The sequence below is a fragment of the Crotalus tigris genome, unplaced genomic scaffold (genome assembly GCF_016545835.1).
Source record: "Crotalus tigris isolate CLP2741 ecotype Arizona unplaced genomic scaffold, ASM1654583v1 scf7180000024513.1755786, whole genome shotgun sequence".
Lineage (NCBI taxonomy): Eukaryota > Metazoa > Chordata > Lepidosauria > Squamata > Viperidae > Crotalus > Crotalus tigris.
Window position 1 is genome coordinate 125,001 of NW_024100685.1, and position 58,694 is coordinate 183,694.

General features: G+C 48.8%; 2 protein-coding genes across 10 annotated transcripts in view; one reads left to right on the plus strand and one right to left on the minus strand.

Moving 5' to 3' along the window:
- Positions 1 to 17,347, plus strand: part of CUNH20orf27 (chromosome unknown C20orf27 homolog) — a 30,558-nt gene extending 13,211 nt beyond the window's left edge. For 3 of the 5 annotated variants that reach the window (XM_039333891.1, XM_039333893.1, XM_039333892.1), the window contains exons 2-6: positions 105 to 208; positions 5,107 to 5,255; positions 13,037 to 13,175; positions 15,147 to 15,269; positions 17,106 to 17,347. In XM_039333891.1, the coding sequence (XP_039189825.1) occupies positions 190 to 208; positions 5,107 to 5,255; positions 13,037 to 13,175; positions 15,147 to 15,269; positions 17,106 to 17,206 (531 nt within the window). In that variant the 5' untranslated portion in view covers positions 105 to 189 and the 3' untranslated portion in view covers positions 17,207 to 17,347. The remainder of the gene's footprint in view (positions 1 to 104; positions 209 to 5,106; positions 5,256 to 13,036; positions 13,176 to 15,146; positions 15,270 to 17,105) is intronic. The other 2 variants (XM_039333894.1, XM_039333890.1) reach the window with 2 other exon arrangements.
- A 2,074-nt stretch (positions 17,348 to 19,421) lies between these two features.
- HSPA12B (heat shock protein family A (Hsp70) member 12B) lies at positions 19,422 to 54,576 on the minus strand. 5 transcript variants are annotated; one of them, XM_039333898.1, is made up of 14 exons: positions 54,478 to 54,575; positions 44,570 to 44,634; positions 40,867 to 40,967; positions 40,475 to 40,599; positions 37,583 to 37,769; positions 37,277 to 37,381; positions 36,345 to 36,461; positions 34,920 to 35,091; positions 33,754 to 33,840; positions 31,859 to 31,963; positions 26,232 to 26,490; positions 24,851 to 24,954; positions 23,535 to 24,220; positions 19,422 to 20,875 (listed from the first exon to the last, which is right to left on the minus strand). In XM_039333898.1, exons 2-13 carry the CDS (start codon positions 44,613 to 44,615, stop codon positions 23,577 to 23,579), a joined length of 2,052 nt encoding a protein of 683 aa, XP_039189832.1. In that variant the 5' UTR covers positions 44,616 to 44,634; positions 54,478 to 54,575; the 3' UTR covers positions 19,422 to 20,875; positions 23,535 to 23,576. The 5 variants fall into 5 exon arrangements, with proteins under 5 accessions (XP_039189832.1, XP_039189831.1, XP_039189833.1 ...); XM_039333897.1 differs by lacking the exon at positions 19,422 to 20,875 and having other exon boundaries at positions 23,178 to 24,220; XM_039333899.1 differs by lacking the exons at positions 19,422 to 20,875; positions 54,478 to 54,575 and adding an exon at positions 53,943 to 53,993 and having other exon boundaries at positions 23,178 to 24,220.
- Between the last annotated feature and the right edge of the window lie 4,118 nt (positions 54,577 to 58,694).

Below are 58,694 nucleotides of genomic sequence, written 5' to 3' on the forward strand. Positions count from 1 at the left end.
TCCCTCTCTGCCTCTTTCTGTCTGTCTCTGTCTCTCTCTCATTCTTTCTCTCATTTCTCTCTCTCCCTCCCCAATTCCCCACCCCACCCCTCTTTTCTCTCCAGGCAGCCTGGTCAGCTTGCCCCGAGCATGGCTTGCTGATGGTCCAGGCATTTTGGTACAGCCACAGCGGGACTCTTGCTGGGCCAGATGGCGACAGCCAACAAAGGTGAGTGCGGTCACTTGGGGGTGCGGAAAGGGTCATCAACCAGCATCCCTTTGAGCCAGACACCCCCCCCCATTTTTCCCTTTGGGGTGAGGGCAGGAAGGTTGTCTGATGTGTTTCAGATTCACAAAGGGGCTCATTTCCCAGCATAGCAGAGTCGGAAGGGACCCTGGAGGTCTTCTAGTCCAACCCCATGCTCAGGCAGGAGACCCTAGACCTTTTCAGACAAATGCTTGTCCAATCTCTTCTTTAAAATCTCCAGTGATGGAGCATCCACAGCGTCTGGTGGCCAGCTGTTCCACTGGTTAATTGTTCTCGCTGTCAAGGAAATTTCTCCTTATTTCTAGGTTGGTTTTCTCAATTAGTTTGCTGCTTCTGCTGCCTTCAGGTGCTTTGGAGAGTAAGTTGACCCCCTCTTCTTCTTTGTGGCAGCCCCCCCCCCCAAATACTGGAAGGCTGCTGTCATGTCCCCCCAAGTCCTCCTTTTCTCCAGACTGGCCAAACCTTTTAGGGCTTGTGGACTTCAACTCCCAGAATTCCTTAGCTAGGCAAGCTGGCTGAGGAATTCTGGGAGTTAAAGTCCACATGTCATCAAAGGGCCAAGTTGGAAGACCCCGGATATAGAATTTGAGAGGAGTGAACTTCAACTCCCAGAATTCCTCAGCCAGCATGCCTGGCTGGGGAATTCTGGGAGTTGAAGTCCACAAGTCATCAAAGGGCCAAGTTTGAAGACCCCTGATAGAGACTTTAAGAGGAGTGGACTTCAACTCCCAGAATTCCTCAGCCAGCGTGCCTGGCTGGGGAATTCTGGGAGTTGAAGTCCACAAGTCATCAAAGGGCCAAGTTTGAAGACTCCTGCTCTGATCATCTCTGTTGCTCTTCTCTTTTCAATTCAGCCTTAAAAGCCTTAGTTGCACCCTTCCAAGCTGGGTTTCAGCCCGTCTTTTAGAGCATGGGTCTTGTGGTCCAAGAGGAGCGCAGCTTTCTGGACTGAGATACCTGTTGCCATGGTGAGGGGGCGGGAGCATCCTTTAGGTCCTTCGGTGTCAAAGAGGAGAGGGTGAAGCTGCACCCAGAGATAATTCCTATAAAGGAGAATATTTGTAGCTGGGGGTTGAAATGTGGGGTCCTTGGTGCTCTCTGAGCTGGGGAGGTTTCCTTGCAGACGTTTCATGACCCAACTAGGGAATATCATCAGTGCTAGAAGGGAGTGGGGTTTGCAGAGGAGGAGGAGGAGAAGAAGAGGAGGAGGAGGAGAAGGAAGAAGAAGAGGAAGAAGAAGAGGAGGAGGAGGAGAAGAAAAGGAGGAAGAGAAGAAGAGGAGGAGGAGAAGAAGAAGAGGAGAAGGAAGAAGAAGGAGGAAGAGGAGGAGGAAGAAGAAGAAGAAGAAGAGAAGATGAGGAGGAGGAGAAGAAGAGGAGAAGGAAGAAGAAGAGGAGAGGAGGAGGAGAAGGAAGAAGAGGAAGAAGAAGAAGAAGAGGAGGAGGAGGAGAAGAGGAGGAAGAAGAAGAGAGGAGGAGGAGAAGGAAGAAGAGAAAGAAGAAGAAGAAGGAGGAGAAGGAAGAAGAAGAGGAAGAGGAGGAGGAGAAGAGGAGGAGGAAGAGAAGAAGAGGAGGAGGAGAAGAGGAAGAGGAAGAAGAAGAGGAGGAGAAGAAGAAGAGGAGGAGGAGGAGGAAGAAGAAGAGGAGGAGGAGGAGGAGGAGAACTGTGCGGTCCTTGGTGCTCTCTGAGCTGGATGGTTTCCTTGCAGACGTTTCATGACCCAACTAGGTTACATCATCAGTGCTCTTCAACTAATGAAACACCTGCAAGAACCCCCCCCCAGCTCTGGGACCCCCAAGGACCCCCCCCATTATCGTTCCTCTTTGGAGATCTGGCAAACGCCAGCAGGGTCTCGTCTTCCAAAGCAGGCTCCCCACCCCCAGCCTTTCCCTGGGGTGGCTGGGAGGCATGGAGGTTGTAGTCCCTCCAAAGAAGGGCACCGCCAGAACGTCCCTCGCATCTGAAAACTCACCTCCTGCCGTTTGGCGAATGCCTGAGCGGTGGGAATTGTCTCCGCGGCAACAGACAAGGCTTAATCGATACGGGAAATTTATCGGTCAATTAATTCCTCCCTCCTGCTCCGTGGATTCTAGCCAGGGCAGGGGCTGAAAAACAGCCGGAGGAGCCAAGAAAACGGACCTGCTAAATTGCCGACCCAAAAGAAAAAGCTTTTAGATCGAGTTTTGGAAGGCGGTCCTTTCTGGAGGGTTAGGAAAAGGCTGAGAGGAGTTACGGAGTGGGAAGGGACCTTGGAGATCATCAAGTCCAACCCCTGTCGCCGATGGCACATGATGACTCCATGAAGTTGCTGATTCTGCCCGGATTGCAGGTGGACTTCAACTCCCATCAGTCCTGGCTGGGGCTGGCTGGCTGGCAGGGAATTCTGGGAGTTGAAGTCCACGAGTCTTAAAGGGGTCAAGGTTAGACCAGGTTCACAGGGAATTCTGGGAGTTGAAGTCCACGAGTCTTAAAGGGGCCAAGGTTAGACCAGGCTAACAGGGAATTCTGGGAGTTGAAGTCCACCAGTCTTAAAAGGGCCAAGGTTAGACCAGGCTAACAGGGAATTCTGGGAGTTGAAGTCCACCAGTCTTAAAAGTGGCCAGGGTTGGACACTCCTGCGTTAGACCAGGCTGGCTGGGGAATTCTGGGAGTTGAAGTCTGCTTGCAGCCCACTTTCTGCCCTTCCCAGCCCACCCTGCTCACCGCACCCATTGGCAAAAACACAGCTCGTTCCAAATTTAAACACGCGTGGGCTAGATGCATGTCAATCACCGGACAATTTAAAGAAAATAATAACATAAAAAGACTCAAAGGGCAGACTCCACAGATTGCTGGGTCTTTTTCTGCTGTCAGTTTTCTGTCTTTCAAATCAGGCTGAAAAAGCTCCACTCCTCTGCCTCTTCCCCGGCCCTCAAGCAGTGGGGATGGATGGGAACGGATCAAGGAGAGAAGCCACCTAGAACTAAGGAGAAACTTCCTCAGTGAGGACAATTAACCAGTGGAACTCCTTGCCTCCAGAAGTTGTGGGTGCTCCATCACTGGACGTTTTTAAGAAGAGCTTAGACAGCCCCTCTGTCTGAAATGCTATACGGCAGTGTTTCTCAACCTTGACAATTTTAAGGCATGTGGACTTCAACTTCCAGAATTCCACAGCCAGCAATGCTGGCTGTGGAATTCTGGGAGTTGAAGTCCACATGCCTTAAAATTGTCAAGGTTGAGAAACACTGCATATACGGTCTCCTGCCTGAGCAGGGGGTTGGACTAGAAGACCTCCAAGGTCCCTCCCAGCTCTGTTATTCTGCTAGTTTGTCTAGCCTGGAATGAGTTAAAATTCGGGTTGGGGGTGACCTGACAGCAGCCTTCCAGTATCCCAGGGGCTGCCCCAAAGAAGAGGGAGTCAAGCTATTCTCCAAAGCACCAGAGGGAAGGACCAGAAGCAACGGATGGAAACTCATCAAGGAGAGAAGCAACCTAGAACTAAGGAGAAACTTCCTGACAGTAAGAACAATTAACCAGTGGAACTCCTTGCCTCTGGAAACTGTGAATGCTCCAATACTGGAAGTTTTCAATAAGAGATTGGAGAGCCATTTGTCTGAAATGGTATGGGGTTTCCTGCTTGAGCAGGGGGCTGGACTAGATGACCTCCAAGGTCCCTTCTGTTATCCAGTCTGCCTTGTTCTAGTCTTTGATAGGTTGGGCAGAAACCGCTTTGAAAAGGGAGAGGGTCTTCCCACAACCTAGATTGGGAGACGGGGGGGGGGGGGACTCTGTAGCCAGCCTGCAAAGCAGTTGTGTGATTTTAGATTAAGATTGGGGTTCCTCGGCCATTTTGGTTTTTCACCTTTTTATTCACGTTTTTGAAGCTTGCCCTGTTGCCTTAAGTCAGCGGTTCTCAACCTGTGGGTCGGGACCTCATTTGGGGTCGAACGACCATTTCACGGGGGTTGCCAAACAATGCAGTCCGCCATTTTTCCCCCCCTTTTCCTTAGCTGTGCTCCTCCCTTTTATTCTATTGGCTTTTGAAAGCCAATAGAAGAGACTCTCTTGAATAGAGTCTAATTCTATTGGCTTTCCAAAGCCCATAGGAATTGTCCAGGCTGTCTCTGCCCTGCTGAGCCCGCCAAAAGTCCCATTCTGCAAACGGTGCTGCACCAGTTGAGTAGTCCTCGACTTACGACCGGTTGAGTAGTCCTCGACTTACGACCGGTTGAGTTCGTGGCATTAAAAAGGTTGAGAACCACTGCCTTAAGTCTTATTGCGCCGGTCGTATAAGTCGGTTGAATAAATAAAACGCACCTGGTGGTCAACTTAATGACAGTGCATTTAGTGACCTCTTGACGTGAACAACGGCACAGAAAAAATGTCACTCTCGTGGCCCTTTTTCGCCCTTAACGACCGCCGCAGCAGCCCCACGTGGCCACGTGGTCTCCATTCAAGGCGCTCGGCAGCTTGACTCGCATTTATGACGGTCACAACCTCCCAGAGGGGCATGCCACCCCCTTTTGCGTTCTCCTGACAAGCAAAGATGGTGGTGGTGGGGAAGCCGGATTCGCTTAACGACCGTCTGGCTAACTTAGCAACTGTACTGCTTCGCTTAATGACAGCAGCAGGAAAAGTCGTAAAAAGGGGCAGCGGAGGACAGTTGAATCGGTCTCCCTGCCTGTGGGGAGAGGGTCAGACTAGATGCCCTCATGATCCTTTCCACCTCTGCCCCTTGGTGGTTCTTCGACCAGGGCCCTCCACCTTCCACGGGGGGGGGACCTTGGATGCCTAATTCAGTGGGGGGGGCTTGTTGGAGGGGGCAGCCTGGCTCACCCAGCTTTCCTCTGCCCCCCCCCCCGCTCCTGCTGCTTCCCCAGGCTCCAACCCCAAAGTGGGGGGTGTCCGTTTCTCCCCGACTCAGACGGTGACGGTGGAGGGAAGCTCCAGCCACGTCCACTTTGATGAGAAGCTTCACGACTCCGTGGTGATGGTCAGCCAGGAGAAGGACGGGGACTTCCTGGTGAAGGTGACCCTGGGGGGGGGAGGGACCTGGGGAGGGGCTGGATCCTTTTCTCTCTGGTTCGGCCGTCCTTCCTCCCTCCCTCCCTCCTTTTCTCTCTCTCCCTTCCTTCCTTTCTCTTCCCTCCCTCCCTCCTTTTCTCTTTTCCTCCTCCCTCCCTCCCTCCTTTCCTCCCCTTCTCTTTCCTTCCTTCCTTCCTCCCTCCCCTCCTCCCTCCCTTTTCTCTCTTTTTTCCTCCCCTCCCCTTCTCTTTCCTTCCTTCCTCCGTCCCTCCCTTTCTCTTTTTTCCTTCCTCCTTCCTCCCTCCCTCCTTTCCTCTCCTTCTCTTTCCTTCCTTCCTCCCTCCCTCCTTCCATCCTCCCTCCCCTTTCTCTTCCTTCCTCTTTCCCTCCATTTCTTTCATTCTTTCTTCCTCCTTCCCTCTTTCTCTTTTTTCTCCCTCCTTCCTTCCCTCCCTCCCTCTTCTCTCTCTCTTCCTTCCTCCTTCCCTCCTTTCTTCCTCCCTCCGTCCCTTTCTCTCCCTCCCTCCCTCCCCCTGTAATTTTCCACCATCTCCCTGGTCTGCAGCTCATCCCTTTCCCTTTTTCCCACCCACCCCCTCCCTCCAAGTCTAATTGCTTCTAATTGCCCTATTTGGGATGCAAAAAACAATTATCCCGACTTTCTGATTGCCACAGCTGCCTCGGCTCTTTGCTGTTTTGGGCCTAAAAAAAAATCCAGGGGAGGGGGTGGAACAGGCTGGGGGAGGGGCAGCCGATTTCCCCCCCCCCCTTCGCCTCTGAAGCTTCATTTCGTCCTGTTCGATATTAGGTGGGGGGGAAGCTGTGGTTTTCCACATCGGATATTCAAAGGCGATAGAATATTTATGAGGCTCGATCTGGCTCCGCTTTGCAACCTGGTGCAGAATTGATGGATCCCCGGGGAGGGGCTTATTTATTTATTTTATTTATTTGTGAGACTTATATACCGCTTTTAAGTGCAAGCACTCTCTAAGCGGTGTACACCAGTAAGCAATGTGTATATATATATATATATATATATATATATATAATATATATATATATATATATATGTAAGGTCTTTGGTTGTTCGGGTTTTCTCCCGCGTGACCGCGTGACCACACAGGATGTCACCACCACACATCCACGCAAAAAGCAAACCCAAAGCCACACCGATGATGAGGCACGACCACAAACCAGAAGCCAGACCAGAGCTGCATCATTAGCCACTTTAAAGCCCTCCAATCCATACATGAAGCAAACTGACACCCTCCATGAAAATGAGGCACGACCACAAACGCGAAGCCAAAAAATAGCAAGGCAGCCCAAAATCTTAAACCCCTCTGCAACTCAGACTAACCTGAGCACAACCAAACAGAACACTCCCCCAGCCAATCAGAGCACAGCCAACCCCCCAGCCAATCAGAGCACAGCCAAGCCCCTAACCAATCAGAACACACCTCCACCCAATCAGAACACAGCCAAGCTCCCACCCAATCAGTTCATACCCCCACTGGCAGTTAAAAGGAAGAAACAGCTAAGACCACACATTGCTGCTCGAAGCACGAAGCTGAAAACACCAGCCTGAAGATGACGAATGGGACTTCGTCGAAACGTCGCCAAGACACTTCCAATTTTACGCGGGAGAAAACCCGAACAACCAAAGACCTACATACAAACACCCGTGAAAACCTCAGAAACATATATATATACATATATATATATATATATATATATATATATATATATATATATATATGTTTTCTGAGGTTTTCGCGGTGTTTGTATGTAGGTCTTTGGTTGTTCGGGTTTTTCCCGCGTAAAATTGGAAGTGTCTTGGCGACGTTTCGTGAAAACCTCAGAAAACATATATATATATATATATATATATATATATATATATATAATATATAATATATATATATATATATATATATATATATGTTTTCTGAGGTTTTCGCGGGTGTTTGTATGTAGGTCTTTGGTTGTTCGGGTTTTCTCCCGCGTAAAATTGGAAGTGTCTTGGCGACGTTTCGACGAAGTCCCATTCGTCATCTTCAGGCTGGTGTTTTCAGCTTCGTGCTTCGAGCAGCAATGTGTGGTCTTAGCTGTTTCTTCCTTTTAACTGCCAGTGGGGGTATGAACTGATTGGGTGGGAGCTTGGCTGTGTTCTGATTGGGTGGAGGTGTGTTCTGATTGGTTAGGGGCGTGGCTGTGCTCTGATTGGCTGGGGGGTTGGCTGTGCTCTGATTGGCTGGGGGGTTGGTTGTGCTCTGATTGGCTGGGGGAGTGTTATGTTTGGTTGTGCTCAGGTTAGTCTGAGTTGCAGAGGGGTTTAAGATTTTGGGCTGCCTTGCTATTTTTTGGCTTCGCGTTTGTGGTCGTGCCTCATTTTCATGGAGGGTGTCAGTTTGCTTCGTGTATGGATTGGAGGGCTTTGAAGTGGCTAATGATGCAGCTCTGGTCTGGCTTCTGGTTTGTGGTCGTGCCTCATCATCGGTGTGGCTTTGGGTTTGCGTTTTGCGTGGATGTGTGGTGGTGACATCCTGTGTGGTTTTTGTGAGTGTGGGTCTGGTATCATTTTTTGTATTAGGGAGTCGTTTGTCAATAAGGGCGGGTTTCCAAATGGCTGGTAGGCGGGAGGTATCATCTCGCTTGTTCATGCTGTGTGGGCGTTTTTCTATCTCGATGGCTTCTCTGATTATTCTGTTATTAAAATGTTCACTTTTGGCAATGGTTCTGGTATTTTTAAAGTCAATTTCATGTCCTGTGGCTTTAAGGTGTTGGACCAGGGAAGATGTTGGTTCCTCTTTTTTGACTGAGTTCTTATGTTCTTCAATGCGTGCACTTATTCTTCTGTTGGTTTGTCCGATGTATGTGGTGGGACAAGTGGTGCATGGGATTTCGTATACTCCTTGATTTTCTAATTCAATTTTATCTTTGGGGTTTCTAAGGATGGTGGATATTTTTCTGTTTGTGCAGAATGCTGTTTTGATGTTGTGTTTATGGAGGATCTTACTGATTCTGTCTGTGGTGCCTTTTATGTATGGGAGGAGGGCTTTGCCGTTTTCTTGTTCTTTGTCTTGGATTTTAGTGGGGGTTTCTTTTTGGATTAGGTTTGTAATCTTATTTCTATGGAATCCATTGGATGTTAGTACATTGGTGAGAGTGTGTAGTTCGGGTTTTAGGTGTTGTTCGTCAGCTAAGCGTTTTGTTCTGGAGATGAGTGTCTTGGCTACAGAGTTGATCTGTGCTGGGTGGTGGTGTGAGAGAGCGTGCAGATAGCGGTTTGTGTGTGTTTTCTTCTGGTAGATGGTGTGTCCTAGGGAGCCATTGGATTTCTTGTAGACTAAGACATCCAGGAAGGGAAGTTGGTTGTTAGCTTCTGTTTCCATGGTGAACTGTATTTTGGGGTGTAGGCTGTTGAGGTGTGTGAGGAAGTTGTCCAGTTTTTCTTTCCCATGTGGCCAGATTATGAAGGTGTCGTCTACGTATCTGAGCCAGAGTTTGGGTTTGTGATCCGATTTTTCTAGAGCTTGGGTTTCAAAGTGTTCCATGTAGAGGTTTGCAATGACAGGTGAGAGGGGTGATCCCATGGGTGCTCCTTCTGTTTGTTTGTATTTTTGTCCATTATAGATGAAGTATGTGTTGGATAGGCAGTGGTTGGTCAGATCTAAGATGTGTTTGGGGGGGTTATATTTGTTTTGGATAGCTGTCAAGGCTTCTTTGATAGGCACTTGGGTGAAGAGGGATATGACATCAAAGCTCACAAGTAGGTCGCTGGGCTGTAAGTTTTGTTTCTTTATGATCTCTATAAAGTGGAATGAGTTTTTTTACGTGTGAGGTGATGGATTCTGCATAGGGCTGTAGTTGTTTGGCGAGAAATTTGGCTAGGTTTTGTAGAGGTGAGCCTATGGAGCTGACTATAGGTCTGAGTGGGATTCCTTCCTTGTGTATCTTGGGGAGACCATAGAGTTTGGGGCATCTGGATGATTTCTCTCTGGGAATGATTCTTTGCTGGATCTCTTCGCTAATGGGAGAGGCTTTTATTTTGGATCTGGTGGTTTTTTCCAGGTAGGTGGTGGGATCTGTATTTAGGGGTTTGTATGTGGAGTCTTGGAGTAGGTTGGTTAATTTGGTTTGGTAGTCAGATGTGTTCATAACCACCGTGGCGTTGCCCTTGTCTGCTGGTAGGATTATTATGCTGGTGTCTTCTTTCAGGTTACGTAGTGCTGTCTGTTCCTCTTTGGGTAAGTTGCTTTTGGGTGGCTTGCTGGTACAGAGGATGTTGGTGATTTCGAGTCTGATTCTGTTAGCATCGTCGGGGTTGATTTTGGTCAGGCTGGTTTCAACTCCATATATATATATTTACATTGCCCCCAACCATTTGGGTCCTCATTTTACCTACCCCGGAAGGATGGAAGGCTGAGTCAACCTTGAGCCGGTGAGATTTGAACCGCTGACCTGCTGAACAGTCAGCTAAAGTGTTCTGCAGTACTGCACTCGAACTGCTGCGCCACCTCGGCTCTTCTTATGGGCTTCAGAGGGGGAGGGGGAGGCAGCAGCCTCACAGGGATCTGTTGGGGGAGAGCAGAAGTAGGCTCTGGGGGGGGTTATTGAGCCTCGGTTGGTTGGAGAAGCCCACCCACCCCACTTCCTTGATAGACCCAGGAGTCTCCAACTTTGGCCCCTTTAAGACTCGTGGACTTCAACTCCCAGAATTCCCCAGCCAGCCACGCTGAGGGGAAAGGGAGAGGTTTCCAAGCTGAGCCAGGCTGGCTCAGGAATTCTGGGAGTTGAAGTCCACCAATCATGAGGAGGCCAAAGTTTTCCCCATGCTGGCTCAGGAATTCTGGGAATTGAAGTCCACGAGTCATGAAGCGGCCTAGGCCTAGGCCAGAGGTAGGCAACCTTGGCTCTTTTATGACTGGTGGACTTCAACTCCCAGAATTCCTGAGCCAGCATGGCTCAGCTTGGAAACCTCTCCCTTTCCCCTCAGCATGGCTGGCTCAGGAATTCTGGGAGTTGAAGTCCACAAGTCATGAAGGGGCCAAGGTTGCCCACCCCTGATCTAGATTATCATTTTAAAATCCACTTTCTAATCCCCATCTTGGCTAAGTTTCTTTCTCTTCTGTAACCTTTTCAAATCCACTTTGTCTACAATAATAGCAGACAGCCTCAAAAGCAATTTCTGAGTGCGTCGTTCCCCAGTCGCCCTCACTGCATCCAAAATTAGAGCATTTTGCTCCGTTCCGTATTAATGGGGTTGAGTTCAAGTGTTCTTCTCCCTTACTTAAATTCTTTATCGTTGTTTCCGGTTCCATCAAGCACCCAGCCTTCAAAGTCCCATCTTAAAATGTTTTTTTTTTCCCCTGAACAAAAGAATTTTCCCATGGGAAGAATTGATTTCAAAATCTTTACAACGTTTTTTTTGTTGTTTTTTTAAAAAAAGAATCCAGAACAACATTTTCCCACGGGACGGATTCTTGTAAATAAGTTCACAATCTTATTTCCAAATCCATCTGGACCCCTAAGTCGGTTTTCCTAAATTTTTGACATAGTTTTTGAAGCACGCCTGCCTTTTGGTTGACAAGGCAAACTCAGCCTTCGTTTCCTCCTGTCTCGAAGTCTTTGACATCCAATTTGTGCTTGAGGGAGGGAAGAGATTTGCAGAGTAAAGTTGTCGAGGGGTCTGGCTTTTTTTTTTCTTTTTTAAATCTGTTTTTCTCTTCTGACTGAATAAATGGCTTGTTTTCTTGGCCACCTTCCCTTCCTTTTTTTTTTTCTGCAAAGCAGAATCCTTGTAATTTAATGAATGCAGCCCTGCTGGAGCCCATTATGGTGCCTTGTGTTGCTAGCCAGCCGTTTCTAAAACGTGTTGGAGCATTCACCGCTTCTGGAGGCAGGCTGTTCCACTGGTTAATTGTTCTCCCTGTCAGGAAGTTTCTCCTTAGTTCCAGGTTGCTTCTCTCCTTGATGAGTTTCCATCCATTGCTTCTTGTCCTGCCTTCAGGTGCTTTGGAAAATAGCTTGACTCCCTCTTCTTTGGGGCAGCCCCTGAGATAATGGAACATCGCTATCCTGTCCCCCCCGACGTCCTTCTCTTGATTAAACTAGACATCCCCAATTCCAGCAACCATTCCTTATATGCTTTAGCCTCTGGTCCCTTAACCATCTTTGTTGCTGTCGGGCCTTGTGTGTCTATACAGGAAGTCCTTAAGTTACAGCAGTTCATTTAGTGATCATTTGGAGTTACAATGGCACCAGAAAAAGTGACTTATGAACCTTTTTACACTCTTGTTCTCCTGTTTGAGCAGGGGGCTGGACTAGAAGACCTCCAAGGTCCCTTCCAGTTTCTATTCTATTCTATTCTTATTTCTATTTCTATTATCCTATCCTATTCTATCCTGTTCTATTAATTGGCAGCCGTCCTTCAAAATGATTACTCTTAAACAGGGGTTTTGGGGGAAAGTGATCTAAGTTAACCAATTTAAATTTTAATTCTTTGTGAGAGTTGATTGAGAGTATCAGACAAATTAATCAGGGCTGACTTCAGATGTCGCCTGGAACATATTCGGAGCACGCTGTAACTGAATTCTCATTTTCTCTGTCTCCCTCGGGGGATTTTGAAGAAAAAAAAAAAACACCGCCGGCTCAATTTTGCCAGTGTAGATTTATGACACAATAGCCCATTTAAAATTGAGTCCTTCCAGAGCCGTACTTCTCCGCCTAGACGTGGGCCTGTGATGGGATTAAACCCATTACAGAGAAGCCACATCTGGGTTGATGATTGATTTGAAAGTGTCTGCATTTATAATATTTGATCCGTGCTTAGGCCGAGCAGCATCAGAATGAGGGTTAACAACAATGTCAGGTCCAATTTCCGTTTACAGTCTTCCAGAGAAGCCTCTCCGATTATAACCAAGTTGGTCCAGTGGCCGTGATTCAACCTTTTAAGACACCTTTGGCCTGGATGATGGAAGTCTTCTTTGGCATACAGGCAGTCCTCTACTTAATGACCAGAATTGGCTGGCTGGGGGATTCTGGGAGTTGAAGTCCACATGACTTAAAGCGGTCCAGGTTGAGAAACGCTGCCTTACAGCAGAGGTCCCCAACCTCGCCCACTTTAAGACTTGTGGACTTCAACTCCCAGAATTCCTCAGCCAGCCAAGCTGGCTGAGGAATTCTGGGAGTTGAAGTCCACAAGTCTTAAAGTGGGCGAGGTTGAAGACCCTTGCCTTACAGCAATAAAGTAGACCCCTGGGCTTCTTGCAGTGGCTGTTTTCTGACATTTTCTGAAATAGTTTACTCTCCGATGACTTCAAGAGGCAAAGGTCTCCTGGGAATATTCTGGAAAGACTCCCCAGAGGGTTTTTTTTTCCCCCCTCTCTGGCTTATTCTGCAGGCTTGCGTGTCGCCCAGTACTCTTTTACGAGAAGCCGAGAGAGGCAGCTAAATAAAAGTGGAATAAATGCAAGAAAAGACTTGTGCACAGATGCCTCTTCTCTCTGCGTGACTCAACTCAGCTAAGCAACCACTTGATAAGGAGTTGCTAAATTCTAGGGGAAGAAAACACGTGGAGCAAAAGATGGAATCGCATGCAAAAAAAGGGGCTGGGCTGAACTATGTTTCCCCCCCCTTTTTTTTTTAATTGTCTGTCTGATTTATTCGCCAGGTTTTTCATCCTCCTTTGATTATTTTATCTGGTTATGTTTCGCTTTAAGAATCCTCTGCATTTGCTGGATCACTTGTCTGCCGTCAAATCCTCACTTTGCTTCTCCCAATCAGGTCGGCTTCCTCAAGATCCTGCACAAATACGAAATCACATTCGTCCTGCCTTTTGTGCAGCTCCTGGGGAAGGAAATTTGTCCGGCACCTCTCTCGAACCTGCATCTCAAGGTGACCAACATCGCCCCGGTATCTGAAGGTACGTTCTCTCGGCTTTTGGGGAAGAAAGCGTTCATGCCGCTTTATAACGCCTGGGTAAGGCCACCACTTGGAATCCTGCCTCCTGTTTTGGTTGCCACGGTGTAAAAAAAAGATGTTGAGACTTTAGAACAGTGGTTCTCAACCTTTTTAATGCTGCGACCCCCAACCGGTCGTAAGTCAAGGACTACTCAACTGGTCGTAAGTCGAGGACTACTCAACTGGTGCAGCACAGAATGGGACTTTTGGCGGGCTCAGCAGGGCAGAATTAGACTCTATTCAAGGGAGTCTATTCTATTGGCTTTCAAAAGCCAATAGAATAAAAGGGAGGAGCACAGCTAAGGAAAATGGGGAAAAAATGGCGGACTGCGTTGTTTGGCAACCCCCGTGAAATGGTCATTCGACCCCAAATGGGGTCCCGACCCCCAGGTTGAGAACCACTGCTTTAGAAAGAGTGCAGAGAAGAGCAACGAAGATGATCAGGGGGGACTGGAGGCTAAAACATACAAGGAACGGTTGCTGGAATTGGGGATATCTAGTCTAATGAAAAAAGGACGAGGGGTGACATGATGGCAGTCTTCCAGTATCTCAGGGGCTGCCCCAAAGAAGCTATTCTCCAAAGCGCCTGAAGGCAGGACAAGAAGCAATGGATGGAAACTCACCAAGGAGAGAAGCAACCTAGAACTAAGGAGAAACTTCTTAAGGGTGAGGACAAGTAACCAGTGGAATGACTTGCCTCTGGAATCCCTACGTAGCCACAAGTGAATTAAGTCCCCCCCCTCCTGTTGGCCCTTATCTTACTCTTAACCTGTGTTAAGTTTCCCGGGCAGAGACTTTAAACTATAAATTTAATTGGTCCTTCACACTTGACAAGATGGGAATGAAAGGAACAAGGGAAGGAAGGAAAGAAGGAAGGAAGGAAGGAAGGGAGGGAGGGAGGGAGGGAGGGAGGGAAGGAAGGAAGGAAGGAAGGAAGGAAGGAAGGAAGGAAGGAAGGAAGGAAGATAAGGGATCAGAATCCAGGGGAGGTGGAGTCAAAAGTGGGGTCAGCCTAGAATCCTGACGTAGCCACAAGCAAATTAAGTTCAACACACACCCCAGAATTCTGTGGACTCTTAGCACATGTTATTTTATTTTATTTATTTTATTTTTAAAATTTATAAGCCACCCCACTCCCGGAGGACTCTGGGCGGCTAACAATAAAAAACACATAAAACATAACAAAACAAACAATACAATAACATTCATCCAGGGGTCAGATTTTATAAACCCCAGGCCTGCCGGAAAAGCCAGGTCTTAAGTAGCTTACGGAAGACCAACAGGGTGGGAGCGGTCCTAATCTCCGGGGGGGGGGAGCTGATTCCAAAGCGTGGGCGCCATCACAGAGAAGGCCCTCCTCTGCGGCCCCGCCAAATGGCACTGCTTGGCCGACGGGGCCCGAAGGAGGCCCAGCCTGTGGGATCTAACCGGACGTAGGGAACTATGAGGTAGTAGGCACTCTCGCAAATAACCTGGCCCTGAGCCATATAGGGCTTTAAAGGTAATGACCAACACCTTGAATTGGACCCGGAGACCAATAGGCAACCAGTGCAGCTCACGGAGGATAGGTGTAGCGTGGGTGTATCGAGGAGCACCCACTATCACTCGCGCGGCTGCATTCTGGACCAACTGTAGTCTCCGAATACTTTTCAAGGGTAGCCCCATGTAGCCATGTTAACATGAGTTGGGAAGATTCCTGCACAGAGGCTTTAAGCAACAAAAATTCTTTCCATTGAACCTTCATAGCTGGCCTGTCCCTCCTGACAGTCGTCTCATAACATTTTCCCTCTTCTGTGCTTCTCTTTCTCCTTTTAAGGACTCTTTTGGGGAGGGGGGGGAGAGCATTTTGCATTTTGCCTCGCCGAGTTCCCCCAGTTGCTCTTTGGAGGGTCCTTTGATGCAGCGGGCGGGTCGCCCTTTCTTTGTCTCCCAGGCTACAGGGTCAGTTGCGAGTACGTGGCCCACAAGGAAGGTGTCCTGCATGAAGAGATGGTCCTTTGCAGCGAGACTAACCACAGTGCCAGCATCAAAGTTGTCGTGCAAGCCCGGGTGATGGGTAAGGGTCTGCCTGTTCTTGCCCCCAGGCTAGGCATCCCCTTCTCCCTCCCTCCCTCCCTCCCTCCTCCCCTTCACTTTCCTGCCTCTTTGCATTTCCTCTCTGCACCTCCCGAGGGTCTGGTTTAATATCCTGCCGACAATGTCCAGGAAATTAAACTCAGCCTGCGGGCGTCTTTGAACACATCCCTGGGGTTGAATTAATCTGCCAGGCTGAAGGTGATATGATCTGAAGCCCTCAATGTCAAGCTTAAAGGAGATGTTGAGACTCTGCAAAGAGTGCAGAGAAGAGCAACTAGGACAATCCAAGGCCTGGAGAGTAAAACATACGAACGGCTGCAGGACTTGGGAATGGCCAGTCTAGAGAAAAGAAAGGACGGGGGGGGGGGACATGATAGCAGTAGTCTAGTATTTGAGGGGCTGCCACAAAGAAGAGGAGGGGGTCAACTTAATGTCCAAAGCCCCTGAAGAAGGCAGGACAAGAAGCAATGGATGGAAACCCATCAAGGAGAGAAGCAACCTAGAACTTTCTTGACGGGACAAATAATCGGCAGAACAGTTTCCTCCAGAAGTTGTGGGTGCTTCATCAGTGGGGGCTTTTAAGAAGAGACTGGACAGCCACTTGTTTCAAATGGCATATAGCAGGGGTAGGCCACCTTGGCTCTTTTATGACTGGTGGACTTCAACTCCCAGAATTCCTGAGGCAGCATGGGGGAACTATGGCCCCCTCATGATTCGTGGACTTCAACTCCCAGAATTCCTGAGCCAGCATGGGGGAACTATGGCCCCCTCATGATTCGTGGACTTCAACTCCCAGAATTCCTGAGCCAGTATAGGGGAACTATGGCCCCCTCATGATTCGTGGACTTCAACTCCCAGAATTCCTGAGCCAGCATGGGGGAACTTTGGCCCCCTCATGATTTGTGGACTTCAACTCCCAGAATTCCTGAGCCAGCATGGGGGAACTTTGGCCCCCTCATGATTTGTGGACTTCAACTCCCAGAATTCCTGAGCCAGCATGGGGGAACTTTGGCCCCCTCATGACTCGTGGACTTCAACTCCCAGAATTCCTGAGCCAGCATGGGGAACTGTGACCCCCTTATGACCTGTGGACTTCAACTCCCAGAATTCCTGAGCCAGCATGGGGGAACTATGGCCCCCTCATGACTCGTGGACTTCAACTCCCAGAATTCCTGAGCCAGCATGGGGAACTGTGACCCCCTTATGACTCGTGGACTTCAACTCCCAGAATTCCTGAGCCAGCATGGCTCAGCTTGGAAACCTCTCCCTTCCCCTCAGCATGGCTGGCCCAGGAATTCTGGGAGTTGAAGTCGACGAGTCATAAAAGAGCCAAGGTTGCCTACCTCTGGTCTAGGGTCTCCTGCTTGAGCAGGAGGCTGGACTAGAAGACCTCCAAGGTCCCTTCCAGGTCTATCCTGATATGGATACAGACAGGAGACAAGGCATCGGGGTATGGTTAAGCTTTAAGACAAGCCATAAAACTGCGGCCCCCAACCTTTTGGGCACCAGGGACCGGTTCCGTGGAGAGAGGTTTTCCCACAGACCGAAGGGGTGTGTGGTTTCGTGTGCTGCTTGCATCCCGTGGATGAGGCCTTCCTTCTTTGTGCGGATCGGTTTCTGGCATGCCGCGGCCCAGTTCCAGTCCACGGCCCGGGGGCTATCCACCTGGGGATGCTTGCAGGGACTAGATCTTGTTGAGCAGAAATGGATCTCTACCCCGGCTTGCCAGCTGCAGTGACCACACACACACACACACACACGGCTCTCTGCCTGTTTCCTCTCCACTTCACACATGCGCTGTTCCCTTGTCTTGCAGACCGACACCACGGCACGCCGATGCTCCTGGAAGGCGTGAAGTGCATCGGAGCCGAAGTGGAATACGACTCGGAGCAAAGCGAGTGGCAGGGCTTTGACTAACCAGGATTCGCCCCCTTCCTGCTGCAGACTCCAGCACCTTCCCGGGGTTCTCTACCTATATAGATATATATAAATATATATATACACACACATATATATATATTTTCCGGTTAAGCTTGAAATAAAAAAAAAAAAACGCCATCTTCGCTGCCCGCTAGCTGCCAGGTTCAAGCGCTCTTGTGATGTGCCGGTCCGATGACGCTCGTCTTGTGGGTCCTGTCTACCACCACCACCACCCCCACACACACCGTTACAACTACAATTAAACTCGTAGGTCGTGCTTTGGACGCTTAGGAGCGCGGATCCAGTTCTGCAACCTCCGTGCCGTGGATGGTGCGGCTCAGAGCATGCCCCGTCCGACGGCCGTAACGCTCCTTGAATTCAGCCGTGCTGTTTTTTGTTTCGATTTTTAATTCTGCCTGGTTTAGCAAAGTCGGATGGCTACGGAGGGTTTTCTGCAACTGTGTGGTTTGCAAAACGGAGGGGAAAGCCAGCTGACCGGATGTTTTACCATTTAGAGCAGGGGTCTGCAACCCCCGGGCTGAGGCCTGTTCGGAACCGGGCCGTGCAAGCAGCGGGTGAGCGTGTGCTCGCCCGCAGCTCCATTTGCGTGAGCGGCAGGTGCACGCACGCGCTGCTTGCAGAAACATGCGTATTCATGCGTGCACCTGCCGCTCACACGGAACCATCCCCCCCTCCTGCCGTTCCGGGAAAGGTTGGGGACCGCTGGTGTAGAGGCGGGATTGGGCAGCTCGCCGAAGCCAACTCCGCCACGGAACAATTCAAGAATTCACTTTCATTTTTTTAAATAGTTTTAGAAATGATTTTAATTTTTCTCATTCACATTTTACGTCGTCTCTCCTCCGGCATCCTTTCTTGAATGATTCTGTTTATTTCTTTAATAACAGCGCATAAGTCTGTTGGCCGTGCTGAGCTCGCTGTGCCGAAATGGCTCCCTGGTCAGTTGCGCGTCGCAAGCTGGCTGCAGTGATTGGGCCATGGCGAGGTGCGATAGATCCTTTAGAGCAGCATTCCCCAACCTTTCCAAAAAGGAAATGTGCGCAACCGTGGCTCCATGCATGCATGCGCAAATGGGCGCATGCACAACAACGCTGGTGTGCACATGCACACACAAATGGGCTGCCAGTGCCCACGTGATGGCAATGCTAGTCTCCCCACGCATGTGCAAATGGGGCTGCTAGTGCCCACGCAGTAGTGCTACCGCGAATGGGCTGGGGTCTGGTGGCAAACAGGCCGCGGCCCAGTACTGGGCTGTGGATCATAGGTTCTGGACTCCTGCTTTAGAGCAGTGTTTCCCAAACTTGACAATTTTAAGGCATGAGGACTTCAACTGCCAGAATTCCACAGCCAGCGTTGCTGGCTGTGGAATTCTGGGAGTTGAAGTCCACATGCCTTAAAATTGTCAAGTTTGGGAAACACTGCTTTAGAGGATGCTGCTGTTTTAAAAAAACCGAAGAGATAAAGCTTCTTTTAGCTTGTTGGAAGGTGCCCTGAAAAGCTGTTTGGCGGGGGGGGGCAAGAAATTATGGGTTGTTTTTGCTGAAGTTGGCTTAGCCACCCCTGGCTGCCGCCCCAAAACAGCTGTTTAGTGCTAAAAGGCTGGCCAAGGTTTTATATTTGTTGCAAGCTCTGCGTTTTAAGAGGCTTTGAGGTTAACTGTGAGACTGACAATTCCTGGGGACCCCTGCACACAATCCAGTTGGTCTGGGCTTGGGGGTCCCCCTCTTTCCTCTCCCCTCCCCCGCCCTCCCTCTCCCAAACCCCACTCAGGAAGAAACACCCCCCTCCCCCCCCCAAGCCTTCTCAGCTTTTTGCAAAGATTTCCCCTTCCCCCCCCCCCGTTTCATTTGAACCCGCCTCCCTTTCGGTTTTCCCCTTGGCTACAAGGATCGGGGTCGCTGTGGTCCCGTTGCGATGCAACCCCTTCTTCTCCCGTTCATTCCCACCACACCCCTCCCTCCCAAGTTTGGTTAGCCTAGGAAGGCGGGTTTTTTTTTTCTTCAAAAGGAGATAGTGCAAGAGAAGATTTTTTTTGCAGGTAGGTGGTTTGTGTTTCTCCGTGGAAATGTCACACCTGGAGCCCAAAGTCCCATTCCTTGAGTTATCTAGGGCAGCGTTTCTTGAGCGTGGGGACTTTAAGAGGGCTGGACTTCAACTCCCAGAATTCCCCAGCTGGGGAATTCTGGGAGTTGAAGTCCAGCCCTCTTAAAGTCCCCACGCTCAAGAAACACTGCCCTAGGGCATCTGCAACCGTGGCCACTTTAAGACTGATGGATTCTGGGAGTTGAAGTCCACAAGTTGCCAAGGTGGAAGATCCGTGCCCTAAGGAATTAGCTCCTCCGAAGGGAGAGATAGACCGCAAGTGCTGGGCCTTCCAGCTTCCCTAGAAAGAGGGCCGTTGATGCAGGCGGCGCGCGATCCTTGGGTAGCTTACTCCGTCTCCAAGACGACAACCTGCGTCGAGTAGTTGGTGAGTTTCATGAGTTGGAACGGTTTTCTTGGGCTTTTTTCGTGGGTGGGATTTGGCTTCCTGCAGCTCCCTGCCCGCTGGCGGCCCGTAGACGCCACGACGATGGGACGTGTCGTGACAGTCATCTCAACGGTGAAGATGACGTTCATGGGTTGATGGCCTCAAAGTGTTTGGCCAACCCACCCTGTCCTAATCCTGGTGTTCAGGTTGCCCGTCTAGGCGGGAGAGCTGGGGGTGGACGTCCAGCTGAGGTTGGGTACCTCAGTGGCATCTGCTTTAGAGTGGGTCCACCTCAGCAGGGCGGTGGGCATGGCGTCGCCAACCGGCTCTACCCCACGCCTGCTCTTACGTCCCCAATGTCCCCCCAACGTTTGGAGAAGTGAGGTCCGTGAGCTTTGGAGAAGGTTGGGAGATGTTCCTCAACCTTGAAGATAGACAGGTGGACTTCAACGCTCAGAATTCCTCAGTTGGCTTCTGGGAGTTGAAGTCCACACATCTTCAGGTTGCAAGGTTGATAAAACATCTCCCGGCCTTCTCCAAAACTCATGGACCTCCCTCCCGCTAGGACTTCCGCCTCTTCTTGTTGGCAAACTTCCAAGCAAGGACCTCCCAGGTGGGCAGACCCCCCACCACCACCACCAGAAGGGCCATCCCAGCAGCTGCTTCTGAGTTTTTCTCAGCTTATAATAGGGTGGGGGCAGCCCTGGGCAACTGGACCCTCTTCCCAACCGAGAGGCCTCCAGCCCAGGGGGTCTTCCAACTTGGCCCTTTGATGACTTGTGGACTTCAACTCCCAGAATTCCTCAGCCAGTTGAAGTCCACAAGTCATCAAAAGGCCAAGTTGGAAGACCCCGGCTCTAGTCCATTCCTGGAGAAACGACAGCTTCGAATTCTGCCTTCACGAGACGTGAGGCGCCCCCAGACCTTTGGAGCCATAACAGTTCCTATTCAAACATTAAGGATCTCTTTCTGTCTCCCCTTGCCCGCCACCCTCTCCCCAGTATAAGCCCCCTCTTTGTGAAAAAGCTCGTGGGGTACGCAGCAGGGATGTGGTGGTCTTCGTGGAAGAAACCAATGGATTTTATGTGCCTATGTATAAAACACCCTCATGCACACACCCCTATAAGAAAACCTGGGTTTGGGGTTCCTTTGTTGTCGTTTTTTTAAGCAAACATTCTCTGAAAAAAAAAAAGATAATAAATTTCAGTTGAAAAAAAAAAAAAAAAACTACCTCTGTTCTTCTGATCTCTGGTGGGCAGACCGGTGAGGAGGGGAGAAGAAAAGAGAGAAAGAAAGAAAGAAAGAAAGAAAGAAAGAAAGAAAGAAAGAAAGAAAGAAAGAAAGAAAGAAAGAAAAAAGAAAGAAAAGAAAGAAAGAAAAGTGGTTTTGACTTTTGACGTGAAGACTCATCCTTGTTCTTTCCTTCCTTCACAAGGAATTTTTCTCCACTGTTTGCTTCCCTGGTTCAGTCTGAAGACTGTTCAGTTTCTGGTTGCGTACACACACACACACACACTTCCTGCCACTTTTTTTCTGAGGACCACTGAGCTTATGTGTTTGTAGTTGGAGGGCAAACCTAAAGCCCTTGGGCCAGCTTCTCCTTTGGGTGGAGGGCTCCTCTGGGGCCCCCGGTGTTCTCTGAACTGGCTGGTTTCCTTGCAGACGTTACATCACCCAACTGGGTAACATCATCAGTGCTAGAATGGAGGAGGAGGAAGGGAAGGAGGAGGAGGAGGACTGTGTGGTCCTTGATGCTCTCTGAGCTGGGTGGTTTTCTTGCAGACGTTTCATGGCCCAACTAGGTGACATCAGTGTTAGAAGGGAGGAGGGGTTGCGGAGTGGAGGAAGAGGAGGGGAAGGAGGAAGACTGTGGGGTCCTTGGTGCTTTCTGAGCTGGGTGGCAGACATTCCATTACCCAACTAGGTAACTTCATCAGTCGGAGGAGGAGGAAAAGAACTATGGGGTCCTTGGTGCTTTCTGAACTGGGTGATCTTCTTGCAGACATTTCATTACCCAACTAGGTAACATCATCAGTGCTAGAAGGGAGTGGGGTTTGTGGAGAGGAGGAGGAGGAGGACTGTGAGGGCCTTGGTGCTTTCTGAGTTCAGTGCTAGAAGGGAGTGGGGGGGGAGGGGGAGGAGGAAGATGACAACAACGACTTTGGGATCCTTCGCGCTCACTGAGCTGGCTGGTTTCCTTGCAGACGTTACATCACCCAACTGGGTAACATCATCAGTGCTAGAAGGGAGAGGGGTTTGCAGGGAGGAGGAGGAGGAAGAGGAGGACTGTGGGGTCCTTGGTGCTATCTAAGCTTGCTGATTTTCTTGCAAACATTTCATGACCAAATTAGGTAAGATTATCAGTGCTAGAAGGGAGGGCATTGGAGGAGGAGGAGGAGGAGGAGGAGGAGGAGGAGGAGGAGAAGAAGAAGAAGAAGAAGAAGAAGAAGAAGAAGAAGAAGAAGAAGAAGAAGAAGAGGAGGAGGAGGAGGAGGAGGAGGAGGAGGAGGAGGAGGAAGAAGAAGAAGAAGGGGAGGAGGAGGAGGAGAAAAGATGAAGGAAGAGAAGAAGAGAAAAGGAAGAAGGAAGAGAAGAAGAGAAGGAGGAGGAGGGGAAAAGAAGAAGGAAGAAAGGAGAGAAGAAGAAGAAGAGAAAAGAAGGAAGAAGAAGAGGAGGAGGAGAAAAGAAGAAGAAGAACAACAACTATGGGGTCCTTGGTGCTCTCTGAACTGGCTGGTTTCCTTGCAGACGTTTCATGGCCCAACTGGGTAACGTCATCAGTGCTAGAAGGGAGTGGGGTTTGTGGAGAGGAAGAAGGGATCACATGATCCCGGGATGCTGCGACCATCATAAGTATAAACCAGTTGCCAAGCATCCGAGTTTTGATCAAGGGATGCTGCACTGGTGGTTAAGGGTGAAAACCGGTCCCAAGTCCCTTTTTTCACTGCCCTCGTCACTTGGGACGGTCGCTAAATGAATAGTTGCAAATCAAGGAGTAGCTGTCGTTAAGTTGTGGAGCTGGCTTTTCCCTACAAAGCTTTGCCTTGTTGTTCATTATGGGTATATATATATATATTTTTGACGTCCATCTGGCTAAGAGATCTCCTCAAGCAGTGGAAGGTAGAATGCATCATTACATCGGAACGTCCGTTTTTATAGACATATTTAGTGCTCCAAAAACCCATAATTGGTCTCCCTGGGAAGCCCAAGACCGCTGGTTCCAGGTGACAGCTTGGAGAAACCCTTGCGAGATGTTCTCAGATGTTCTCCAGTGCTTCAGAGCAGGGGTCTTCCAACTTGGTCCTTTGATGACTTGTGGACTTCAACTCCCAGAATTCCTCAGCCAGGCACGCGTGCCTGGCTGAGGAATTCTGGGAGTTGAAGCCCACAAGTCATCAAAGGGCCAAGTTGGAAGACCCCTGATATGGACTTTAAGAGAGTGACTTCAACTCCCAGAGTTCCTCAGCCAGCGTGCCTGGCTGAGGAATTCTGGGAGTTGAAGTCCACAAGTCATCAAAGGGCCAAGTTGGAAGACCCCGATATAGACTTTAAGAGGAGTGGACTTCAGCTCCCAGAATTCCTTAGCTAATCTAGGTTAGCTAGGTTCCAAGACCACCATCTGCTGCTCTTCCCCACTTTGGACCCCATTAATCCCAACGCTTACTGACCCCCTTGTCCGTTGGCTATCATAAGTTCCAGCTTGCTATTTTTGGACAGGTTCATGACTCCCACTCCCCCCCCCCAAAAAAACTGGCCAATGGTTGGGCTGAATCCATAAAAGTGGAGTCCACCACTCCATCAAGTGGCTCACTTCACCCAGAAGAACGGGTGCCTCACCTCGGCTCTTCCGCCAGTCCAGAGTCGTCCTCCTTCTGGACCTCAGTTGGAGAGGAAGTCGATGGACGCCCGCACGGTCTTGGAGGTCCACACGTCCATGGCTGCCACCTTGATCTCCGTATCGCCAAACTGCATGCTGGCCCGTATCTCCCGCCGGCTTTTCTTGGGCGAGTTGGACTCGTCCAGTTCCTCCAATTCTAGACTGATGGTGCCACACTTCCTCACCCCCGGATCGGTGATGTAGACGGCCTCGTCCGTGGCGCAGCAGTAGATGTTGATGATGATCTTGCGTTGACCCACCCGGGCTGGGCAGTAGCTCCTCTGCACCACTTCGCCCAAGGCCACAGACTGGTCCACCGAGACGAACTTCTCAAAGACGTCGGTGCACCAGTTCTTCCCGTCCTTGACCATCAGCTTCTCCTTGGGGTGTTTCCCCTCCACAAACTTGTTCAGGACCCCCACGCCATAGGTCAAGGGTGAGCGTCTCACCCGGACGATGGTGGGGTCAAGGCCGAAGAGCACCGCCCCTTTCAGGATGGTCAGGCCCACGTCCTGAGGGATGATGACCCGGCAGGAGCTGCTGAAGGCGGACTGGACGGCGTGCTGCAAAATGGCCGACTCGGCGAACCCGCCCACCAGGAAGAGGAACTTGATGCCTTTCACTTCGGGCTTCTTCATGAGGTCGTCTGAAGGAAGGAAGGAAGGAGAAGTCGGGATGCGGAGGAGAAGAAAGGGAGAAAATCACCTTAGTCCAACCGAGGGGCAAAGCTGGACATTTGCCCGAGATGGGACGTGAAGAGAGAGATACAAAGAGTCTGTTTCTTCGTAATTTAGCTCAGGGGGCTCCAACCTCTAGGCCGTGGCCCACTACCGGGCCGTGGCCTCTTGGCCACCAGGCCACGGAACAAGCTGGCCAGTGTGCGCACATGTGTGGCAGCACTTCTACTCGCACTAGCGCTGCCGCCGTAGCGAAAACGGCACCGGCCGTCAAAAGCGGGGCTCTGCCATGTGGCAAAAACGGGCGGTGCTAGCGAGTGTTGCGCATGCTCATGGCCCCGTTTATGTGTGCGCGCGTGCATTTAAAATGCTTCCCCCTCCCTTTCCATCCGGTCCGCCAACAGAGAAAGGTTGGAGACCTCTGATTTAGCTCATGGGATGACTTCTGCCCTTGAGTATGAAGAACGGTTGCAGGAACTGGGTAGGTCTACTCTAGGATCGAGGGAGACATGGTAGCCATCTTCCAGTATTTGAGGGGCTGCAACAGAGAAGGGGGAGTCAACCTCCCAGGCCCAGCAGCGGAGGCCCGGAGGACTCACCAATATGCCGGATGATCTGGCTGACGGTGGGCTGGAAGAGATCGTTCATGGCCTCTGGAGACATGCGCAGCATCCCTTGAGAGGACCACTTCACCAAGTGCATGCTGGGAAGGCAAGGGGAGAGACAGAGGGCTGAGGAGGGTCTCTCGTTTTATTTCATGTTAGCATGCAACATCCTGGGCTGAGGGGAGCTGCAGAAGGGAAGAGGTGGTGATGGTCTTGAGCCCGTCAGTGGCCTAGCAGTCTGAGGGTCCAAGGTTACCTCCCCACACTCACTCAGTCATACACACAGACACAAACAAACACAAACACACACATGCAAACTAGTGAGTTTGTTTCTGTTTCTTTACGGCTCCGATTCTGTAGGTCTGTCTCTCTGTGTATCATATTTCTCTCTCTCTCTAATCAATCTATCTATCTATCTATCTATCTATCTATCTATCTATCTATCTATCTATCTATCTATCATCTCTCTATCTATCCTTCCATATCATCTGTCTGTCTATCTACGTATCATCTATCTATCATCTTCCCCTTTGCTCTATCCTTTCTTATCTATCATTTATCTATCTATCTATCTATCTATCTATCTATCTATCTATCTATCTATCTATCTATCTATCTATTTCTCATCTATTTCTTTCTGTCTGTCTGTCTATATCTATCTATGTTTCTATTTATCTATTTCTATTTATCTAATCTTTCTTTTCTATCTAATCTATCATATCTATCTGTATCTATCATCATCATCAATATTTATCTATCTAGCTAGCTAGCTATCATCTGTAGCTATCAATCACCTATCATCCCTCCCTCCCTCATCTATCTATCTATCTATCTATCTATCTATCTATCTATCCTTCCATATCATCTGTCTATCTATGTATCATCTATCTATCATCTCCCCCTTTCTCTATCCTTCTATCATCTATCTATCTATCTATCTATCTATCTATCTATCTATCTATCTATTTCTCATCTATTTCTTTCTGTCTGTCTGTCTATCTATATCTATCTATGTTTCTATTTATCTATTTCTATTTATCTAATCTTTCTTTTCTATCTAATCTATCATATCTATCTGTATCTATCATCATCATCAATATTTATCTATCTATCTAGCTATCTATCATCTGTAGCTATCAATCACCTATCATCCCTCCCTCCCTCATCTATCTATCTATCTATCTATCTATCTATCTATCTATCTATCTATCTATCCTTCCATATCATCTGTCTATCTATGTATCATCTATCTATCATCTCCCCCTTTCTCTATCCTTCTATCTATCTATCTATCTATCTCTCTATCATCTCCCCTGCCCCCTCCCTCTCTCTCCCTCCCTCCCTCCTGCCCCATGGCCCCCCAGTTCTCCCCCACCTGCTGCGCTTCAGGGCGGTCTCCACGTTCTGCCCTCGGTGCTTGCGGTAGAAGTCGATGAAGGAGAAGGGGAGGGAGATGTTGAGCGGGTTGGCCCGGTGGGGGGCGGCCGTCCGCTTCCGGGCCTCGAAAGCGATGGTCAGGTCGACCCAGGCCGCCGGGCGCTTGGCCTTGAAGGTAGCGATGAAGTCTTCCCCAAATATCTGGCAGAGCAGCTTCTCAAAGGCCAGGTCCACCCCGACAGCCCCGTAGGGACCTCCTGGCCGGAGAGGGGAGAGCAAAGAGACGGACGGTCAAGTCAAGAGCGAGGAGAGATCCGGGCGCTTTCTGCGCCCCAAAATAGGAGCCTGGAAGGTTCTCCTCTGGCGAATGAAAGGGGCTCTTCAGACCCGCTGCTTCCAGGTCCCTCTTGATTTGGGGCCACCATGGACAAAGTCAGCTCTGCTCTCTCCGGTTTGCCCAAGAAGATCTCCAGAAGTGGCCCTGCAGCTTGCTTGGTTCCCCCTCTAGGATCCATTTCATCTATTCTACAGAGAGTCCTCAGCTGACAAGGGAGCCCCACGTTTCCTTTCCTTCCCTTTCCTCTCCTTTCCTCTCCTTTCCTTTCCTCTCCTTTCATTTCCTTTCCTCTTCCCTCCTCTCCTTTCCTTTCCTTTCCTTTCATTTCCTCTCCTCTCCTCTCCTTTCCTTTCCTCTCCTTTCCTTTCATTTCCTTTCCTTTCCTCTCCTCTCCTCTCCTTTCCTTTCCTCTCCTTTCCTTTCATTTCCTTTCCTTTCCTTTCCTTTCCTCTCCTCTCCTTTCCTTTCATTTCCTTTCCTTTCCTCTCCTTTCCTTTCCTCTCCTCTCCTTTCATTTCCTTTCCTCTTCCCTCCTCTCCTTTCCTTTCGTTTCCTTTCCTCTCCTCTCCTCTCCTTTCCTTTCATTTCCTTTCCTCTTCCCTCCTCTCCTTTCCTTTCGTTTCCTTTCCTCTCCTCTCCTTTCCTTTCATTTCCTCTCCTTTCATTTCCTCTCCTTTCCTCTCCTTTCCTTTCATTTCCTCTCCTCTCCTTTCATTTCCTCTCCTTTCCTTTCGTTTCCTCTCCTCTCCTTTCCTCTCCTTTCCTTTCATTTCCTCTCCTCTCCTTTCATTTCCTCTCCTTTCCTTTCATTTCCTCTCCTCTCCTTTCCTCTCCTTTCCTTTCCTTTCCTCTCCTCTCCTTTCATTTCCTCTCCTTTCCTTTCGTTTCCTCTCCTCTCCTCTCCTTTCCTCTCCTTTCCTACTTTACTTTACTTCACTTCACTTCCCTTCTCTCCCTTTCTCCTTCTCTCTTCCTTTCCTTTCCCACTCCTCCCTCCCTCCTTCCTTCCTTCTCATCCCTTCCCTTTCCTTTCCTTTTCTCCTTCTCCTTCTTTCTCTCCTTTTCTTCCCTTCTGTTCCCTTCCCTTCTCTCCCTTTCTCATTCTCCTCCTTCTCCTTTTCCTTTCCTTTCCCACTCCTCCCTCCCTCCTTCCTTTCCTACTTTACTTTACTTTGCTTCGCTTTGCTTCACTTCGCTTTTTACTTTACTTCACTTCGCTTCCTCTCCTCGCACTTCACTTTTTACTTCACTTCACTTCCTCTCCTCTCCTCTCCATTCCATTGCTAAGTAAGACATTTGTTATTTGAACTTTGTGTCATTTTACAACCTTTCTTAATATCGTACAACAGTTCCAAGATGGCTCCCCACCCATTTGCACTACTCAGGTGACCCCGAAGACCCAGGTAAACCTCCAGGTGGCCTCAACGACTCTCTAAAGGAAGGCAAATGACCAGCTGTCTGCCAGGAGTATAAATCCTTCCATCCTCCACCATCCAGTCAGAGCGGAAGAAGCTTCTGGGATGAGAAGGGAAACGTCTTCAAAGAGAAACAAGAAAGTCCAGTTGCCTCCTGACAAAAAAAAGCACTTTTGGGACAACCCTGAGAGGACAGAGAAGCTCTGCAGACTTTTAGCTTTTTCTTTTCTTTTTAATGTATGTATTCATCATTTTTATTTATTTTTTTTTTCGGTGTTTATCTCAAGCATATTTAAACTCAGTTACAGATGACTGAGTTCAATACAGTGTGTCCATCGTCTGACAAATTTTTTTAAAAAAACTAAAATGAAGGATAAATAAAGTTGGCCCAAGGCTGCCATCTGCTGAAGGATCTACCGTGAAGAAAGGTCAAGGACATCTTCCGTGAAAATCAGCTAGGAGCTATCACGTCACTAGGTTTAAAAATAGCTAAATAATGATCGTTTCACTTGCTTTAAAAAAAACAGTTAAATAATGATGGCTTCGCTAGATTTAAAAATAGCTAAATAATGATCGCTTCGCTAGGTTTAAAATAGTCCTTTTTTCCAATATTTTTTTCAACCAGTCATTTCAATTGTAGCCACTAGATGGAGCTCTAGGATCAATACAGCTGCTGGTTTTCCCGGAAAGGAGAAATTTAAAATAAAAATATTTCCCACAGAAAGTGATAAGATAGCAGAAAACAGCCCTGGGCTGCTTCATCCTCACTCCCACTTTCTCCTCCTTTTGTGTTATCTTCACACCTTGCAAAATCACACTGACTGCATGCATTTTAATCGGCACTGCATTGCCCGTTTTTGCCCCTTCAAACTCTTAATTCCCCAATTTGGTGATCTCTATAGATACAGAAGACTCCAAGTCCCATCATCCCCAGCTAGCATCTCTGCATATCCCGGATGATGGGGTGGGGGGGGGGTCCAATCTATCTTCAAAGCCCCGGGTTCAGCCAAGCTGGTCAAAACATTGAAAGCTAATGCGATATTTGGAATAGCTGACACCACAACAATCTGGAGGTCCCAAAAGGTCCTTTTTCCAGGAGGCAACTGGACTTTCTTGTTAATAATGATGATGATGATGATGATGATGATGATGATGATGATGATAATGCTCTGGGACTTCAGAATTCAAACAGACAAGCACCTGCAACATAACACCCCAGACTTAACAATTGTCGATAAGAAAGACAAAAAAGTCTGGATAGTGGACGTGGCAGTGCCTGGAGACAGCAGAATAGACGAGAAAGAACTGGAGAAGATACAAAATACAAAGACCTACAAATAGAAATAGAAAGACTGTGGCAAAAGCAAGCAAAGGTAGTACCAATAGTAATAGGCTCCTTGGGTGCAATCCCAAAACAACTGGAGCACCACTTGAACACATTGGCATTGACAAATTCGCTATTAGTCAATTGCAAAAGGCGGCCTTACTAGGAACTGCTTCCATCCTGCGACGATACCTGTAATACCATCAAACATCCACATCTGCCTATCCCATGTCCTGGGTAAGGACTCGATAGGTAGACAAAATGCCAAATCCAGTCTGAACATCTGGCTGACTGTGCGATGATCGATAATAATAATAATAATAATAATAATAATAATAATAATAATAATAATAAAGTTGGAAGGGACCTTGGAGGTCATCTAGTCCAACCCCCTGCTCAGGCAGGAAACCCTATATCATTTTGGACAAATGGCTGTCCAGTCTCTTCTTAAAAACTTCCAGTGTTGGAGCATTCACTGCTTCTGGAGGCAGGTTGTTCCACTGGTTAATTGTTCTAACTGTCAGGAAGTTTCTCCTTAGTTCCAGGTTGCTTCTCTCCTTGATTAGTTTCCATCCGTTGCTTCTTGTCCTGCCTTCAGGCGCTTTGGAGAATAGCTTGACTGCCTCTTCTTTGGGGCAGCCCCTGAGATACTGGAACGCTGCTATCATGTCCCCCCTCGTCCTTCTCTCCGTTAAACTAGACACACCCAATAACTTTGAAGATATTTTGCTTCCTATCCCAGAAGCTTCTTCCACTCTGACTGGAGGGTGGGGAAGGGAAGGATTTATACTCCTTGCAGACAGCCGGTCATTTGCATACTGTAAGAGAGTCGTTGAGGCCCCTTGAGATTTACCTGTGTCCTTCGGGATCACCTGAGTGGTGCAAATGGGTGTGGAGCCTTCCTAGCTGCAGGACCTTTTCTGCTCTGGGTCACTTCACCGCTGAAGACAGGCAAAGGCTGTTGGGGATGGGTCTGGGCTGTCTGAATCTTAAACTGAAGCATCAATGGTTCCCGGAGTCTGCAATCTTTTCTGGAAATCCCTTCATGCTTCCGCAACATTGGAAGGGTGTCCATTCCTAAGTGCAGGGCTAAATGTCCATGGAGATTCTCCATCCTCGAGGTCCTGGTTGTCCCAAAGATGCTTTTTCAGGAGGCAACTGGACTGTCTTGTTTTCCTTTGAAGACCTTTCCCTTCTCATTCCAGAAGATTCTTCAGCTCTGACTGGATGGTGGAGAACGGAAGGATTTATACTCCTTGCAGACAGCTGGTCATTTGCAATTCTTTTAGAGAGTTGTTGAGGCCACCTGGAGGCTGACCTGTGTCCTCAGGGTCAGCTGAGTGGTGCAAATGGGTGTTTCTTCGGATGCAAAAAATATCCTACTCAGGGCAGAAAACTTCCTACAACCAAGAAGGCTCCGCACTCATTTGCACTACCTAGGTGACCGTGAGGACACAGACAAACCTCCAAGTGGCCTCAATGACCCTCTAAAAGAAGGCAAATGACCAGCAGTCTGCAAGGAGTATAAATCCTTCCGTTCCCCACCATACAGTCAGAGCTGAAGAAGCTTCTTGGGCGAGAAGTGAAACGTCTTCGAAGAAAAACAAGGAATCCAGTTGCCTCCTGAAAAAAAAGCACCTGCGGGACCTCCAGGAACTGGATGGCTGCCAAGTGCCATAAAGAATGTGGAGGGTATCACACAGAAAGACGGATGGATATGATTGGGAAAAGTTGCTCGTTCAACTAATTTTTCCCTTAGAAGGAGTAAGGAGTAAGCAACCTGGGCTCTTTTATGACTGGTGGACTTCAACTCCCAGAATTCCTGAGCCAGCCACGCTGAGGGGAAAGGGAGAGGTTTCCAAGTTGAGCCAGGCTGGCTCAGGAATTCTGGAGTTGAAGTCCACGAGTCATAAAAGAGCCCAGGTTGCCTACCCCGGCCTAGGGCCTAGGCCGCTTTATGACTGGTGGACTTGGCTCCCAGAATTCCTGAGCCAGCCATACTGAGGGGAAAGGGAGGTTTCCAAGCTGAGCCATGCTGGCTCAGGAATTCTGGGAGTTGAAGTCCACGAGTCATAAAGAGGCCTAGGCCAGGGGTAGGCAACCTTGGCTCTTTTATGACTGGTGGACTTCAACTCCCAGAATTCCTGAGCCAGCCCCGGTGAGGGGAAAGAGAAAGGTTTCCAAGCTGAGCCGAGCTGGCTCAGTAATTCTTGGAGTTGAAGTCCACCAGTCATGAGGAGGCCAAAGTTTCCCTCATGCTGGCTCAGGAATTCTGGGAATTGAAGTCCACGAGTCATGAGCGGCCTAGGCCTAGGCCAGGGTAGGCAACCTTGGCTCTTTTATGACTGGTGGACTTCAACTCCCAGAATTCTGAGCCCGCCATGCTGAGGGGAAAGGGAGAGTTTCCAAGCTCAGCCAGGCTGGCTGAGGAATTCTGGGAGTTGAAGTCCACCAGTCATAAAAGAGCCGAAGTTGCCTACCCCTGCCTTAGGGGAATATCCACCCCTCCCTGCCCCCCCCGGGATGCCCTCCCTCCCCACCAGCCTCACCTGACGCCTTGTAGAGCTCCTTCAGGGTGCCCTGCGGCTGCTCGATCTGATGGACCGTCAGATCCACCGTGCCCCCTCCGCAGTCGGCCACGATGTAGCGGTCCCCTGGCCAGCAAGGAAAAGGCAGCTGAGGCTTTGCTTGCTGAAGACACGGAGGCCCCCCTCAGACGTCTGGGGAAGAGGGGCAGGGAGGGGAAGAGGAAGTGGGGCCCATCGTGTGGGCATGACGTCCCGGGGGGCTTCTTTCAGACACAACGGGCAGCAGACCCCCAAGTAAGGTCAGAGACCCCTTCCACGTTTAACCCAGGGCAAGATTGGTCAGGAGCGGTGTCTGATGTGAGGGGTCTTTGGTTCCCTCTGAGCTGGGTGGTGTGCTTGCAGACGTTACCTTACCCAGCTAGGTAACGTCATCAGGGCTAGAAGGGAGTTGGATGTGCAGGGAGAAGAGGGAGGGGAGGACTGTGGGGTCTTTGGTGGTCTCCGAACTGGGTGGTTTTCTTGCCGACGTCTCAGGACCCAACTAGGCAACCTCGTCAGTGCTAGAAGGGAGTGAGGTTGGGGAGGAGGACTGTGGGGTCCTTGGTGCCCTCTGAGCTGAGTGGTTTCCTTGCAGACATTTCATGACCCAACTAGGGAACACCGTCAGTGTGGTGAGGGAGAGTGGTGAGGGAGGAGGAGGAGGAGAAGGAGAGGAAGAAGGAGGAAGAGAAGGAGAGGAAGAAGGAAGAGGAGAAGGAGAGGAAGGAGGAAGAGAAGGAGGAGGAGAGGAAGAAGAGGAGGATAGGAAGAAGGAGGAAGAGGAGAAGGAAGAAGGAGGAAGAGGAGGAGGACGGGGAAGAGGAGGAGGAGGAGGAGGAGAGGAAGAAGAAGAGGAGAGGAAGAAGTAGGAAGAGGAGGAGGAGAGGAAGAAGGAGGAGGAGGAGGGGAAGGAGGAAGAGGAGGAGAGGAAGAGGAGAAGGAGAGGAAGAAGGAGGTAGAGGAGGAGAGGAAGAAGGAGGAAGAGGAGAAGGAGAGGAAGAAGGAGGTAGAGGAGGAGAGGAAGAAGGAGGAAGAGGAGAAGGAGAGGAAGAAGGAGGAAGAGGAGAAGGAGAGGAAGAAGGAGGTAGAGGAGGAGAGGAAGAAGGAGGAAGAGGAGAAGGAGAGGAAGAAGGAGGTAGAGGAGGAGGAGGAAGAAGGAGGAAGAGGAGGAGGAGGAGGAGGAGGAGGAGGAAAATGCCTCCTCCAGTCTGGAGCACTCTGGATATGGCAGACCGAGTCTAATCATCTCCAGCATTGGGCTGAAGGGGTTGTATATGCAGGGAGTCCTTGTTTTACGGCTGTTCTTTTAGCGACCGGAGTTGCAACGGCGCTGGCAAAAATGACTTACGACCGTTTCCCCCGCTTACGACCGTTGCCCCACCCTCCGTGGTCACATGATCGAAACCCAGAGGCTCGGCAACTGGCATGTAGTTAGGACGGTTGCAGGCTCCCGGGGTCACGTGATCCCCTTCTGCCACCTTCCAATCGAGGGAAGCCGGATTCAAACAACGGCCGTGTGTCAAACTTTAACGTCGCAACGATTCGCGAGAGAGGCCGTGGGAAAAGGGGCAAGACTCACTTAGTGACGGTCTCGCTTAGTGGCAGAAAAATTGGACCCCCCAGTGGTTGGCCGTAAGTCAAGGAGGACCTGCACGGGGTGGGGAGAGGAGGGGAGTCCAGAAAGCAAATTGGGTAGGGGTCATATTGAGCCCCTCCCCCCAATCCCCTCTTCCCTTCCTCTTCCTGCCCCTTCTTGGGGGGACAGCTTGTCTGCCAGCGATCCACTCTCTGGCTTTCGAGTCCCCGGGCCAGTGGGACGGTTTGGGACTCCCGTGCCCAGCCTCCCCAGCCAGCCTTCCCCGGAGACCCCCCCCTACCTGTCTGCATTTCCGACCACAGTTCGCCCACCCCAGACTCGATCAGGAAAGTCCGGCTGTGCCTGGACCGTCGGAGCTGCTCCCGGGCTGCAGGAGGAGAGAGAGGGCAGAGGGTGAGATGGGGGTCCCTGCCTCGGGGGGGGGGGGGGCGAAGGGCCAGGAGGAAGGAGCTGCCCCGAGCGATTCGGAGGGGGGGGGGTCCTCCTTGCTTCCCTGCATCGGACACACAGGGGAGGCGTTCCGATGACGGGAGGAGCTTAGCTGGTTTGGGTGGTGAAAGGCTGGAAGGAAACGACCCAGCTCATAGAGGAGCAAGGATTTCCCCCCTCCCCCTCCTCTCCACAAACCCCCTCCTCTCCTAGCCCTGATGGTGTTCCCTAGTTTGGTCATGAAACGTCTGCAAGGAAACCACCCAGCTCAGAGAGCACCAAGGACCCCACAGTCTGTCCTTCCTTCCTTCCTTCCTTCCTTCCTTCCTTCCTTCCTTCCTTCCTTCCTTCCTTCCTTCCTTCCTTCCTTCCTTCCTTCCTTCATTTCTTCCTCCTCCCTCCTAGCACTGATGATGTTCCCTAGTTGGGTCATGAAACGTCTGCAAAAAAAACCACCAAGCTCAGAGAGCACCTAGGGCCCCACAGTCCTCCTCCTCCTCCCCCTCCCTCTCCTCCTCCTCCTCCTCCTCCTCCTCCTCCCTTCTAGCACTGACGATGTTACCTAGTTGGGTTATGAAATGTCTGCAAGGAAACCACCCAGCTCAGAGAGCACCAAAGACCCCACAGTCTTGTCCTTCCTCCCTCCCTCCCTCCCTCCCTCCCTCCCTCCCTCCCTCTTCCTCCTCCCTTCTAGCATTGATGGTGATCCCTAGTTGGGTAATGAAACGTCTGCAAGAAAACCTCTAAGCTCAGAGAGCACCAAGGACCCCACAGTCATCGTCATCGTCCTCCTCTTCCTCCTCCTCCTCCTCCTCCCTTCTAGCACTGACAATATCCCCTCGTTGGGTCATGAAACGTCTGCAAGGAGACCACCCAGCTCAGAGGGCATCGGGGACCCGCTCACTTCCCCCCTGAGCTGCTGAGGTCCTCCTTCCCCTCTCTTGCCCCTCGTCCTGCCCCCCTGCCTGGGCCCTTCGGCTTGGCCGTGCCCCCCCCCCCCGACCGTCTCCCACCTACCCTGCCTGAAGCTGGAGTCGATGGGCCGGTCGGAGGGTCGCCCGTTCGCCTGGGGTCTGTAGCTGAGGTCGATCAGTTGGTTGAGGCGAAGCTTCCGGCAGTAGATGGAGGCGGCCTCGGGCTCCAGAGCAATCAGCAGCTGCTCCGGGTTCTCCAAAGACACCAGCCCTGCCTGATGGGAAGCAAAGAGGGGAGGGGTCCTTTCGTTAGCCAGAAGGGACCCCCACCCTGCAGAGCACACATCCGGGGGGGGGCACCAGGTTGGAGAAAGCTCAAGGGGACCCCCCAACTTCTGCTGGGGAGAAACGCTGGCCCCCACCCCTTAAAGCAGCAGAGGGATTCCCCCGGGGAAAAAAAAAGAGGGCCAGGGGATTCTGGGAGTTGAAGTCCACGTGTCCTAAAGCTCCTAAGGTTGAAAATTGGAATTATCTTTAGGGCAGTGTTTCTCAACCTTGACCATTTTAAGGCATGTGGACTTCAACTCCCAGAATTCCACAGCCAGCATTGCTGGCTGTGGAATTCTGGGAGTTGAAGTCCACATGCCTTAAAATGGTCAAGGTTGAGAAACACTGCTTTAGGGGATCTTCTCCCCTTCCTCTCTCTTCCCTGGCACCTTCCCCCCAAAAAATGCGTTATCCCCACAACATTTTAACTTCAGGGCTGCCCAAATGAATCGTGGGAGCCGAAATGGACCCAGCAGAGATGCGTGATAGAATCCCGCCCGACCCCTCGGGGGCTCCTTCCCATCCAGAGAGCTACGGTAAAAGAAAGCGGTTGGGGGCTTTTGACAACAAGGTGAGGCTCCTTTGTAGGGTTTCTTTTCCCCCCTTACGGGGGTCTCCTTATGGGGGTTCTCCCTGCCCCTTTCTGGGAAGGGAGGGGAACAAAAGGTAGGTTTCCACCCGGGGTGGGACTTTGCCACTTTGCAGATGGCGAGATGGGTGGCATGAAAGAAAGAAAAGAAGAAAAAAAGAAAGAAAAAGAAAGAAGAAAGAAAGAAAAAGAAAGAAAGAAAAGAAAGAAAGAAAGAAAGAAAGAAGAAGAAAGGAAAGAAAGAAGAAAGAAAGAGAGAGAGAGAGAAAGAAAGAAAGAAAGAAAGAAAGAAAGAAAGAAAGAGAAAGAAAGAAAGAAAAAGAAAGAAAGAAAGAAAAGAAAGAAAGAGAAAGAAAGAAAGAAAGAAGGAAAGAAAAGAAAGAAAGAAAAGAAAGAAAGAAAGAAAGAAAGAAAGGAAAGAGAAGAAAGAAAAGAAAGAAAAGAGAGAGAGAGAGAAAGAAAGAAAAGAGAGAGAAAGAAAGAAAGAAAGAGAAAGAGAGAGAGAAAGAAAGAAAGAGAGAGAGAAAGAAAGAAAGAAAAGAAAGAAAGAAAGAAAAGAAAGAAAGAAAGAAAGAAAAGAGAGAGAGAAAGAGAGGGAAACCCGGCCCTCACCAAATAGGCCGCTTCCCTCATGAACTGCTTGGCCGGCTGCTTCCAAATGGCGGGCACCGTGATCACCCACCGGATGGCATCGGCCACCGGCAAGGCCGGGCACTGGTCCTTCAGCTCCTGCAAGAGAGGAGGGTCAAAGGGCCTGGAGGAAATCTATCCCAACAGGGATGCTGGCTGGGGATTCTGGGAGCTCAAGTCCACCAAGCGGCCATCTTTGGAGACCCCCCGATTAACAATAAAGAGACAACTTCGATCTCCTCACAGAGTCCTTCTGGAAGGTTCTCTCTCTTCCTCTCCCTCCTTCTCTCCCTCCCTCCCTCCCTCTTTCCTTCCTTCATTCTTCCCTTCCCTCCCTCCCTTCCTTCCTCCTTCCCTCCTTCCTTCCCTTCTTCTTTCCTTCCTTCTTTCCTTCCTTCCTTTCTTCCTCCCTCCCTCCCTCCCTCCCTCCCTTCCTTCCTCCTTCCCTCCTCCCTCCCTCCTTTTCTCCCTTCCTTTCCTCCCTCCCTCCTTCCTTCCTTCCTTCCTCCCTCCCTCCCTTCCTTCTTTCCTTCCCTCCTCCTTCCCTCCCTTTTTTCTCCCTTTCCTCTTACCTCCTTCCTTCCTTCCTTCCTTCCTTCCTCCCTTTTCCTTCCTTCCTTCCCTCCTTCCTTTCCTCCCTTCCTCCCTCCCTTCCTTTCATCCTTCTTTCCCCCCTTCCTTCTTTCCTTCCTTCCTTCCTTCCTCCTCCTTCCTCCTCCTCCTTCCCTTCCTTCCTCCCTCCCTCTTCCTTCCTTGTCCCTCCCTCCTTCCTCCTTCCCTTCCTTCTCCCTCCTTCCTGTCCCTCCTCCATCCCTCCCTCCCTCCTTCCTTCCTTCCTTCCCTTCCCTCAGGTGACGTCTTCCCCCCCCCCAACCCCTGGAGAAGCAGGGAGGTCTCCCCCCTCCCTCGCTCACCTGCACGGCCTGCTGCCTGAAGAAGCGGAGGGCGTGGGCAAAGACCTCCAAGGCTGGCACCTTCTTCCCGTTCACGGCCCCCAGTTCGGTCTTCATGCTCAAATCCTGACATAAAAGAGGACCACCAAAAAGACTTTCAGGCCGGGCAGAAAACCGGTCAGACAGGTGACCTTGACGGAGACATGTAGGAACCCTTCAGAGGCAGCCCTCCACTTACCACCACGGCATTGCTAGAGAGAGAGAGAGAGAGAGAGAGAGAGAGAGAGAGAGAGAGAGAGCGCTGTTGTTTTGCCCCATTTTACTCACTCGGGAACTGTGGATCTTCATTTTGAACTTCTCAAAGTAGAGCCAGTCGCGGGCTTCCTCCGGGTCCAGATCGTGGTAACAGTCCCGGGCCGTGTAGCCAAAGCTGTGGAAGGCGCCTTCCGGCGTCAAGAGAAGGCTGGTGGGGGTCTTCTGGTGGGCCACTCCGGGGTCTCCTCCTTCCCATTTCCTGCCAGGAAAAAAAATCCAAAGTGGGATTTTTGTGGCCTGCAAGTCAGGGGGGGGGGGCTCGACTTGGAAGTTTGTCTGGTACCCGCCCCCCAAAAAATTTTGTCCGAAGGAATTTCATATTGAGAAAGCGGGCCCCTAGCTGTGTCTCTCCAATCTTGGCCCCTTTAAGAAGAGCTGTGGACTTCAACTCCCAGAATTCCCCAGCCAGCCGTGCAGAGTTCGATAAGGGTCATTTTGCTCATTTGTGGCGATGCAAGGATTCCAGGCTGAGCCCTCTTTTAACTCCACCCTCTGACTCGGCCGGTCCTTCTCCTACGATCACTCTGTGGAAGATTCGGCAAAATGTATTATTGTTTCATGATGGAGAGAAAATGAAATAGGATTCAAACACGATCGTTTTTTAAAATTAATTTATCGCCTCTTCCCACGGGAGGGAAAAGAGAAGAATTTAACAGCTGATTTCCTTTGATGACTTTTTCTATTTTTTTATTTATGCAGTGAATTTTTATAAAGCGACAGCTCAGAACACCCAGGCCTTGGTTGTTTTTTTTTTAAAAGAGATTCCCGTGTTGCTTTCGAGGCCATCTTATTTGTTCATTCAAAATGCCCAAATCCTCTGGTTTTTGCTAAAAGGGAGGCTATTATGAAATGATATAGAACTTAATATTGAAGTATAGTAAGAATATGTGTTTTTTGTTTGTTTTTTCTTTTTTGTGTTTTTCTTTTTTGGAACAAGATGGAATTAATAATTGGAGAATTATTGAAAAAGAATAGAAATATAGCTGAGAAATGTAAGAACTTAGTTTTGGAGCTAATGTGTTTAAATAAGAGAAATTTGGGGTCCCTGAATAGTAAAATAAATAGGTTAGTTTAAATTTAAATATTTGAAAAATTAATAAAGTTTAAAACAGGATCTTTGGGATAGATAAGGAGCTTTTGCAAATTTTTATTGATTAATGAAATTCATATTCAGTGATATATTTAATGGAAATTTGTTAGAAATGTATTAATGAGATTACAATAATTTAAACAGATAGAGAGCGTTAGTTTTGATTTAAGCATTTAATTTATATATAGCGATATATTAATGAGTGAATTGGTTATAGGATTGTATTAATTTGATTATTATATTGATATTGAGTGGTTGAAAGTTCCTATTGATTAAGGAAACTTATATTTAGATATATTAATGAATGAATTTATTTGAATCTATTTGATTATAATATTCTACATAGATAGAGAGGGAAATTTTAGGAAACATTGTGTGAATTGTATATTTATAATGTTATTGTTTCTTTTGTAATTGACCACCATATCTCCACGCTGGCTCTTAAGCTTCTGTTGGTGTAAAATGGAAAACCAATAAAAATTGTTTATAAAAAAATTTTTTTTAAATGCCCAAATCCTGCTCTTCCTCCCTCATCCAATGGAAACAGAGCTTCCAGGGACTAAACTCCAGAAGCAGTAAATGCTCCAACACTGGAAGTTTTAAAGAAGAGACTGGATAACCATTTGTCCGAAATGGTGTAGGGTTTCCTGCCTGAGCAGGGGGTTGGACTAGATGACCTCCAAGGTCCCTTCCAACTTTACTACTATTACTATTACTCCAAAATCATCAGTTAGGCAGGGAGATGGGTGCAATCTCTTGCAAATGCCTGGAGGGTGAGAGTTCCCTTCCTTCCCACAGGACTTCTGCCTAAAAGAGAGGATCGTGAAAAAACAAATATTCTCTGTTCATTCATGCGGGGAATATCCAGAGACCGTATGCCAGCGATTGTGGCGGAGATCTGAAGAATAAAGGTCTCTCTGTGTTTAGGTGTGTATGTGAGAAATAGAGAGAAAGAAAGAAAGAAAGAAACAGAGAAAGAAAGAAAAAGAAGAAGAAAGTGAAAGAGAAAGAAACAGAGAAAGAAAGAGAGGGAGAAAGAGGCAAAGAGAGAGAAAGAAAAAGAGAGAGAAACAAAGAGAAAAAGAGGCAGAAAGGGAATGAGAAAGAAAGAGAAAGAGCAAAAGAGACAAAGAAAGAGAGAAAGGAGAAAGAAAGAAGGAAAGAGGGAAAGAGGGAAAAAGAAAAGAGAAAAAGAGGAGAGAAAGAGAGCAAAAGAGAGACAAGAAAGAGAGAAAGGAGAAAAGAGAAAGAAAAAGAGAGAAAGAAAAACGAGAAAGGGAAAGAGAGAAAGAGGGAAAGAGACAGAAAGAAACAGAAAGAGGGAAAGAGAGAAAGAGAAAGAAAGATTCAGAGAGCAAAAGAGAGGCAGAAAGAGAAAGAAAGAAAGAAAGAGCAAAAGAGAGACAAAGAAAGAGAGAAAGGAGAGAAAGAGAAAAAAGAAAGAGGGAGAGAAAGAAAGAGGGAGAGAAAGAAAAAGAGAAAGAAAGACAAACAGAGAGAAAGAGAGGCAGAAAGGGGAGAGAGGGAGAGAGATGGAGAGAAAAAGAGAGAAAGAGAAAAAAGAGAGAAAGAGGGAAAGAAAGAAAAAGGAAGAAAGAAAGAAAGAAAGACAAGCAGAGAGAGAGAGAAAGGGGAGAGGGAGAGAGAGGGAGAGAAAAAGAGAGAAAGAAAAAAGATAGAGAAAGGGAGAGAGAGAAAGAAAGAGGGAAAGAAAGAAAAAGGTAGAGAAACAAAGTGTGTGTGTGTGAGAGAGAGAGAGAGAGCGAAGAGAAAAAGGGAGGAAGAGAGACCCTGCCTTCAACCCCAGAGGGTACCTCATCATGTGCAGGGTCTCTGGATCGCTCACGAAGCTGAAGGCGTAGCCGCTGGATGTGGTCCCGAAGTCAATGGCCACCACCACGCCGAAGGGAGCCGCCTCTCGCCTCCGGATCTCACTCCTCTGCAACACACAGGCCAGGATGCAGAGGACCCCCGGGGGCCGCCTCCGGCCCCCGGCCCCAGGGGCCCCAGTCTTGGTCCTAGAGCAGGGCGTCTAACCGGGGCCACTTTTCAGACGGGTGGACTTCAGTTCCCAGAATCCCCCAGCCAGCACAGCTCCGGGCTTCAGCGCCACTTGGCAAACCCACCCAGCACCCGTCTTACCCCCTACTTGGCGGGGGGGGGGGCTTCAACCAGATTTGAGGGAGGGGACAAGGCTTCTGCTTACCGGCGACTGAGATGGGGTGAGGGGCGCAATGCTGCAGCTGTCGCTGTGGAGCCCGGGAGAACTGGGCGGAGACGGGGTACGGGACCGCTCCCCATTTGTCCCTGGCGAAGAAGAAGGGAAGGGAAGAGGGGGCCTTCGAAACAGTCTTTCTCATGGGAGAGAAGGATGGAAAGATTTGTACTCCTTGCAGACAGCTGGTCATTTGCCTTCTTTTAGAAAGTGGTTGAGGCCACTTGGAGGGTTATCTTTGTCTTCGGGGTCACCTGAGTGGGGCAAACGGGTGTGGAGCCTTCTTGGCATCCTTTCAACCCTTCCAAGAAGGCTTCACACCCATTTGCACCACCCAGGTGACCCGAGGACACAGGTAAACCTCCAAGTGGCCTCAACGACTCTCTAAAAAGAAGCAAATGACCAGCTGTCTGCAAGGAGTATAAATCCTTCCATTCCCCACCATCCAGTCAGAGCTGAAGAAGCATCTGGGATGGGAAGCGAAACGTCTTCAAAGAAAAACAAGAAAAGTCCAGTTGTCTCCTGGAAAAAGTACCTTTTTGATCTGGGTGATGGAGAATCTCCATAGGCAACAGAGTTGGAAGGGACCTTGGAGGTCTTCTAGTCCAACCCTAGTCGCCCAGTTGAGGAGACATCTCATTAGACAACCGGGACTGGATTCTTCTCTACCACCACCCCCCCCCCCACTTTGGGGAAGGAGACCCCTCTATCTTTTTCTTTCCAAGATTCAAGCAGTCCTCAATTTACCACCATCCCTTTTAGTGACCGTTCAAAGTTACGACAGCATTGCAAAAAAAGCCACTTGGGCGCCTTTTTCCACGCCGGACACTCGTCGCAGGGCGAAAAACTCGAAACTGAAACATTTGGCGAACGACTCGTCTTTATGACGGTTGCATGATCCTCCTTTTGTGACCTTCCCCGCTGGAAGGTTCTCCCCCCTGCCGCCCCCCACCCGTAGACTAGCACAGCTCCCCCCGGATCGGATTAAAAGCGTCCAGCCAATTTTGTCCAAAGAACCACACTTGAAAACCCGCAGGGACATCGTCAGAATGGGCCTCAACCCAAACAAGAGGCAGACAGATTTAATGCTGGAAAGCGTGAAACGCCAGAAGGCTGGTCTTGCCCACGCAGGCAGGGTGGGATGGCCGGTGGAGGCACTCCATATGGTTCCCATTAAGGAGTCCGGCTAATTGCTTCCTCTCCCCCCCCCCCCAGGCTCAATCTCCACCTCGGAGCAGCAGGGACAGTTCCTGGCTGACAGGCCCCAGCTGCGGTTCAGGATGGACAGAGAGGCCCATTCCCATGTTATGGCCGACCTGGTGACGCCCGGTGATCCTGGGAGGAGAACCAGGACTCAGATGGGGAGTCTCCCCCCCCCCAGGGGGACTTTGCTGGGGTCACCATGCATATATAAGGAGCGGTTGCTGGAATTGGGTATGTCTAGTTTAATGAAGAGAAGGACGAGGGGGGACAGGATAGCAGTCTTCCAGTATCTCAGGGGCTGCCCCAAAGAAGAGGCAGTCAAGCTATTCTCCAAGGCGCCTGAAGGCAGGACAAGAAGCAATGGGTGGAAACTCATCAAAGAGAGAAGCAACCTGGAACTAAGGAGAAACTTCCTGACAGGGAGGACAATTAACCAATGGAACCACCTGCCTCCAGAAGCGGTGAATGCGCCAACACTGGAAGTTTTTAAGAAGAGACTGGACAGCCATTTGTCCGAAATGATATAGGGTTTCCTGTCTGAGCAGGGGGTTGGACTAGATGACCTCCAAGGTGCCTTCCAATTATTATTATTATTATCGATCATCGCACAGTCAGCCAGATGTTCAGACTGGATTTGGCATTTTGTCTACCTATCGAGTCCTTACCCAGGACCTGGGATAGGCAGATGTTTGATGGTATTATAGATATCGTCGCAGGATGGAAGCAGTTCCTAATAAGGCTGCTTTTTGCAATTGACTAATAGCGAATTTGTCCTCTTCTTGTTGGACTTGATCTGTAGTAACAGATCATTATTTCTTTGTTTTCCATCACTGTGTATCTGCGACGGGTAAACACCTTTTCTTCCAGTAGTTCTGCAGCTGCTGGCCCTGGTTGCTCAGCCAACAGTCCTGAGTCCTGTAACCCATTTTTCACCAGATATCCAGGAACTCCAATATCTAGTGCGGACCTTGTTAACCCGGGCGACGTCCGAGCCGGTATGGCATTCTGCAATTTACGTCTCACCATATTTTTTATGGGAGAGACACTCTTTGTCTGACTCCTCTGATGAGACCTGTCCAGTATGGTTGAACCTCTGGCATAGCTCTCATCTTCCTCAGAGTACACAAGCCCCACAACCACGTCAAGGTAGTGCCTCACTGGGGGATTATTATTATTATTATTATTATTATTATTATTATTATTGATCATCGCACAGTCAGCCAGATGTTCAGACTGGATTTGGCATTTTGTCTACCTATCGAGTCCTTACCCAGGACCTGGGATAGGCAGATGTGGATGTTTGATGGTATTACAGATATCGTCGCAGGATGGAAGCAGTTCCTAGTAAGGCCGCCTTTTGCAATTGACTAATAGCGCATTTGTCAATGCCAATGGTGTTCAAGTGGTGCTCCAGTTGTTTTGGGATTGCACCCAAGGAGCCTATGACTATTGGTACTACCCTTGCTTGCCTTTGCCACAGTCTTTCTATTTCTATTTGTAGGTCTTTGTATTTTGTTATCTTCTCCATTCTTCTCGTCTCTTCTGCTGTCTCCAGGCACTGCCACGTCCACTATCCAGACTTTTTGTCTTTCTTATCGACAATTGTTAAGTCTGGGGTGTTATGTTGCAGGTGCTTGTCTGTTCGAATTCTGAAGTCCCAGAGCAGTTTAATTTTATCATTTTCTATGACTTTCTCTATTTTATGATCCCACCAGTTTTTGCTTACAGGCAAATGATATTTTTTGCAGATCTTCCAATGCACCATTGTTGCTACTTTGTCATGCCGCTGCTTGTAGTCAGTCTGTGCAATCTTCTTGCAACAGCTTACCAAGTGGTCCACTGTTTCTTCAGCTTCTTTGCATAGGCGGCACTTACTGTCTGTTGCTGTCTTCTCAATTTTGACTTTGTATGCATTTGTCCTTAAGGCTTGGTCTTGTGCAGCCAGAATTAATCCCTCGGTCTCTTTCTTCATTTTCCTGCTCTTAGCCATTGCCAGGTCTTGTTATTATCTGCTTTCCCAGCTATTTTTTTCATGTATTGGCCGTGTAGTTCTTTGTCTTCCCATGCCTCTATTCTGTTCTTCATTTGGTCTTTCTTGTAGGCCAGTTTGGTCTCTCCAGTAGTTAGTAAGCCTTCCTGATATACTAATTTCAGTGCATCTTCATCATTGTTCCTCAGATATTCTTCCAAAGCCATTTTTTCTTCTTCAACCATCTGATGTACTTGTAGCATTCATTATTGTTATTATTATTATTATTTAGACACAATTCCGATTGATTGGGGCAGAGCCAAGATCTGGGGAGCAAATGATCCTCTACATATTGGGGGGGGGGGTCGTCCATCTTGGCTACAACAAGGTGGCTGGCCTGAGCAGCATCCCAACTCCCTTCCTGGGAAGCCCCTGACCCTGAGTCCAGCATTCTCCAAGAGACCCTCACAGTGCCCCCCCCATCCAGGATCAAACTGGGGACGTTGCATTTTTTTTCCTTACCAATTTGCAGCGTATGCATTGTGGGAACCGCAAGGGTTGTGGACATCTTCGCATCACACTCGTGCCTGAAAAACAGGGAGAACATATCAATCAGAATACAGCTGGAAGGGGCCTTGGAGGTCTTCTAGTCCAACCCCCTGCTCAAGCAGGAGACCTTATATCAAGGGTCTCCAACCTTGGCCACTTTAAGGCCTATGGACTTCAACTCCCAGAATTCCTGAGCCATCATGGGGATCTGTGGCCTCTTTATGACGTAGACTTCAACTCCCAGAATTCCTGAGCCAGCCATGCTGAGGGGAAAGGGAGAGGTTTCCAAGCTGAGCCGTGCTGGCTGAAAAATTCTGGGAGTCGAAGTCCACCAGTCATAAAGCGGCCTAGGCCTAGGCCAGGGGTAGGCAACCTTGGCTCTTTTATGATTGGCGGACTTCAACTCCCAGAATTCCTGAGCCAGCATGGCTCAGCTTGGAAACCTCTCCCTTTCCCCTCAGCATGGCTGGCTCAGGAATTCTGGGAGTTGAAGTCCACAAGTCATAAAAGAGCCAAGGTTGCCCACCTCTGGCCTAGGCCTAGGCCGCTTTATGACTCATGGACTTCAACTCCCAGAATTCCTGAGCCAGCATGGCTCAGCTTGGAAACCTCTCCCTTTCCCCTCAGCATGGCTGGCTCAGGAGTTCTGGGAGTTGAAGGCCACGAGTCATAAAAGAGCCAAGATTGCCTACCCCTGGCCTAGGCCTAGGCCGCTTTATGACTGGTGGACTTGAACTCCCAGAATTCCTCAGCCAGCATGGCTCAGCTTAGAAACCTCTCCCTTCCCCTCAGCATGGCTGGCTCAGGAATTCTGGGAGTTGAAGTCCACGAGTCATAAAAGAGGCAAGGTTGCCTACCTCTGGCCTAGGCCTAGGCCGCTTTCTGAGTCGTGGACCTCAACTCCCAGAATTCCTGAGCCAGCCACGCTGAGGGGAAAGGGAGAGGTTTCCAAGCTGAGCCCTGCTGGCTCAGGAATTCTGGGAGTTGAAGTCCACCAGTCATAAAAGAGCCAAAGTTGCCCACCCCTGGCCTAGAATAACAAAGAGAAATATCCTAAATGGATTGACACCGAAGACACGACTGCACACGTGAAACAAAACAAAATATTTAAGTGTGCAACTTGTCTCTATTTGTGCTGCAGGGTGACCAGCGTCACCTCCCCCATTTTAATCTCTGCCCTTCAGCAGTTGTCATTTTAATTCTTTTTTTCTCCTCTGCTTTGGTATGTGTTTTGAGCTGCTTCTCGTAGGGAGGCCCCAGAACAGCTATTTCCGACCACAAACACAATTCTGGAGATCACAATCGCACAAATGTTTTGACGGTACCTGTTGGTTACCTCCCTCTGTCTTTTTCCATCCATGAAACAAAGAGGGGCAAAAAAGAAGGATATTTGTTTGCTATTTGTGGTTTTTCCAGGCAGGGACTTCTTAAACAGAAATAAATCCAAATGGGTTCACTTCCAGATGGATTTATAATATTTCCACTTCAGAACTGATTTGCCCCAAATTACGGGTGGTCCTTGACTTACAAAAGTTCATTTAGCGACCGTCCAAAGTTAGAGCAGCACTGAAGAAACTGACTTAGGATCATTTTTCACACTTACGACCTTTTTTATCATTACTATTTTATTTTATTATTTTTACTTTATTGTTTTATTTTATTTTTTAAAGTTTATTAAACTTCAATGCTGCCCATCTCACAGCAACTCTGGGAGGCTGATAATACAGGTGGTCCTCAACCTACAACAGTTCGTTTGGCGGCCGCTCAAAGTTACGACGGCATTGAAAAAAAGCAATTTACGGCCGTTTTTCACACAACCTTTGCAGCATCCCCCTCCCACGGTCATGTGATCAAAATTCAGACACTCGGCCACTGACTCATACTTATGACGGCTGCTGTGTCCCAGGAGGATCATGCGATCCTCTTTTGAGATCTTCCCACCTGCAAAGTCAACGGGGGGGGGAGCTGGATTCACTTAACGACCGTGTGACTAATTGAGCCCTTGCAGTGATTCACTTAACAACTGAGGCGAGGAAGGTCGTAAAATGGGGCCAAACTCGCTGAACAAATGTTTCATTTAACAGCAGAAAATATTGGGCGACTGCCGGTACACAATTATCTTGGTTTTCAGCTTTTCTCTTCCCTTTTTTAAAATTGTTATTGTTTTTTAACCCTTTGGTTTTTTTTACTTTTTACTCTACAGGTGGTCCTCGGCTTACGACCACAACGGAGCCCAACATGTCTGTTTTTAAGTGAGACATTTGTTGAGTGAGTGTTGCCCCATTTTATGACCTTTCTTGTCACTGTTATTAAGTGAATCACCACAGCTGATAAGTTAATAACACGGTCGTTAAATGAATCCGGCTTCCCCCACTGACTTTGCTCGCCAGGAGGTCACAAAAGGGGACCACATGACCCCCGAGACATGGCAACTGCCATAAGTATGAGTCAGTGGCCAAGCGTCTGAATTTTGATCACGTGACCATGGGGAGGGGATGCTGCAAAGGTTGTAAGTGTGAAAAACGGCTGTAAATTGCTTTTTTTCAATGCCGTTGTAACTTTGAGCGGCTGCTAAATGATCTGTCATAAGTTGAGGACCACCTGTATTATCAGCCTCCCAGAGTTGCTGTGAGACGGGCAGCACAGAAATTTAATAAACTTTAAAAAAAGAATTAAAAAAATAAAGTAAAAATAAAATAAAATAGTAATAATAAAATAAAATAGCAATAATAAAATAAAAAATAAAATAAAAAATAATAAAATAATATAATAAAAGAGTCATAATAAAATAAAATAGTAATAAGTAAAATAAAAAAAAATAGTCATAAAATGTCTAGTTTAATGAAGAGAAGGACGAGGGGGGACATGATAGCAGCCTTCCAGTATCTCAGGGGCTGCCCCAAAGAAGAGGGAGTCAAGCTCTTCTCCAAAGCGTCTGAAGGCAAGACAAGAAGCAACGGATGGAAACCAATCAAGGAGAGAAGCAACCTAGAACTAAGGAGAAACTTCCTGACAGTGAGAACAATCAACCAGTGGAACAACCTGCCTCCAGAAGCAGTGAATGCTCCAACACTGGAAGTTTTTAAGAAGAGACTGGATGGCCATTTGTCTGAAATGGTATAGGGTTTCCTGCCTGAGCAGGGGGTTGGACTAGATGACCTCCCAGGTCCCTTCCAAAGTTGTTGTTGTTGTTGTTATAATAAAATAAAGTAAAATAAAATAATAATAAAATAACATAGTCATAATAAAATAAAATAGCAATGTAAAATAAAATCAAATAAAAAATAAAATAAAAAATAATACAATAAAATAGTCATAATAAAACAAAATAGTCATAAGTAAAATAAAATAAAAAATAAAACAATAGTCATAATAAAGTAAAATAAAATAATAATAAAATAAAATAGTCATAATAAAATCAAATAAAAAATAAAATAAAATAGTCATAATAAATAAAATAAAGTAAAATAAAATAGTCATAATAAAATAAAATAAAAAATAAAATAAAATAATACAATACAATACAATAGTAATAATAAAACAAAATAGTCATAATAAGCAAAATAAAATAAAAATAAATAAAATACAATAAAAATAGTAATAATAAATAAAATAATAAGATATAATAAGATAAAATAAAATAAAACAATTTGATTTCGGATTCAAGGATCAGCCTTTGTGTCTTGTCCAGAATTGACCTTTGTGCTCTGATGTTTGCAAACCAAACCTCACCCTTTCTTAGTAAGTGCACGAGAAATCAAGGCAGACTTCTCTTCTTATAAAACCCACCAGCCTCTCTCCTTTCCCTGCATTGGGCAAAAGAGAAAAGCATCACACTCATTAATTAAGAGCAGCTTTAATCTCAGGGACCCCCGAGTGCCAGCTGAACACTCACAGAAGCCCCGTTATTGCTACGAAAGTGCCCAGTGCTGGCTGGGGCATCGCACGGCTGGGGAAACCAAGTCACACCTTATTTGAAGGCAGACAGCTCCTAAGCCGGAAACCCAGAGCGGAAAACCTTTTTTGAAATCCAGATTTTCCGGTGCAGAGTTTCCATAATTAAGCCACTCTCTGAATAAAGAGGCAGGAAGGGATGGGCAGGGCAGGGCAGGGTGGGGAAGGACGGGAAATGAGAGCAGACAGGAGGACAGCCCAAAGGGAGGACAGAAGCAGAATAACAGAGCGAGAAGGGACCTTGGAGGTCTTCTAGTCCAACCCCCTGCTGGAACAGGAGAACCGTTTACCATGCCGAAGAAAGGATTGAGAAGGGACTGGAAGACATGCAGAAGAATGAGGTGGCTGGACGGAGACCCTGAAGCAGGAGGCGTGAGCTTCAATGGACTCCAGAAGATGGTAGAGGACAGGAAGGCCTGGAGGAACGTGGTCCATGGGGTCGCGATGGGTCGAACACGACTTCGCAACTAACAACAAGTCCAGTCACCACCCTAGCCTTGCGGTGTTCAATTCACAACTCAATTCACAACTCAAGGGACGGAGGAAGCACACGCAAGCGTACAACTCTGAGTGTCCTTCTCTGGCTAGCTTTGCTCCTTCCTCCCCTGACCTTGGGGCAGCCTTCTCCCACACTTCTACAAATGAAAAGTCAAGGTATTTGACTTGCCACCGTGATGTCAAGGGGCAAATGCAAACTTATTTTGTATTTTCAGCCTGAGAGATCAAAGTGTCCTGCCGCAGGAGAAAAAGTTAGGTTGATTTAAACCACATGGTGCACCCAAGACCCTCTTCCTCACCCGTAGCCCTGGAGGGGACCCCACGGTTTTGAATGTGAGGACTCTCGGTCATGAATATTTATTTTCGTAGCTATTTTTCCACATCCAAAGGGCTCGTTTCTACACACACACACACACATACACACACACACTCTTCCCAACCTCTCTAAGAAACTGACTGGGCAGCCGATAAGATTTTGCAACAAGGCTGCAGAAGGAGAGGGTGAAACTTTTATGGAGCAGGCAGGGTTCCTTGGTCAAAGCTTGGAGAGCCCTTGAGACTTATATTTATTATTTTATTATTTATGAGACTTATATACAGCTTTAAGTGCAAGCACTCTCTAAGCGGTGTACACCAGTAAGCAATGTATATATATATATATTTACATTGCCCCCAACAATCTGGGTCCTCATTTGACCTACCCCGGAAGGATGGAAGGCTGAGTCAACCTTGAGCCGGTGAGATTTGAACTGCTGACCTGCTGAACACAGTCAGCTAAAGTGGCCTGCAGTACTGCACTCTAACTGCTGCGCCACCTCGGCTCATATATATATATATATATATATATATATGCCACTTCACAGGGCTTTACAGCTCTAAGTGGTTTATAGAGTCAGCCTGTGGCCCCCAACAATCTGGGTCTTCCTTTTACCGACCTCAGAAGGACGGAAGGCTGAGTCAACCTTGAGCTGGTCAGAATCGAACTCCTGGCCGTGGACAGAGTCAGCCTGCAATCCTGCATTCTCACTGCTGCGCCACCACAGCTCATCTATCATCTATGATGATAGATAGATAGATAGATAGACAAATAGATAGATAGGTAGATGATAGATAGATAGATAGGTGAATAGATAGACGATAGATAGAAGATACAGTAGATGATAGATGGATAGATAGATACATAGATAGAAGATAAATGAATAGATATAGATGAATAGATGGATGGATGGATGGATGGATGGAGATAGATAGATAGATAGATAGATAGATAGATAGATAGATAGATAGATAGATAGATAGTCACAGAGTGAGAGATGATAGATGATAGCACTAGCAATAGCCCTTAGACTTATATACCGCTTCATAGTGCTTTTAAAGTCCTCTCTAAGCACTTTACAGAGTCCGCATATTTGCCCCCAACAAACTAGGTCCTCCTTTTACCGACCTCAGAAGGACAGAAGGCTGAACAAACTTGGATCAAACTGCCGGCAGTGGGCAGAGTCAGCCTGCAATGCTGCATTCTCACCGATGCACCACCAGGGCTCTTTGCAGGCTTTCATTTGAGCAGAGGGTGTAGAAATGTGTGTGTGGGGGAGAGGGTTTGAACCCCCTGGAATGATTGAGGCTGGAACCAGCTGTCTTATATACTTGAACAGAGATGGGGAGCTGATGAGACTTAAAAGGACAGATGCTTCATCGCTTCACTAGGTCACAACCTCAGTGGGATGATCTGTCACATTACTCACTGGGACTGAAGATGTTACCTAGCTGGGTAACAAAAGGTCTGTAAGGAAACAGCCAAGCTCAGAGAGCACCAAGGACCCCACAGTCCTCCTCCTCCTCCTCCATCACCACCTCTTCCTCCTCCTCCCCTTCTTCTTCTCCTCCCCTTCTTCTTCTCCTCCTCCTCCTCTTCCTCCTCCTCCTCCTTCTCTTCCTCCTCCTCCTCCTCCTTTTCCTCCTCCTCCCCTTCTCCTCCTCTTCCCCCTCCTCCCTTCTTCCTCCTCTTCCTCTTCCTCCTCCCCTTCTTTTCCTCCTCCTCCTCCCTTTCTCCTTGTCCTTCTCCTCCTCCTCTTCCTCCTCTCCCCTTCTTCCTCCTTCTCCTCCTCCTCCCCTTCTTCTTCCTCCTCCTCCTCTTCTCCTATTCCTCTTCCTCCTCCTCCCCTTCTTCCTCCTTCTCCTCCTCCTTCTCCTCCTCCTCCTCTTCCTCCTCCTCCCCTTCTTCCTCCTTCTCCTCCTCCTCCCCTTCTTCCTCCTCCTCCTCCTCCTCCTCCTCTCCACAAACCCCACTCCCTTCCCACACTGATGATGTTACCTAGTTGGGTCATGAAACGGCTGCAAGAAAGCAACCAAGCCCAGAGGGAACCAAGGACCCCACAGTCCTCCTCCTCCTCCTCCTCCTCCCCCTTGCAAACCCTTCTTGCACTGATGATGTTACCTAGTTGGGTGATGAAACATCTGCAAGAAACCCACGGGGTCCAGGGAGCAGCGAGGACCCCACAATCCAACCCTGGGCTACCCATACCCTCTCCTATGGATGGACGGTCACTGGGCAGTCCTGGAGGAAGAGCGGTCTTCTCCTTGGAGCCTCCTGCCTGGGGGGGGGGGGGAATCCCGGCCAGCCTGCCTGAGCTGCGTCAGCTGATTAGAAGGGGCTTCATGTTTTCATCCTCCTGTTTATTTTACCATTCCGTTCCTGGGTGCCGCCTGGCACGTTCTACTCTCTCAACCATAGGAGTGGCGGAGGGTGAGGAGGGCCAGGTTGTTTCTGGGGTGATTAAGGTCAAGAGGCCCACGTTAAGGTTTCTTTCCCTTTTATTCCTTCTCACTTGGTGCCGTTGTGGAGATGAACTGCTAGCAGCCCCTCCTGTGGTTTCATTGCATTGCTTGTGTGGAATGCGAAAGGGAGAATGGGAGAGAGAGAGAAAGGGGAGGGAAGGGGGGGGGAAAGAGAGAGAGAAAGAAAGAGAGAAAGAAAAAAAGTGCAAGGAGGAGAGAGAAAGCAAGAAAGAGAGAAAGAAGAGAAAAAAAGAGAAAGAAAGAAGAAAGAAAGAAAAAAGAGGAAAAGAAAAGAGTGCAAGGAGGAGAGAGAGAGAGAAAGAAGAGAGAAAGAAAATATGAAAGAAGAAAGAAAGAAGAGAGGAGAGAAAAAGAAAGAGAGTGCAAGAAGGAGAGAGAGAGAAAGAAAGTGCAAGGAGAAGAAAGAAAGAGAAAGAAAAAGAGAAAGAAAAAAGAAAGAATGCAAGGAGAGAGAAAAAGAAAAAGAAAAAAAGAAAGAAGAGAAAGTAACAAAGAAGAATGAAGAGAGAGAAAAAGAAAATGCAAGGTGGAGAGAAAGAGAGAGAGAGAAAGAAAGAAAGAAAGAAAGAAAGAAAGAAAGAAAGAAAGAAAGAAAGAGAAAGAGGAAGGAGGGAGGGAGGGAGGAAGAAAGGGAGAGAAAGAAAAAAGAGAAAGAAAGAGAAAGAAAGAAGAAAAAAGAAAGGAGAGGAAAAGAAAGAAAAGAAAGTGCAAGGAGGAGAGAGAGAGAAAGAAAAGAGAGAAAGAAAGAAAGTATGAAAGAAGAAAGAAAGAAGAGAGGAGAGAAAAAGAAAGAAAGTGCAAGGAGGAGAGAGAAAGAAAGAGTGCAAGGAGGAGAAAGAAAGAGAAGGAAAAAAGAATGCAAGGAGAGAGAAAAAGAAAAAGAGAAAAAAGAAAGAGAAAGAGAAGAGAAAGTAAGTAAGAAAGAAGAAGAGAGAGAAAAAGAAAGTGCAAGGCGGAGAGAAAGAGAGAGAGAGAGAAAGAAAGAAGAGAAAGTAAGAAAGAAAGAACGAAGAAAGAAAAAGAAAGTGCAAGGCAGAGAGAGAAAGAAAGAAAGAAAGAAAGAAAGAAAGAAAGAAAGAAAGAAAGAAAGAAAGAAAGAAAGAGAAAGGAGGGACGGAGTGAGGAAGAAAGGGAGAGGAAGAAAGAGAAAGGGAGAGAGAAAGGGAGAGAGAGAGAAAGAAAGAAAGAAAGAAAGAAAGAAAGAAAGAAAGAAAGAAAGAAAGAAAGAAAGAAAGAAAGAACGAACGAACTGCATTTCTTGCACAGATCCACTTCGGCTGGGTTTCTGGCATTGTGATCTAACTGCTTCCCTACTAAATGGAGCATGCGTTGAAATGGCAGGAGCCAACCCCCCCACCCCCACCCCCTGTAAACAAACCTAGAGAAGGGGAAAAAATCCAGTTTTGAGGACCCCCCCCCAACTGCCAAAGGGGCTTGATGTCCAGGGGTGTCTCTGGGGCCAACCTTTTTGAAGGATAACTTGCGTCGTTTCATAAAGCAGATTTTAACCCTCTTTCTGGATCTATCTTGAGTTCCTCCTGGACGGAGACGGAGGTACCTCGCAACAAAGAAGGCCCTGCCTGCCCCCCCCCCAGTTCACCCCTGCTGAACTCCATCTTTTCCCAGTGAGATTGCACCCCTAAGATCTTCTCAGAGGCCAGAGTCCTCCCAGGTTGCTTCCCAACTGGTAGAGCACTCCCAAAACCACTGGACTTAGGACAGGGTGCCTGTTAAGCATTCCTGCATTGGAAACAGCTGGAGGCTGGCAGGGATTCAGCTGGAGATGTTTCCCCCAGGATAGAGATTTGAACAGTTTGGGAAGTCCGAGGCCAAAAGCGGAGGACCCTTCCCCACCCCAGAAGGAAAAGGAGCCAAACCCGGAATTCCAGCCCCTTTCCGCGACTGGGGCTCCTTTCCTTTCCTGTCGCGGAATTGCAACTGTTGGAGGGCAGCCCAGGTAGGGCAGGAAACGGGGGGGAGGCACGTTCCTGGAGACGCCGAGCTGCTGAAGGGAGCAGCCCCAGAAACCCCCTCCCACTTTCTCCATTCCCAGGAACATTCCCGACACCTGGCATTATCTAGGTTGGAAGTTCACCTGAACGTTCTTCAGATGTTGTGTTCCTCTTGCTTTCTTCTCTCACCCTCCTTTCTCGGCCTTAGCTCTGTCTGAATGCATTCACGGTGCCTTTTTATGACATCCTTACGACGTAGCCCACCCACCCACATCCCTGTAAGGCCAAAGAGGTCAAGTGTCCAAGGACTCTAGGGCGTCTCCAGGAAGCCTTCAACCAAGCCTCCCCATCTCCAGGAGTAGCCCCTCCAATCTGGAGGCCAACAACCCATCAGACCCCCCTCCCCACGGCCCAGAAAGCCAAGAGGTGAGGGGGTCGTGTGTAGCCACCCACCCCTCTGAAACCCCCTCCCATTGGTTCCTTTCTCCTTCCTTTGTCAGGCAAGGGGGACCCCTGGGGGACCCCCAGAAGAGCTGATCCAGGGCTACTTTCTGCAGCCCTTCTTGGTCAAGAAAGTTGTCCCCAGGTCCAAATTGGAAGATGCCAGCTGGGGCAAGAGAGCAGACCCAGGCCGTCAGAAGCCCCCTCCTCACACCCGGGTGAAGCTTCCCCTCTTACCTTGATCCTCTTCTCCTCCGTAGCTGCTCAACTTCCAGTTTTCTTCCTCTCTCTCTCTCTCTCTCTCTCTCTCTCTCTCTTTCTCTCTCGGCTCTTCCTCCAGATTGTCTCTCCTCCCACCCTTTATCCCGGCCCAGCCCAGCTCTTGGCTGCCTTTCAAGTCCCAACCCAGCTGCAGATGTGCAGAAGGGGGGGGGCTCTCCTGCCATCCGCTCCTCCTGGGGGGGGGGGCTGTAACTGAAACTCTCGCCTAGTCGGGCCAGGAGCAGCCATGCCTACCTTCCCCATCTCTAAGCGCTCCCCTGCCACCCTCCAGATACAGGGAGGTCCCCCAACACCCCCACCCCAGATTCCTGTGCAGGAATGTGCAAGATGCAGACGGCAACGTGTGGTGGGGGGAGGCCTGGAGAGGCACCCAGAGGAGGCTGTGCTAAAGCAATCAGAATGGAGCTGGAAGGGACGTTGGAGGTCATCTAGTCCAACCTCCTGCTCAAGCAAAAGGCCCTATATCGTTTCAGACAAATGGCTGTCTGGTCTCTTTTTAAAAATCTCCAGTAATGGAGCACCCACGACTTCTGGAGGCAGGTTGTTCCACTGGTTAATTGTTCTATTCTATTCCATTCCATTCCATATTGTCTATTCATATTCTGTTCTATTATTCTAAATTCTATTCTATTCTATTCTATTCTATTCTATTCTATTCTATTCTATTCTATTCTGTTCTATAATATCCATATTCTATTCTGTTCTGTTCTGTTCTGTTCTGTTCTATTCCATTCCATTCCATTCCATGTTTTCTATTCATATTCTGTTCTATTATTCTAAATTCTATTCTATTCTATTCTATTCTATCCATGTTCTATTCTATTCTATTCTAAATTCTATTCTATTCTATTCTATTCTATTCTATTCTATTCTATTCTATTCCATTCCATTCCATTCCTTCCTATTTGCACCATTGTCCGGCAAGCCCCAAATGCCATCGACCTGGGCCTAGGCTCCCTCTCCTGTACAGACCCCGGTCAGTCCGGGGGTTTCATTTATTTTGGCTTCTGCCCCAGGACTAATTTCGTGAAAGCCTTGCACAAGCAGCCTCCACCCTACCCTGCCCTGCCCGGGAAGGGCCGGCTGGCTTCCTGCCTCATAATAGCATGGATGTTTTTACCAGAGCTAGAATAAATAACTTGAAGTGGACCCGGGCATTGTTAACGTCGCCGGAGGGTGGGAGGTGTGGTCCTCTTTGGCCCTCTCAGACTTCCTCTGGCTCACCAGGGTCCCCGCCAGCTTTGCCCAGTCCCGATGGAGGGGTTTTTTTTTCCACGCTTCTTTCTTAATTCTAGAAGCAGCCTGGAACTCAGGAGAAGCTTCCTGACAGACAATTAATCAGGGGAACAGAAGTCGTGGGCGCTCCATCCCTGGAGGTTTCTAAGAAGAGACTGGACAGCCATTTGTCTGGAAGGGCGTAGGGTCTCCTGCTTGGACAGAGGGCTGGACTAGATGACCTCCGAGGTCCCTTCCGACTCTGCTATTCTATGATTCTCTTTCCCTGCCTGAGCAGGGGGTTGGACTAGATGACCTCTGAGATCCCGACTCTGCTATTCTATGATTCTCTAAGGGTTTCCCTGCCTGAGCAAGGGGTTGGACTAGAAGACCTCTGAAGTCCCTTCCAACTCTGCTATTCTATGATTCTCTAAGGGTTTCCCTGCCTGAGCAGAGGGTTGGACTAGATGACCTCCGAGGTCCCTTCCGACTCTGCTATTCTATGATTCTCTAAGGGTTTCCTGCCTGAGCAGGGGGTTGGACTAGATGACCTCCGAGGTCCCTTCCGACTCTGCTATTCTATGATTCTCTAAGGGTTTCCCTGCCTGAGCAGAGGGTTGGACTAGATGACCTCCGAGGTCCCTTCCGACTCTGCTATTCTATGGTTCTCTAAGGGTTTCCCTCCCTGAGCAGAGAGTTGGACTAGATGACCTCCGAGGTCCCTTCTGACTCTGCTATTCTATGATTCTCTAAGGGTTTCCTGCCTGAGCAGGGGGTTGGACTAGAAGACCTCCAAGGTCCCTTCCAGCTCTGCTATTCTGTATCAAGACTAAGGGAGACAGGATAGCAGTCTCCGAACATCTGAGGGGCTGCCCCAAAGAAGAATTGGGGGTCCACCTCTTCTCCAAAGCACCAGGAGGCAGGACAAAAAGCAACAACGGGTGGAAACTCATCAAGGAGAGAAGCAACCTGGAACTAAGGAGAAACTTCTTGACAGTCAGAACAATTAACCAGTGGAACAACCTGCCTCCAGAAGCAGTAAACGCTCCAACACTGGAAGTTTTTAAGAAGAGCCTGGACAGCCATTTGTCCGAAATGGTGTAGGGTTTCCTGCCTGAGCAGGGGGTTGGACTAGATGACCTCCAAGGTCCCTTCCAACTTTACTATTATTATTACCTCCAAGGTCCCCTCATTTTGTGATTCTGTTGTTCTGAATCTACCTATCCCTCCCCTCTCTATTTGGGGACTTCATTCTTGGCTGTCTGTTCGTTAGTCTCCCCTAAAAATATATAGTTTTTTTTTTCCCAGGATGAATTTAAGGGCCCTCCTGAATCAGATCCTGGCGGTGCCCCCCTCCCAGACACCCCCCCCAAAGAACTTTGCAAACAAGAGAAATGGGCAACAGGCGTTCTCACCTGCAGGGTCGCCCCCGGGGAGGTGGACGTGGGAGGGCTGCTGCATTTGCACATGGAACTCTTCCCGCTTCCTTCCCCCCCAAGGTTGTCTGGAGCATCTGGCCAGGCTTCCAGGCGAGTCTTCTTTCCAGCCAGAGTTTCCTCTTCCTCTCTCTAGACCCAACAGTTGGCCCCGGGACTTGGCCAGCCTGCCAGGGGTGTGTGTGGGGGGGGGAAATCCAGCCTGATCCAGCCCACGGAATTGGGGGGGGGGGCGGGGGGGAGAGAATGACATTCTAGGGAGTTGAAGAAAATGCAGGCAGTTGCTTCCTGAGGCTGGCCCTGTTTTCTTCCATGGCACACTGGGAGTGGAAAGAGGGAGGGAGGGAGGGAGGGAGGAATCAGGAGGGAGAGAGGAAGGAAGGAATAGCAACAAAGGGAGAGAAAGGGGGAGAGAGGGATGGAAAGGGAGGAAGGGAGGGAAGGAGGGAGGGAGGAAAAGGAGAAGGGAAGTTCCTTCCCTTCCCTTTCCCTTCCCCCTTCCTTTCCTTCCCCTTCCCCCTCCTTTCCCTTCCCTTCCCCCTTCCCCTTCCTTCCCTTCCCTTCCCTTCCCCTTCCCCCTCCCTTCCCTTTCTTTCCCCCTTCCTTTCCTTCCCTTCCTTCTCTTTCCTTCCCTTCCCTTCCTTTCCCACTTCCCACTTCCCCTTTCTTCCCTTTCCTTCCCTTCCCCTTCCCTTTCCTTCCCCCTTCCGTCCCTTCCCCTTCCCACTTCCACTTCCCCCTTACTTCCCTTCTCTTTCCTTCCCTTCCTTTCCTTCCCTTTCCTTTCCCCTTCCCCTTCCTTTCCTTCCCCTTCCTTCCCTTCCCTTCCTACTTCCCACTTCCCACTTCCCCCCTTTCCTTCCCTTTCCTTCCCTCTGTTTTGTCCCAAACAATAATTCTGCAAAGTGAAAACGAAGTGAAATTGCATATGTCCTTTCCATAGAGCAGGACTCAAAACTTCCTGTTTTTCCATCCTCCCTACTTTGCCCTCCTCTTTTTAAAAGGGGGGAGGGGGAGAATCAAGACCCCCCCCATACACACACACACATACACCCTAACAAGGTACAGGTGCTCTCAATTCACCAGGAGTCTTTGGCGCCTGGAAAATCTCATCCCGGACCTTCCATTAGCCTGACAGCCCTGCATGGGGGGGGGGGAACATGATGGGGGGGGGAGAGATCAGATTTCCACACATTTGGGCTGCCAGAGGCACATTTGGGGAACGGGCCAGGTGCTCTGCCTTTAGCTGCACAAAACTTTGCTTCTTTCTTCCAAATAGACCAGAGAAAAAAAAGGGGGGGGAGTTAGAAATTTAGTTCAGGGGTGTCCAGCCTTGGCAACTTTACGATCTGGGGACTTCCACTCCCAGAATTCAATCAATCAAAATAGAGCTGGAAGGGACCTTGGAGGTCTTCTAGTCCAACCCCCTGCTCAAGCAGGAGACCTTATACAGTTTGAGTCAGCTGGCTGTCCAGGCTCTTCTTAAAAACGTCCAATGTGGGAGCATTCACCGCTTCTGGA

What these genes read in the sequence shown, in the direction of transcription:
- HSPA12B (XM_039333898.1), bottom strand. Translation starts at nt 44,615, where the DNA reads ATGTCCACAACCCTTGCGGTTCCCACAATGCATACGCTGCAAATTG. An exon ending in TGAAGATCCACAGTTCCCGA is followed by an intron (nt 37,382 to 37,582) that starts GTGAGTAAAATG and finishes CTTTTATGTCAG; the next exon opens with GATTTGAGCATGAAGACCGA. An exon ending in TCAGGCAGCAGGCCGTGCAG is followed by an intron (nt 36,462 to 37,276) that starts GTGAGCGAGGGA and finishes CCTCTCTTGCAG; the next exon opens with GAGCTGAAGGACCAGTGCCC.